A 69,743-nucleotide genomic window follows, 5' to 3' on the forward strand; every position below is an offset into this window, starting at 1 on the left:
TAGGGTTAGGGGACGGGAACGGCTTAGGGTAAAGGTTAGTGTACGACAACAGTTTAGGGTGAGCGTACGTGATAGCGTACGGGTTAGGATTGGCGACGGGTTAGGGTAAGGCTTCGGGTGAGGGTTAGGGTTAGGCTTAGATATGGGGGAAGGCGACGGGGATGGTTTAGGGTACAGGTTAGGGTATGACAACGTTCTAGGCTGAGTGTACGTGTTAGGGTATGGTTTAGTGTTAGCATACGGTTTTGGATTAGGGGATGGGTTAGGGTAAGGCTTCGGGTAAGGTTTAGGGTTAGGGTTAGCGTTAGGGGATGGGGACGGGGACGGGGACGGCTTAGGGTACAGGTGAGGGTACGACAATGGTTTAGGGTGAGCGTACGTGTTAGGGCACTGGTTAGTGTTAGCGTACGGGTTAGGATTAGGGGACGTGTTAGGGTAAGGCTCGGGTAAGAGTTAGGGTTAGTGTTAGGGTTAGGGTTAGGGTTAGGAGACGGGGACGGTTTAGGGTACAGGTTAGTGTACGACAAACGTTTTAGGGTGAGCGTACTTTTTAGGGTACGGTTTAGTGGTAGCGTACGGGTTAGGATTAGAAGATGGGTGAGGGTAAGGCTTTGGGTAAGGGTTAGGGTTAGGGTTAGGGTTAGGGGACGGGGACGGGGATGGGGACGGTTTAGGGTACAGGTTAGGGTACGAAAACGGTTTAGTGTGAGCGTACGTGTTAGGGTACGGGTTCGTGTTAGCGTACGGGTAAGGATTAGAGGACGGGTGAGTGTAAGGCTTCGGGTAAGGGTTAGGGTTAGGGTTAGGGTTAGGGGACGGGGACGGGGACGGTTTAGGGTACAGGTTAGGGTACGACAACGGTTTAGGGTGAGCGTACGTGTTAGGGTACGTGTTAGTGTTAGCGTATGGTTTAGGATTAGGGGACGGGTGAGGGTAAGGCTTCGGGTAAGGGTTAGGGTTAGGGTTAGGGTTAGGGGACGGGGCGGTTTAGGGTACAGGTTACTGTACGACAACGGTTTAGGGTGGGCGTACGTGTTAGGGTACGGGTTAGTGTTAGCGTACGGGTTAGGATTAGGGGACGGGTGAGGATAAGGCTTCGGGTAAGGGTTAGGGTTAGGGTTAGGTTTAGGGGACGGGGACGGTGACGGGGACGGTTTAGGGTACATGTTAGGGTAAGACAATGGTTTAGGGTGAGCGTACGTGTTAGGGTACGGGTTAGTGTTAGCGTACGGGTTAGGATTAGGGGAGGGGTGAGTGTAAGGCTTCGGGTAAGGGTTAGGGTTAGGGTTAGGGTTAGGGTAAGAAGACGGGGACGGGGATGTTTTAGAGTACAGGTTAGGGTACAACAACATTTTAGGGTGAGCGTACGTGTTAGGGTACAGGTTAGTGTTAGCGTACGGATTAGGATTAGGGGACGGGTGAGTGTAAGGCTTCGGGTAAGGTTTAGGGTTAGGGTTAGGGGACGGGGATGGTTACGGGGACGCTTTAGGGTACAGGTTAGGTTACGACAACGGTTTAGGGTGAGTGTACGTGTTAGGGTACGGGTTAGTGTTAGCGTACGTGTTAGGATTAGGGGACGGGTGAGGGTAAGGCTTCGGGTAAGGTTTAGGGTTAGGGTTAGGGTTAGGGTTAGGGGACGGGGACGGTTTAGGGTACAGGTTAGTGTACGACAACGGTTTAGGGTGAGCGTACGTGTTAGGGTAGGTGTTAGTGTTAGCATACGAGTTAGGATTAGGGAACGGGTGAGGGTAAGGCTTCAGATAAGGGTTAGGGTTAGGGTAAGGTATAGGGTTAGGGGACGGGGACGGGGACGGTTTAGGGTACAGGTTAGTGTACGACAACGGTTTAGGGTGAGCGTACGTGTTAGGGTACGGGTTAGTGTTACCGTACGGGTTAGGATTAGGGGACGGGTGAGGGTAAGGCTCCGGGTAAGGGTTACGGTTAGTGTTAGGGTTAGGGTTAGGGTTTGGGGACGGGGACGGTTTAGGGTACAGGTTAGGGTACAACACGGTTTAGGGTGAGAGTGCGTGTTAGGGTATGGGTTAGTGTTAGCGTATGGGTTAGGATTAGGGGACGGGTGAGGGTAAGGCTTCGGGTAAGGGTTAGGGTTAGGGTTAGGGTTATGGTAAGGGGACGGGGACGGGGACGGTTTAGGGTACAGGTTAGGGTACGACAACAGTTTAGGGTGAGCGTACGTGTTAGGGTACGGTTTAGTGTTAGCGTACGGGTTAGGATTAGGGGACGGGTGAGGGTAAGGCTTTGGGTAAGGTTTAGGGTTAGGGTTTGGGTTAGGGATAGGGGACGGGGATGGGGACGGTTTAGGTTACAGGTTAGGGTACGACAACGGTTTAGGGTGAGCGTACGTGTTAGGGTACGGGTTAGTGTTAGCGTATGGGTTAGGATTGGGGGACGGGTGAGGGTACGGCTTCGGGTAAGGGTTAGGGTTACGGTTAGGGTTAGGGTTAGGGGACGGGGACGGGGAAGGTTTAGGGTACAGGTTAGGGTACGACAACGTTTTAGAGTGAGCGTACGTGTTAGGGTATGGGTTAGTGTTAGGGTACGGGTTAGGATTAAGGGGCGGGTGAGGGTAAGGCTTCAGGTAAGGGTTAGGGTTACGGTTAGGGTTAGGGGACGGGGACGGTTTAGCGTACAGGTTAGGGTACGACAATGGTTTAGGGTGAGCGTACATGTTAAGGTATGGGTTAGTGTTAGCGTACGGGTTAGGATTCGGGGACGGGTGAGGGTAAGCCTTCGGATAAGGGTTAGGGTTAGGGTTAGGGTTAGGGGACGGGGACGGTTTAGGGTACAGGTTAGGGTACGACAACGGTTTAGGGTGAGCGTACGTGTTAGGGCATGGGTTAGTGTTAGCGTACGGGTAAGGATTGTGGACGGGTGACGGTAAGGCTTCGGGTAAGGGTTAGGGTTAGGGTTAGTGTTAGGGTTAGGGTTAGGGTACGGGGACGGTTTAGGGTACAGGTTAGGGTACGACAACGGTTTAGGGTGAGCGTACGTTTTAGGGTACCGATTAGTGTTAGCGTACGGGTTAGGATTAGGTGACGGGTGAGGGTAAGGCTTCGGGTAAGTGTTAGGGTTAGGGTTAGGGGACGGGGACGGGGACGGTTTAGGGTACAGTTTAGTGTACGACAACGATTTAGGGTGAGCGTACGTGTTAGGGTGCGGGTTAGTGTTAGCGTACGGGTTAGGATTAGGGGACGGGTGAGGGTAAGGCTTTGGGTAAAGGTTAGGGTTAGGAATAGGGTTAGGGTTAGGGTTAGGGGATGGGGACGGGGACGGTTTAGGGTACAGGTTAGGGTACGAAAACGGTTTAGGTTGAGCGTACGTGTTAGGGTACGTGTTAGTGTTAGCGTATGGTTTAGGATTAGGGGACGGGTGAGGTTAGGCTTCTGGTAAGGGTTAGGGTTAGGGCTAGGCTTAGGGGACGGGGATGGTTTAGGGTACAGGTTAGGGTACGACAACACTTTAGGGTGTGCGTACGTGTTAGGGTATGGGTTAGTGTTAGCGTACGGGGTAGGATTAGGGGACGGGTGAGGGTAAGGCTTCGGGTAAGGTTTAGGGATAGTGTTAGGTTTAGGGTTAGGGTTAGGGGATGGGGAAGTTTTAGGGTACAGTTTAGGGTACGACAATGGTTTAGGGTGAGCGTACTTGTTAGGGTACGGTTTAGTGTTAGCGTACGTGTTAGGATTAGGGGACGGGTGAGGGTAAGGCTTCGGGTAAGGGTTACGGTTAGGGTTAGGGGACGGGGACGGGGACGGGGACGGTTTAGGGTACAGGTTAGTGTACGACAAAGGTTTAGGATGAGCGTTCGTGTTAGGGTACGGGTTAGTGTTAGCGTACGGGTTAGGATTAGGGGACGGGTGAGGGTAAGGCTTCGGGTAAGGGTTAGGGTTAGTGTTAGGGTTAGGGTTAGGGTTTGGGGACGGGGACGGTTTAGGGTACAGGTTAGGGTACGACACGGTTTAGGGTGAGAGTGCGTGTTAGGGTATGGGTTAGTGTTAGCGTATGGGTTAGGATTAGGGGACGGGTGAGGGTAAGGCTTCGGGTAAGGGTTAGGGTTAGGGTTAGGGTTAGGGTAAGGGGACGGGGACGGGGACGGTTTAGGGTACAGGTTAGGGTACGACAACGGTTTTGGGTGAGCGTACGTGTTATGGTACGGGTTAGTGTTAGCGTACGGGTTAGGATTACGGGACGGGTGAGGGTAAGGCTTCGGGTAAGGGTTAGGGATAGGGTTAGGGTTAGGGTTAGGGGACGGGGACGGTTTAGGGTACAGGTTAGGGTACGACAACGGTTTAGGGTGAGCGTACGTGTTAGGGTATGGGTTAGTGTTAGCGTACGGGTTAGGATTACGGGACGGGTGACGGTAAGGCTTCGGGTAAGTGTTAGGGTTAGGGTTAGGGTTAGGGTTAGGGTACGGGGACGGTTTAGGGTACAAGTTAGGGTACGACAACGGTTTAGGGTGAGCGTACGTTTTAGGGTACGGATTAGTGTTAGCGTACGGGTAAGGATTAGGTGACGGGTGAGGGTAAGGCTTCTGGAAAGGGTTAGGGTTAGGGTTAGGGTTAGGGGACGGGGACGTTTTAGGGTACAGGTTAGGGTACGACAACGGTTTAGGGTGAGCGTACGTGTTAGGGTACGGTTTGGTGTTAGCGTACGGGTTAGGATTAGGGGACGGGTGAGGGTAAGGCTTCGGGTAAGGGTTAGGGTTAGGATTAGGGTTAGGGTTAGGGTTAGGGGACGGGGACGGTTTAGGGTACAGGTTAGGGTACGACACGGTTTAGGTTGAGAGTGCGTGTTAGGGTACGGGTTAGTGTTAGTGTACGGGTTAGGATTAGGGGACGGGTGAGGGTAAGGCTTCGGGTAAGGGTTAGGGTTAGGTTTAGGGTAAGGGGACGGGGACGGGGACGGTTTAGGGTACAGGTTAGGGTACGACAACGTTTTAGGGTGAGTGTACGTGTTAGGGTACGGGTTAGTGTTAGCGTACGGGTTAGGATTAGGGGACGGGTGAAGGTAAGGCTTCGGGTAAGGGTTAGGGTTAGCGTTAGGGTTAGGGTAAGGGTTAGGGGACGGGGACGGGGACGGTTTAGGGTACAGGTTAGGGTACGACAACGGTTTTGGGTGAGCGTACGTGTTAGGGTACGGGTTAGTGTTAGCGTACGGGTTAGGATTAGGGGACGGGTGAGGGTAAGGCTTCGGGTAAGGGTTAGGGTTAGGGTTAGGGTTAGGGTTAGGGGACGGGGACGGTTTAGGGTACAGGTTAGGGTACGACAACGGTTTAGGGTGAGCGTACGTGTTAGGGTATGGGTTTGTGTTAGCGTACGGGTTAGGATTACGGGACGGGTGACGGTAAGGCTTCGGGTAAGTGTTAGGGTTAGGGTTAGGGTTAGGGTTAGGGTACGGGGACGGTTTAGGGTACAGGTTAGTGTACGACAGCGGTTTAGGGTGAGCGTACGTTTTAGGGTATGGATTAGTGTTAGCGTACGGGTAAGGATTAGGTGACGGGTGAGGGTAAGGCTTCGGGTAAGTGTTAGGGTTAGGGTTAGGGTTAGGGTTAGGGGCCGGGGACGGGGATGGTTTAGGGTACAGTTTAGTGTACGACAACGATTTAGGGTGAGCGTACGTGTTAGGGTACTGGTTAGTGTTAGCGTATGGGTTAGGATTATGGGACCGGTGAGGGTAAGGCTTCGGGTAAGGGTTAGGGTTAGGATTAGGGTTAGGGTTAGGGTTAGGGTTAGGGGACGGTTTAGGGTACAGGTTAGGGTACGACAACGATTTAGGGTGAGCGTACGTGTTAGGGTACGGGTTAGTGTTAGCGTACGGGTTAGGATTAGGGGACTCGTGAGGGTAATGCTTCGGGTAAGTGTTAGGGTTAGGGTTAGGGTTAGGGGACGGGGACGGGGACGGGGACGGTTTAGGGTACAGGTTAGGGTACGACAACGGTTTAGGGTGAGCGTACGTGTAAGGGTACGGGTTAGTGTTAGCGTATGGGTTAGGATTAGGGGACGGGTGTGGGTAAGGCTTCGGGTAAGGGTTAGGGTTAGGGTTAGGGTTAGGGTTAGGGGACGGGGACGGGGACGGTTTAGGGTACAGGTTAGGGTACGACAATGGTTTAGTGTGAGCGTACGTGTTAGGGTACGTGTTAGTGTTAGCGTACGGGTTAGGATTAGGGGACGGGTGAGGGTAAGGCTTCCGGAAAGGTTTAGGGTTTGGGTTAGGGTTAGGGGAGGGGGATGGGGACGGGGACGCTTTAGGGTACAGTTTAGGTTACGACAACGTTTTAGGGTGAGCGTACGTGTTTGGGTACGGGTTAGTGTTAGCGTACGTGTTAGGATTAGGGAACGGGTGAGGGCAAGGCTTCGGGTAAGGTTTAGGGTTAGGTTTAGGGTTAGGGTTAGGGGACGGGGACGGTTTAGGGTACAGGTTAGGGTACGACAACGGTTTAGGAAGAGCGTACGTGTTAGGGTACGGGTTAGTTTTAGCGTACGGGTTAGGATTAGGGGACGGGTGAGGGTAAGGCTTCGGATAAGTGTTAGGGTTATTTTTAGGGTTAGCGTTAGGGTTAGGTTTAGGGCTAGGGGATGGGGACGGTTTAGGGTTCAGGTTAGGGTACGACAACGGTTTCGGGTGAGCGTACGTGTTAGGGCACGGGTTAGTGTTAGTGTACGGGTTAGGATTGGGGACGGGTTAGGTTAAGGCTTCGGCCAAGGTTTAGAATTAGGGTTAGGTTTAGTGTTAGGGTTAGGGTTAGGGGACGGTTTAGTGTACAGGTTAGAGTACGACACCGGTTTAGGATGAGCATACGTGTTAGGGTACCATTTAGTGTTAGCGTACGGGTTAGGGTTAGGGGACGGGTGAGTGTAAGGCTTCGGGTAAGGGTTAGGGCTTGGGTTAGGGTTAGGGTTAGCGTTAGGGGACGGGGACGGTTTGGGGTACAGTTTAGGGTACGACAACGGTTTAGGGTGAGCGTACGTGTTAGGGCACGGGTTAGTGTTAGTGTACGGGTTAGGATTGGGGACGGGTTAGGTTAAGGCTTCGGGCAAGGGTTAGAATTAGGGTTAGGTTTAGTGTTAGGGTTAGGGTTAGGGGACGGTTTAGTGTACAGGTTAGAGTACGACACCGGTTTAGGATGAGCATACGTGTTAGGGTACCATTTAGTGTTAGCGTACGGGTTAGGATTAGGGGACGGGTGAGGGAAAGGCTTCGGGTAAGGGTTAGGGTTAGTGTTAGGGTTCGGGTTAGGGTTCGGGACGGGGAAGGTTTAGGGTACACTTTAGGGTACGACAATGGTTTAGGGTGAGCGTAGGTGTTAGGGTATGGGTTAGTGTTAGCGTACGGGTTAGGATTAGGGGACGGGTGAGGGTAAAGTTTCAGGTAAGGGTTAGTGATAGGGTTAGGGTTCGGGTTAGGGTTAGGGGACGGGGACGGCTTAGGGTAAAGTTTAGTGTACGACAACAGTTTATGGTGAGCGTACGTGATAGCGTACGGGTTAGGATTGGCGACGGGTTAGGGTAAGGCTTCGGGTGAGGGTTAGGGTTAGGGTTAGGGTTAGGGGACGGGGACAGTTTAGGGTACAGGTTAGGGTACGACAACGGTTTAGGATGAGCGTACGTGTTAGGGCATGGGTTAGTGTTAGCGTACGGGTTTGGATTAGGACACGGGTTAGTGTAAGGCTTCGGGTAAGGGTTAGGGTTACGGTTAGGTTTAGGGTTAATGTTAGGGGACGGGGACTGTTTAGGGTACAGGTTAGGGTATGACAACTGTATAGGGTGAGCGTACGTGTTAGAGTACGGGTCAGAGTTAGGGTACGGTTTAGGATTAGGGGATGGTTTAGGGTAAGGCTTTGGGTAAGGCTTAGGGTTAGGGTTAGGGTTAGGGTTAGGGGACGGGGACTGTTTAGGGTACAGGTTAGGGTACGACAACAGTTTAGGGTGAGCGTACGTGTTAGGGTACGGGTTAGTGTTAGTGTATGGGTTAGGTTTAGGGGACGGGTTAGGGTAAGGCTTTGGGTAAGGGTTAGGGTTAGGGTTAGGTTTAGGGGACAGGGACGGTTTAGGGTACAGTTTAGGGTAAGACAACGTTTTAGGGTGAGTGTACGTGTTAGGGTATGGGTTAGTGTTAGCGTACGAGTTAGGATTAGTGGACGGGTTAGGGTAAGGCTTCGGGTGAGGGTTAGGGTTAGGCTTAGGTATGGGGGAAGGGGACGGGGATGGTTTAGGGTACAGGTTAGGGTATGACAACGTTCTAGGGTGAGTGTACGTGTTAGGGTATGGGTTAGTGTTAGCATACGGTTTTGGATTAGGGGATGGGTTAGGGTAAGGCTTCGGGTAAGGTTTAGGGTAAGGGTTAGCGTTAGGGGACGGGGACGGGGACGGGGACGGTTTAGGGTACAGGTGAGGGTACGACAACGGTTTAGGGTGAGCGTACGTGTTAGGGCACTGGTTAGTGTTAGCGTACGGGTTAGGATTAGGGGACATGTTAGGGTAAGGCTCGGGTAAGGGTTAGGGTTAGGTTTAAGTTTAGGGTTAAGTTTAGGGGACGGGGACGGTTTAGGTTACAGGTTAGGATATGACAAAGGTTTAGGGTGAGCGTACGTGTTAGGGTACGTGTTAGTGTTAGGGTACGGGTTAGGATTAGGTGACGGTTTAGGGTAAGGCTTTGGGTAAGGCTTAGGGTTAGGGTTAGTGTTAAGGTTAGGGGACGGGGACGGTTTAGGGTACAGGTTAGCGTTCGACAACGTTTCAGGGTGAGCGTACGTGTTAGGGCATGGGTTAGTGTTAGCGTACAGGTTAGGATTAGTGGACGGGTTAGGGTAAGGCTTCGGGTAAGGGTTAGGTTTAGGGTTAGGGTTAGGGTTAGGAGACGGGACGGTTTAGGGTACAGGTTAGGGTACGACAACGGTTCAGCGTGAGCGTACGTGTTAGGGTACGGATTAGTGTTAGCGTACGGGTTAGGATTAGGGGACGGGTTAGGATAAGGCTTTGTGTAAGGGTTAGGTTTAGGGTTAGGGTTAGGTTTAGGTGACGGGGACGGTTTAGGGTACAGTTTAAGGTATGACAAAGTTTTAGGGTGAGTGTACGTGTTAGGGTATGGCTTAGTGTTAGCGTACGGATTAGGTTGAGTGGACGGGTTAGTGTAAGGTTTCGGGTAAGGTTTAGTGATAGGGTTACGGTTCGGGTTAGGGTTAGGGGACGGGGACGGCTTAGGGTACAGGTTAGTGTACGACAACAGTTTAGGGTAAGCGTACGTGATAGCGTATGGGTTAGGATTGGCGACGGGTTAGGGTAAGGCTTCAGGTGAGGGTTAGGGTTAGGGTTAGGGTTAGGGTTAGGGGACGGGGACGGGGACGGTTTAGGGTACAGGTTAGGGTACGACAACGGTTTTGGGTGAGCGTACGTGTTAGGGTACGGGTTAGTGTTAGCGTACGGGTTAGGATTAGGGGACGGGTGAGGGTAAGGCTTCGGGTAAGGGTTAGGGTTAGGGTTAGGGTTAGCGTTAGGGTTAGGTTTAGGGCTAGGGGACGGGGACGGTTTAGGGTTCAGGTTAGTGTACGACAACGGTTTCAGGTGAGCGTACGTGTTAGGGCACGGGTTAGTGTTAGTGTACGGGTTAGGATTGGGGACGGGTTAGGTTAAGGCTTCGGGCAAGGGTTAGAATTAGGGTTAGGTTTAGTGTTAGGGTTAGGGTTAGGGGACGGTTTAGTGTACAGATTAGATTACGACACCGGTTTAGGATGAGCATACGTGTTACGGTACCATTTAGTGTTAGCGTACGGGTTAGGTTTAGGGGACGGGTGAGTGTAAGGCTTCGGGTCAGGGTTAGGGTTAGGGTTAGGGATAGGGTTAGGGTTAGTTTAGGGTACAGGTTAGGGTACGACAATGGATTAGGGTGAGCGTACGTGTTAGGGTACGGGTTAGTGTTAGCGTACGTGTTAGAATTAGGGGGCGGGTGAGGGTAAGGCTTCGGGTAAGGGTTAGGGTTAGGGTTAGGGGACGGGGATGGTTTAGTGTACAGGTTAGGGTATGACAAGGGTTTAGGGTGAGCGTACGTGTTAGGGTACGGTTTAGTGTTAGCGTACGGGTTAGGATTAGGGGACGGGTGAGGGTAAGGCTTCTGGTAAGGGTTAGGTTTAGGGTTAGGGTTAGGGGACGGGGACGGGGACGGGGACGGTTTAGGGTACAGTTTAGTGTACGACAACGGTTTAGGGTGAGCGTACGTGTTAGGGTACGGGTTAGTATTAGCGTAAGGGTTAGGATTAGGGGACGGGTGAGGGTAAGGCTACGGGTAAGGGTTAGGGTTAGGGTTAGAGTTAGGGTTAGGGGATGGTGACGGTTTAGGGTACAGGTTAGGGTACGACAACGGTTTAGGGTGAGCGTACGTGTTAGGGTACGGGTTAGTGTTAGCGTATGGGTTAGGATTAGGGGACGAGTGAGGATAATGCTTCGGGTAAGGGTTAGGGTTAGGGTTAGGGTTAGGGGACCGGGATGGGGACGGGGACGGTTTAGGGTACAGGTTAGGGTACGACAACGGTTTAGGGTGAGCGTACGTGTTAGGGTACTTGTTAGTGTTAGCGTACGGGTTATGATTAGGGGAGGGGTGAGGGTAAGGCTTCGGGTAAGGGTTAGGGTTAGGGTTAGGGTTAGGGTCAGGGGACGGGGACGGGGACGGTTTAGGGTACAGATTAGGGTACGACAACGGTTTAGGGTGAGCGTACGTGTTAGGGTACGGGTTAGTGTTAGCGTACGGGTTAGGATTAGGGGACGGGTGAGGGTAAGGTTTCGGGTAAGGTTTAGGGTTAGGGTTAGGGTTAGGGGACGGGGACGGTGACGGGGACGCTTTAGGGTGCAGGTTAGTTTATGACAACGTTTTAGGGTGAGTGTACGTGTTAGGGTACGCTTTAGTGTTAGCGTACGGGTTAGGATTAGGGGACGGGTAAGGGTAAGGCTTCGGGTAAGGGTTAGGGTTAGGGTTAGGGGACGGGGACGGGGACGGTTTAGGGTACAGGTTACTGTACAACAACGGTTTAGGGTGGGCGTACGTGTTAGGGTACGGGTTAGTGTTAGCGTACGGGTTAGGATTAGGGGACGGGTGAGGGTAAGGCTTCGGGTAAGGGTTAGGGTTAGGGTTAGGGTTAGGGTTAGGGTTAGGTTTACGGGACGGAGACGTTTTAGGGTACAGGTTAGGGTACGACAACGGTTTAGGGTGAGCGTACGTGTTAGGGTACGGTTTAGTGTTAGCGTACGGGTTAGGATTAAGGGACGGGTGAGGGTAAGGCTTCGGGTAAGGGTTAGGGTTAGGATTAGGGTTAGGGTTAGGGTTAGGGGACGGGGACGGTTTAGGGTACAGGTTAGGGTACGACACGGTTTAGGGTGAGAGTGCGTGTTAGGTTAAGGGTTAGTGTTAGCGTACGGGTTAGGATTAGGGGACGGGTGAGGGTAAGGCTTCGGGTAAGGGTTAGGGTTGGGGTTAGGGTTAGGGTTAGGGGACGGGGACGGTTTAGGGTACAGGTTAGGGTACGACAACGGTTTAGGGTGAGCGTACGTGTTAGGGTATAGTTTAGTGTTAGCTTACGGGTTATGATTAGGGGACGGGAGACGGTAAGGCTTCGGTTAAGGGTTAGGTTTAGGGTTAGGGTTAGGCTTAGCGTTAGGGTACGGGGACGGTTTAGGGTACAGGTTAGGGTACGACAACGGTTTAGGGTGAGCGTATGTTTTAGGGTATGGGTTAGTGTTAGCGTACTGGTTAGGATTAGGTGACGTGTGAGGGTAAGGCTTTGGGTAAGTGTTAGGGTTAGGGTTAGGGTTAGGGGACGGGGACGGGGACGGGCACGGTTTAGGGTACAGGTTAGGGTACGACAACGGTTTAGGGTGAGCGTACGTGTTACGGTACGGTTTAGTGTTAGCGTACGGGTTAGGATTAGGGGACGGGTGAGGGTAACGCTTCGGGTAAGGGTTAGGGTTAGGGTTAGAGTTCGGGGACGGAGACGGGGACGGGGACGGTTTAGGGTACAGGTTAGTGTACGACAACGGTTTAGTTTGAGCGTACATGTTACGGCACGGGTTAGTGTTAGCGTATGGGTTAGGATTAGGGGCGGGTTAGGGTAAGGCTTCGGTAAGGGTTAGGGTTAGGGTTAGGGTACGGGGACGGTTTAGGGTACAGGTTAATGTACGACAACGGTTTAGGGTGAGCGTACGTGTTAGGGTACGGATTAGTGTTAGCGTACGGATTAGGATTAGGTGACGGGTGAGGGTAAGGCTTCGGGTAAGGGTTAGGTTTAGGATTAGGGTTAGGGTTAGGGTTAGGGGACGGGGACGGTTTAGGGTACAGGTTAGGGTACGACACGGTTTAGGGTGAGCATACGTGTTACGGTACGGGTTCGTGTTAGCGTACGGGTAAGGATTAGGGGACGGGTGAGGGTAAGGCTTCGGGTAAGGGTTAGGGTTAGGGTTAGGGTTAGGGTTAGGGGACGGGGACGGTTTAGGGTACAGGTTAGGGTACGACAACAGTTTAGGGTGAGCGTACGTGTTAGGGTATGGGTTAGTGTTAGCGTACGGGTTAGCATTAGGGGACGGGTGAGGGTAAGGCTTCGGGTAAGGGTTAGGGATAGTGTTAGGTTTAGGGTTAGGGTTAGGGGATGGGGATGGTTTAGGGTACAGTTTAGGGTACGAAAATGGTTTAGGGTGAGCGTAGGTGTTAGGTTATGGGTTAGTGTTAGTGTACGGGTTAGGATTAGGGGACGGGTGAGGGTAAGGCTTCGGGTAAGGGTTAGGGTTAGGGTAAGGGTTAGGGTTAGGGGACGGGGACGGAGACGGTTTAGGGTACACGTTATGGTACGACAACGGTTTAGGGTGAGCGTACTTGTTAGGGTACGGTTTAGTGTTAGCGTACGGGTTAGGATTAGAGGACGGGTGAGGGTAAGGCTTCGGGTAAGGGTTAGCGTTAGGGTTAGGGTTAGGGGACGGGGACGGGGATGGGGACGGTTTAGGGTACAGGTTAGGGTACGACAACGGTTTAGGGTGAGCGTACGTGTTAGGGTACGGGTTCGTGTTAGCGTACGGGTAAGGATTAGGGGACGGGTGAGGTTAAGGCTTCGGGTAAGGGTTAGGGTTAGGGTTAGGGGACGGGGACGGGGACGGTTTAGGGTACAGGTTAGGGTACGACAACAGTTTAGGGTGAGCGTACGTGTTAGGGTATGGGTTAGTGTTAGCGTACGGGTTAGGATTAGGGGACGGGTGAGGGTAAGGCTTCGGTTAAGGTTTAGGGATAGTGTTAGGTTTAGGGTTAGGGTTAGGGGACGGGGAAGGTTTAGGGTACAGTTTAGGGTACGACAATGGTTTAGGGTGAGCGTAGGTGTTAGGGTATGGGTTAGTGTTAGCGTACGGGTTAGGATTAGGGGACTCATGAGGGTAAGGCTTCGGGTAAGGGTTAGGGTTAGGGTAAGGTTTAGGGTTAGGGGACGGGGACAGAGACGGTTTAGGGTACAGGTTAGTGTACGACAACGGTTTAGGGTGAGCGTACTTGTTAGGGTACGGTTTAGTGTTAGCGTACGTGTTAGGATTAGGGGACGGGTGAGGGTAAGGCTTTGGGTAAGGGTTAGGGTTAGGGTTAGGGTTAGGGGACGGGGACGGGGACGGGGACGGTTTAGGGTACAGGTTAGGGTACGACAACGGTTTACGGTGAGCGTACGTGTTAGGGTACGGTTTCGTGTTAGCGTACGGGTAAAGATTAGGGGACGGGTGAGGGTAAGGCTTCGGGTAAGGGTTAGGATTAGGGTTAGGGTTAGGGGACGGGGACGGTTTAGGGTACAGGTTCCTGTACAACAACGGTTTAGGGTGGGCGTAGGTGTTATGGTACGGGTTAGTGTTAGCGTACGGGTTAGGATTAGGGGACGGGTGAGGGTAAGGCTTCGGGTAAGGATTAGGGTTAGGGTTAGGGTTAGGGGACGGGGACAGGGACGGTTTACGGTACATGTTAGGGTACGACAACGGTTTAGGGTGAGCGTACGTGTTAGGGTACGGGTTAGTGTTAGCGTACGGGTTAGGATTAGGGGACAGGTGAGGGTAAGGCTTCGAGTAAGTGTTAGGGTTAGGGTTAGGGTTAGGGTTAGGGTTAGGGGATGGGGACGGTTTAGGTTACAGTTTAGGGTACGACACGGTTTAGGGTGAGAGTGCGTGTTAGGGTAAGTGTTAGTGTTAGCGTACGGGTTAGGATTAGGGGACGGGTGAGGGTAAGGCTTCGGGTAAGGTTTAGGGTTAGGTTTAGGTTTAGGGGATGGGGACGGGGACGGGGACGGTTTAAGGTACAGGTTAGGGTACGACAACGGATTATGGTGAGCGTACATGTTACGGTACGGGTTAGTGTTAGCGTACGGGTTAGGATTAAGGGACCGGTTAGCGTAAGGCTTCGGGTAAGGTTTAGGGTTAGTGTTAGGGTTAGGGTTAGGGGACGGAGACGGGGACGGTTTAGGGTACATGTTAGGGTACGACAACGGTTTAGGGTGAGCGTACGTTTTAGGGTACGGGTTAGTGTTAGCGTACCGGTTAGGATTAGGGGACGGGTGAGGGTAAGGCTTCGGGTAAGGGTTAGGGTTAGGGTTAGGGTTAGGGGACCGGGATGGTTTAGGGTACAGGTTAGGGTACGACAACGGTTTAGTGTGAGCGTACGTGTTAGGGTACGGGTTAGTGTTAGCGTATGGGTTAGGATTAGGGGACGGGTGAGGGTAAGGCTTCGGGTAAGGTTTCGTGTTAGGGTAAGGTTTAGGGTTAGGGGACGGGGTCGGGGACGGTTTAGGGTACAGGTTAGTGTACGACAATGGTTTAGGGTGAGCGTACGTGTTAGGGTACGGGTTAGTGTTAGCGTACGGGTTAGGATTAGGGGACGGGTGAGGGTAAGGCTTCGGGTAAGGGTTAGGGTTAGTGTTAGGGTTAGTGTTAGGGTTAGGGGACGGGGACGGTTTAGGGTACAGGTTTGGGAACGACAACGGTTTGGGGTGAGCGTAAGTGTTAGGGTACGGGTTAGTGTTAGCGTACGGGTTAGGATTAGGGGACGGGTGAGGGTAAGGCTTCGGGTAAGGGTTAGGTTTTGGGTTAGGGCTAGGGTTAGGGTTAGGTTTAGGGGACAGGGACGGTTTAGGGTACAGGTTAGTGTACGACAACGATTTAGCGTGAGCGTACGTGTTAGGGTACGGTTTAGTGTTAGCGTACGGGTTAGGATTAGGGGACAGGTGAGGGTAACGCTTCGGGTAAGGGTTAGGGTTAGGGTTAGGGTTCGGGGACGGAGACGGGGACGGGGACGGTTTAGGGTACAGTTTAGTGTACGACAACGGTTTAGTTTGAGCGTACATGTTACGGTACGGGTTAGTGTTAGCGTACGGGTTAGGATTAGGGGCGGGTTAGGGTAAGGCTTCGGTAAGGTTTAGGGTTAGGGTTAGGGTACGGGGACGGTTTAGGGTACAGGTTAATGTACGACAACGGTTTAGGGTGAGCGTACGTGTTAGGGTACGGATTAGTGTTAGCGTACGGGATAGGATTAGGTGACGGGTGAGGGTAAGGCTTCGGGTAAGGGTTAGGGTTAGGGTTAGGGTTAGTGTTAGGGGACGGGGAAGGGGATGGTTTAGGGTACAGTTTAGGGTACGACAACGGTTTAGGATGAGCGTACGTGTTAGGGTACGGGTTAGTGTTAGTGTACGGGTTAGGATTAGGGGATGGGTGAGCGTAAGGCTTCGGGTAAGGGTTAGGTTTAGGATTAGGGTTAGGGTTAGGGTTAGGGGACGGGGACGGTTTAGGGTACAGGTTAGGGTACGACACGGTTTAGGGTGAGCATACGTGTTACGGTACGGGTTCGTGTTAGCGTACGGGTAAGGATTAGGGGACGGGTGAGGGTAAGGCTTCGGGTAAGGGTTAGGGTTAGGGTTAGGGTTAGGGTTAGGGGACGGGGACGGTTTAGGGTACAGGTTAGGGTACGACAACAGTTTAGGGTGAGCGTACGTGTTAGGGTATGGGTTAGTGTTAGCGTACGGGTTAGGATTAGGGGACGGGTGAGGGTAAGGCTTCGGGTAAGTGTTAGGGATAGTGTTAGGTTTAGGGTTAGGGTTAGGGGACGGGGAAGGTTTAGGGTACAGTTTAGGGTACGACAATGGTTTAGGGTGAGCGTAGGTGTTAGGTTATGGGTTAGTGTTAGTGTACGGGTTAGGATTAGGGGACGGGTGAGGGTAAGGCTTCGGGTAAGGGTTAGGGTTAGGGTAAGGGTTAGGGTTAGGGGACGGGGACGGAGACGGTTTAGGGTACAGGTTATGGTACGACAACGGTTTAGGGTGAGCGTACTTGTTAGGGTACGGTTTAGTGTTAGCGTACGGGTTAGGATTAGAGTACGGGTGAGGGTAAGGCTTCGGGTAAGGGTTGGCGTTAGGGTTAGGGTTAGGGGACGGGGACGGGGATGGGGACGGTTTAGGGTACAGGTTAGGGTACGACAAAGGTTTAGGGTGAGCGTACGTGTTAGGGTACAGGTTCGTGTTAGCGTACGGGTAAGGATTAGGGGACGGGTGAGGTTAAGGCTTCGGGTAAGGTTTAGGGTTAGGGTTAGGGTTAGGGGACGGGGACGGTTTAGGGTACAGGTTAGGGTACGACAACAGTTTAGGGTGAGCGTACGTGTTAGGGTATGGGTTAGTGTTAGCGTACGGGTTAGGATTAGGGGACGGGTGAGGGTAAGGCTTCGGTTAAGGGTTAGGGATAGTGTTAGGTTTAGGGTTAGGGGACGGGGACAGAGACGGTTTAGGGTACAGGTTAGGGTACGACAACGGTTTAGGGTGAGCGTACTTGTTAGGGTATGGTTTAGTGTTAGCGTACGTGTTAGGATTAGGGGACGGGTGAGGGTAAGGCTTTGGGTAAGGGTTAGGGTTAGGGTTAGGGTTAGGGGACGGGGACAGGGACGGGGACGGTTTAGGGTACAGGTTAGGGTACGACGGTTTACGGTGAGCGTACGTGTTAGGGTACGGGTTCGTGTTAGCGTACGGGTAAAGATTAGGGGACGGGTGAGGGTAAGGCTTCGGGTAAGGGTTAGGATTAGGGTTAGGGTTAGGGGACGGGGACGGTTTAGGGTACAGGTTCCTGTACAACAACGGTTTAGGGTGGGCGTACGTGTTAGGGTACGGGTTATTGTTAGCGTACGGGTTAGGATTATGGGACGGGTGAGGGTAAGGCTTTGGGTAAGGGTTAGGGTTAGGGTTAGGGTTAGGGGACGGGGACTGTTTAGGGTACAGGTTAGTGTACGACAACGGTTTAGGGTGAGCGTACGTGTTAGGGTACGAGTTAGTGTTAGCGTACGGGTTAGGATTAGGGGACGGGTGAGGGTAAGCCTTCGGGTAAGGGTTAGGGTTAGGGTTAGGGTTACGGGACGGGGACGGGGACAGTTTAGGTTACAGGTTAGTGTACGAAAACAGTTTAGGGTGAGCGTACGTGTTAGGGTACAGGTTAGTGTTAGCGTACGGGTTAGGATTAGGGGACGGGTGAGGGTAAGGCTTCGGGTAAGGGTTAGGGATAGGGTTCGGGTTAGGGGATGGGGACGGGGACGGGGATGGTTTAGGGTACAGGTTAGGGTACGACAACGGCTTAGGCTGAGGGTACGTTTTAGGGTATGGGTTAGTTTTAGCGTACGGGTTAGGATTACGGGACGGGTGAGGGTAAGGTTTCGGGTAAGGGTTAGGGTTAGGGTTAGGGTACGGGGACGGTTTAAGGTACAGGTTAGGGTACGACAACGGTTTAGGGTGAGCGTACGTGTGAGTTTACGGATTAGTGTTAGCGTACGGGTTAGGATTAGGTGACGGGTGAGGGAAAGGCTTCGGGTAAGCGTTAGGGTTAGGGTTAGGGTTAGGGTTAGGGGACGGGGACGGGGCCAGTTTAGGGTACAGGTTAGGGTACGACAACGGTTTAGGGTGAGCGTACGTGTTAGGGTACGGGTTAGTGTTAGCGTACGGGTTAGGATTAGGGGACGGGTAAGGGTAAGGCTTCGGGTAAGGGTTAGGGTTAGGGTTAGGGAACGGGGACGGGGACGGTTTAGGATACAGGTTAGGGTACGACAACGGTTTAGGGTGAGCGTACGTGTTAGGGTACGGGTTAGTGTTAGCGTACGGGTTAGGATTAGGGGACGGGTGAGGGTAAGGCTTAGGGTAAGGGTTAGGTTTAGGGTTAGGGTTAGGGGACGGGGACGGGGACGGGGACGGTTTAGGGTACAGGTTAGGGTACGACAACGTTTCAGGGTGAGCATACGTGTTAGGGTACGGGGTAGTGTTAGCGTACGGGTAGGATTAGGGGACGGGTTAGGATAAGGCTTTGTGTAAGGGTTAGGGTTAGGGTTAGTGTTAGGTTTAGGGGACGGGGACGGTTTAGGGTACAGTTTAAAGTATGACAAAGTGTTAGGTTGTGTGTACGTGTTAGGGTACGGGTTAGTGTTAGCGTACGGGTTAGGTTTAGTGGACGGGTTAGTGTAAGGCTTCGGGTAAGGGTTAGTGATAGGGTTAGGGTTCGAATTAGGGTTAGGGGCCGGGGACGGCTTAGGGTACAGGTTAGTGTACGACAACAGTTTAGGTTAAGCGTACGTGATAGCGTACGGGTTAGGATTTGTGACGGGTTAGGGTAAGGCTTCGGGTGAGGGTTAGGGTTAGTTTTAGGGTTAGCGTTAGGGTTAGGGATAGGGTTAGGGGACGGGGATGGTTTAGGGTTCAGGTTATGGTACGACAACGGTTTAGGGTGAGCGTACGTGTTAGGGTACGGGTTAGTGTTAGCGTACGGGTTAGGATTAGGGGACGGGTGAGGATAAGGCTTCGGGTAAGGGTTAGGGTTAGGGTTAGGGTTAGGGGATGGGGAAGGTTTAGGATACAGGTTAGGGTACGACAACGGTTTAGGGTGAGCGTACGTGTTAGGGTACGGTTTAGTGTTAGCGTACGGGTTAGGATTAGGGGACGCGTGAGGGTAAGGCTTCGTGTAAGGTTTAGGGTTAGGGTTAGGGGACGGGGACGGTTTAGGGTACAGGTTAGGGTAGGACAAGAGTTTAGGGTGAGCGTACGTGTTAGGGTACGGGTTAGTGTTAGCGTACGGGTTAGGATTAGGGGACGGGTGAGGGTAAGCCTTCGGGTAAGGTTTAGGGATAGGGTTAGGGTTAGGGTGAAGGGACGGGGACGGGGACGGTTTAGGGTACAGGTTAGGGTACGACAACGGCTTAGGGTGAGGGTACGTTTTAGGGTATGGGTTAGTGTTAGCGTACGGGTTAGGATTAGGGGACGGGTGAGGGTAAGGCTTCGGGTAAGAGTTAGGGTTAGGGTTAGGGTTAGGGTTAGGGGACGTGGACGGGGACGGTTTAGGGTACAGGTTAGGGTACGACAACGGTTTAGGGTGAGCGTATGTGTTAGGGTACGGGTTACTGTTAGCGTACGCGTTAGGATTAGGGGACGGGTGAGGGTAAGGCTTCGGGTAAGGGTTAGGTTTAGGGTTACGGTTAGGGTTAGGGAACGGGGACGGGGACGGTTTAGGGTACAGGTTAGGGTACGACAACGGTTCAGGGTGAGCATACGTGTTAGGGTACGGGTTAGTGTTAGCGTACGGGTTAGGATTAGGGGACGGGTTAGGATAAGCCTTTGTGTAAGGGTTAGGGTTAGGGTTACGGTTAGGTTTAGGGGACAGGGACGGTTTAGGGTACAGTTTAAGGTATGACAAATTGTTAGGGTGAGTGTACGTGTTAGGGTACGGGTTAGTGTTAGCGTACGGGTTAGGTTTAGTGGACGGGCTAGTGTAAGGCTTTGGGTAAGGGTTAGTGATAGGGTTAGGGTTCGGGTTAGGGTTAGGGGCCGGGGATGGCATAGGGTACAGGTTAGTGTACGACAACAGTTTAGGTTAAGCGTACGTGATAGCGTACGGGTTATGATTGGTGACGGGTTAGGGTAAGGCTTCGGGTGAGGGTTAGGGTTAGGGTTAGGGTTAGGGTTAGGGGATGGGGATGGTGTAGGGTACAGGTTAGTGTACGACAACGGTTTAGGGTGAGCGTACGTGTTAGGGTACGGGTTAGTGTTAGCGTACGGTTTAGGATTAGGGGATGGGTTAGGGTAAGGCTTCGGGTAAGTGTTAGGGTTAGTTTTAGGGTTAGCGTTAGGGTTAGGGTTAGGGTTAGGGGACGGGGATGGTTTAGGGTTCAGGTTAGGGTACGACATCGGTTTAGGGTGAGCATTCGAGTTAGGGTACGGGTTAGTGTTAGCGTACGGGTTAGTATTAGGGGACCGGTGAGGGTAAGGCTTCGGGTAAGGTTTAGGGTTAGGGTTAGGATTAGGGTTAGGGGACGGGGACGGGGACGGCTTAGGGTACAGGTTAGTGTACGACAACGGTTTAGGGTGAGCGTAAGTGTTAGGGTACGGTTTAGTGTTAGCGTACGGGTTAGGATTAGGGGACGGGTGAGGGTAAGGCTTCGGGTAAGGGTTAGGGTTAGTGTTAGGGTTAGGGTTAGGGTTAGGGGACGGGGACGGTTTAGGGTACAGGTTAGGGTACGACAACTGTTTAGGGTGAGCGTACGTGTTAGCGTATGGGTTAGTGTTAGCGTACGGGTTAGGATTAGGGGACGGGTGAGGGTAAGGCTTCGGGTAAGGGTTAGGGTTAGGGTAAGGGTTAGGGTTAGGGGACGGGGACGGAGATGGTTTAGGGTACAGGTTTGTGTCCGACAACGGTTTAGGGTGAGCGTACTTGTTAGGGCACGGTTTAGTGTTAGCGTACGGGTTAGGATTAGGGGACGGGTGAGGGTAAGGCTTCGGGTAAGATTTAGGGTTACGGTTAGGGTTAGGGGACGGGGATGGGGACCGGGACGGTTTAGGGTACAGGTTAGGGTTCGACAACGGATTAGGGTGAGCGTACGTGTTAGGGTACGTGTTCGTGTTAGCGTACGGGTAAGGATTAGGGGACGGGTGAGGGTAAGGCTTCGGGTAAGGCTTAGGGTTAGGGTTAGGGTTAGGGAATGGGGACGGTTTAGGGTACAGTTTAGGGTACGACAAAGGTTTAGGGTGAGCGTACGTGTTAGGGTACGGGTTAGTGTTAGCGTACGGGTTAGGATTAGGGGACGGGTGAGGGTAAGGCTTCGGGTAAGGGTTAGGGTTAAGGTTAGTGTTAGGGTTAGGGGACGGGGACGGGGACAGTTTAGGATACAGGTTAGGGTACGACAACAGTTTAGGGTGAGCGTACGTGTTAGGGTACGTGTTAGTGTTAGCGTACGGGTTAGGATTAGGGGATGGATGAGGGTAAGGCTTCGGGTAAGGGTTAGGGATAGGGTTAGGCTTAGCGTTAGGGGATGGGGACGGGGACTGTTTAGGGTACAGGTTAGGGTACGACAACGGCTTAGGGTAAGCGTACGTGTTAGGGTATGGGTTAGTGTTAGTGTACGGGTTAGGATTAGGGGACGGGTGAGGGTAAGGCTTCGGGTAAGGGTTAGGGTTAGGGTTAGGGTACGGGGACAGTTTAAGGTACAGGTTAGGGTACGACAACGGTTTAGGGTGAGCGTACGTGTGAGTTTATGGATTAGTGTTAGCGTACGGGTTAGGATTAGGGGACGGGTGAGGGAAAGGCTTCGGGTAAGCGTTAGGGTTAGGGTTAGGGGACGGGGACGGGGACAGTTTAGGGTACAGGTTAGGGTACGACAACGGTTTAGGGTGAGCGTACGTGTTAGGGTACGAGTTAGTGTTAGCGTGCGGGTTAGGATTAGGGGACGGGTGAGGGTAAGGCTTCGGGTAAGGGTTAGGTTTAGGATTAGGTTTAGGGTTAGGGTTAGGGGATGGGGACGGTTTACGGTACAGGTTAGTGTACGACAACGGTTTAGGATGAGCGTACATGTGAGAGTATGGGTTAGTGTTAGCGTACGGGTTAGGATTAGGGGACGGGTGAGGGTAAGGCTTCGGGTAAGGGTTAGGGTTAGGGTTAGGGGACGGGGACGGGGACGGTTTAGGATACAGGTTAGGGTACGACAACGGTTTAGGGTGAGCGTACGTTTTAGGGTACGGGTTAGTGTTAGCGTACGGGTTAGGATTAGGGGACGGGTGAGGGTAAGGCTTAAGGTTAGGGTTAGGTTTAGGGTTAGGGTTAGGGTTAGGGGACGGGGACGGGGACGGTTTAGGGTACAGGTTAGTGTACGACAACGGTTCAGGGTGAGCATACGTGTTAGGGTACGGGGTAGTGTTAGCGTACGGGTTAGGATTAGGGGACGGGTTAGGATAAGGCTTTGTGTAAGGGTTAGGGTAGGGTTAGTGTTAGGTTTAGGGGACGGGGACGGTTTAGGGTACAGTTTAAGGTATGACAAATTGTTAGGGTGTGTGTACGTGTTAGGGTACGGGTTAGTGTTAGCGTACGGGTTAGGTTTAGTGGACGGGTTAGTGTAAGGCTTCGGGTAAGGGTTAGTGATAGGGTTAGGATTCGGATTAGGGTTAGGGGCCGGGGACGGCTTAGGGTACAGTTTAGTGTACGACAACAGTTTAGGTTAAGCGTACGTGATAGCGTACGGGTTAGGATTTGTGACGGGTTAGGTTAAGGCTTCGGGTGAGGGTTAGGGTTAGGGTTAGGGTTAGTGTTAGGGGACGGGGACGGTTTAGGGTACAGGTTAGTGTACGACAACGGTTTAGGGTGAGCGTACCTGTTAGGGTACGGGTTAGTGTTAGCGTACGGGTTAGGATTAGGGGATGGGTTAGGGTAAGGCATCGGGTAAGTGTTAGGGTTAGTTTTAGGGTTAGCGTTAGGGTTAGGGATAGGGTTAGGGGACGGGGATGGTTTAGGGTTCAGGTTAGGGTACGACAACGGTTTAGGGTGAGCGTACGTGTTAGGGTACGGGTTAGTGTTAGCGTACGGGTTAGGATTAGGGGACAGGTGAGGATAAGGCTTTGGGTAAGGGTTAGGGTTAGGGTTAGGGTTAGGGGATGGGGACGGTTTAGGATACAGGTTAGGGTACGACAACGGTTTAGGGTGAGCGTACGTGTTAGGGTACGGGTTAGTGTTAGCATACGGGTTAGGATTAGGGGACGCGTGAGTGTACGGCTTCGTGTAAGGGTTAGGGTTAGGGTTAGGGGATGGGGACGGTTTTGGGTACAGGTTAGGGTACGACAACGGTTTAGGGTGAGCGTACGTGTTAGGGTACGAGTTAGTGTTAGCGTACGGGTTAGGATTAGGGGACGGGTGAGGGTAAGGCTTCGGGTAAGGTTTAGGGTTAGGGTTAGGTTTAGGGGACGGGGACGGGGACAGTTTAGGGTACAGGTTACGTTACGACAACAGTTTAGGGTGAGCGTACGTGTTATGGTACGGGTTAGTGTTAGCGTACGGTTTAGGATTAGGGGACGGGTGAGGGTAAGGCTTTGGGTAAGGTTTAGGGATAGGGTTAGGGTTAGGGTTAAGGGACGGGGACGGGGACGGTTTAGGGTACAGGTTAGGGTACGACAACGGTTTAGGGTGAGGGTACGTTTTAGGGTATGGTTTAGTGTTAGCGTACGGGTTAGGATTAGGGGACGGGTGAGGGTAAGGCTTCGGGTAAGGGTTAGGGTTAGGGTTAGGGTTAGGGATAGGGTTAGGGTACGGGGACGGTTTAGGGTACAGGTTAGGGTACGACAACGGTTTAGGGTGAGCGTATGTGTTAGGGTACGGATTAGTGTTAGTGTACGGGTTGGGATTAGGTGACGGGTGACGGTAAGGCTTCGGGTAAGGGTTAGGGTTAGGTTTAGGGTTAGGGGACGGGGACGGGGACAGATAAGGGTACAGGTTAGGGTACGACAACGGTTTAGGGTGAGCGTACGTGTTAGGGTACAGGTTAGTGTTAGCGTGTGGGTTAGGATTAGGGGACGGGTGAGGGTAAGGCTTCGGGTAAGGGTTAGGTTTAGGATTAGGGTTAGGGTTAGGGTTAGGTGATGGGGAGGTTTTACGGTACTGTTTAGTGTACGACAACGGTTTAGGGTGAGCGTACGTGTTAGGGTATGCGTTAATGTTAGCGTACGGTTTAGGATTAGGGGACGGGTGAGGGTAAGGCTTCGGGTAAGGGTTAGGGTTAGGGTTAGGGTTAGGGATAGGGGACGTGGACGGGGACGGTTTAGGGTACAGGTTAGGGTACGACAACGGTTTAGGGTGAGCGTATGTGTTAGGGTACGGGTTACTGTTAGCGTACGCGTTAGGATTAGGGGACGGGTGAGGGTAAGGCTTCGGGTAAGGGTTAGGTTTAGGGTTACGGTTAGGGTTAGGGAACGGGGACAGGGACGGTTTAGGGTACAGGTTAGGGTACGACAACGGTTCAGGGTGAGCATACGTGTTAGGGTACGGGTTAGTGTTAGCGTACGGGTTAGGATTAGGGGACGGGTTAGGATAAGCCTTTGTGTAAGGGTTAGGGTTAGGGTTACGGTTAGGTTTAGGGGACGGGGACGGTTTAGGGTACAGTTTAAGGTATGACAAATTGTTAGGGTGAGTGTACGTGTTAGGGTACGGGTTAGTGTTAGCGTACGGGTTAGGTTTAGTGGACGGGCTAGTGTAAGGCTTTGGGTAAGGGTTAGTGATAGGGTTAGGGTTCGGGTTAGGGTTAGGGGCCGGGGACGGCTTAGGGTACAGGTTAGTGTACGACAACAGTTTAGGTTAAGCGTACGTGATAGCGTACGGGTTATGATTTGTGACGGGTTAGGGTAAGGCTTCGGGTGAGGGTTAGGGTTAGGGTTAGGGTTAGGGTTAGGGGATGGGGATGGTGTAGGGTACAGGTTAGTGTACGACAACGGTTTAGGGTGAGTGTACGTGTTAGGGTACGGGTTAGTGTTAGCGTACGCTTTAGGATTAGGGGATGGGTTGGGGTAAGGCTTCGGGTAAGTGTTAGGGTTACTTTTAGGGTTAGCGTTAGGGTTAGGGTTAGGGTTAGTGGACGGGGATGGTTTAGGGTTCAGGTTAGGGTACGACATCGGTTTAGGGTGAACATACGAGTTAGGGTACGGGTTAGTGTTAGCGTACGGGTTAGTATTAGGGGACCGGTGAGGGTAAGGCTTCGGGTAAGGTTTAGGGTTAGGGTTAGGTTTAGGATTAGGGTTAGGGGATGGGGACGGGGACCGCTTAGGGTACAGGTTAGGGTACCACAACGGTTTAGGGTGAGCGTACGTGTTAGGGTACGGGTTAGTGTTAGCGTACGGGTTAGGATTAGGGGACGGGTGAGGGTAAGGCTTCGGGTAAGTGTTAGGTTTAGTGTTAGGGTTAGGGTTAGGGGACGGGGACGGGGACGGTTTAGGGTACAGGTTTGGGAACGACAACGGTTTGGGGTGAGCGTAAGTGTTAGGGTACGGGTTAGTGTTAGCGTACGGGTTAGGATTAGGGGACGGGTGAGGGTAAGGCTTCGGGTAAGGGTTAGGTTTTGGGTTAGGGCTAGGGTTAGGGTTAGGTTGAGGGGACGGGGACGGTTTAGGGTACAGGTTAGGGTACGACAACGGTTTAGGGTGAGCGTACGTGTTAGGGTACGGTTTAGTGTTAGCGTACGGGTTATGATTAGGGGACGGGTGAGGGTAACGCTTCGGGTAAGGGTTAGGGTTAGGGTTAGAGTTCGGGGACGGAGACGGGGACGGGGACGGTTTAGGGTACAGGTTAGTGTACGACAACGGTTTAGTTTGAGCGTACATGTTACGGTACGGGTTAGTGTTAGCGTACGGGTTAGGATTAGGGGCGGGTTAGGGTAAGGCTTCGGTAAGGGTTAGGGTTAGGGTTAGGGTACGGGGACGGTTTAGGGTACAGGTTAATGTACGACAATGGTTTAGGGTGAGCGTACGTGTTAGGGTACGGATTAGTGTTAGCATACGGGTTAGGATTAGGTGACGGGTGAGTGTAAGGCTTCGGGTAAGGGTTAGGTTTAGGATTAGGGTTAGGGTTAGCGTTAGGGGACGGGGACGGTTTAGGGTACAGGTTAGGGTATGACACGGTTTAGGGTGAGCATACGTGTTACGGTACGGGTTCGTGTTAGCGTACGGGTAAGGATTAGGGGACGGGTGAGGGTAAGGCTTCGGGTAAGGGTTAGGGTTAGGGTTAGGGTTAGGGTTAGGGGACGGGGACGGTTTAGGGTACAGGTTAGGGTACGACAACAGTTTAGGGTGAGCGTACGTGTTAGGGTATGGGTTAGTGTTAGCGTACGGGTTAGGATTAGGGGACGGGTGAGGGTAAGGCTTCGGGTAAGGGTTAGGGATAGTGTTAGGTTTAGGGTTAGGGTTAGGGGACGGGGATGGTTTAGGGTACAGTTTAGGGTACGAAAATGGTTTAGGGTGAGCGTAGGTGTTAGGGTATGGGTTAGTGTTAGTGTACGGGTTAGGATTAGGGGACGGGTGAGGGTAAGGCTTCGGGTAAGGGTTAGGGTTAGGGTAAGGGTTACGGTTAGGGGACGGGGACGGAGACCGTTTAGGGTACAGGTTATGGTACGACAACGGTTTAGGGTGAGCGTACTTGTTAGGGTACGGTTTAGTGTTAGCGTACGGGTTAGGATTAGAGGACGGGTGAGGGTAAGGCTTCGGGTAAAGGTTAGCGTTAGGGTTAGGGTTAGGGGACGGGGACGGGGATGGGGACGGTTTAGGGTACAGGTTAGGGTATGACAACGGTTTAGGGTGAGCGTACGTGTTAGGGTACGGGTTCGTGTTAGCGTACGGGTAAGGATTAGGGGACGGGTGAGTTTAAGGCTTCGGGTAAGGGTTAGGGTTAGGGTTAGGGGACGGGGACGGGGACGGTTTAGGGTACAGGTTAGGGTACGACAACAGTTTAGGGTGAGCGTACGTGTTAGGGTATGGGTTAGTGTTAGCGTACGGGTTAGGATTAGGGGACGGGTGAGGGTAAGGCTTCGGTTAAGGGTTAGGGATAGTGTTAGGTTTAGGGTTAGGGTTAGGGGACGGGGAAGGTTTAGGGTACAGTTTAGGGTACGACAATGGTTTAGGGTGAGCGTAGGTGTTAGGGTATGGGTTAGTGTTAGCGTACGGGTTAGGATTAGGGGACTCGTGAGGGTAAGGCTTCGGGTAAGGGTTAGGGTTAGGGTAAGGTTTAGGGTTAGGGGACGGGGACAGAGACGGTTTAGGGTACAGGTTAGTGTACGACAACGGTTTAGGGTGAGCGTACTTGTTAGGGTACGGTTTAGTGTTAGCGTACGTGTTAGGATTAGGGGACGGGTGAGGGTAAGGCTTTGGGTAAGTGTTAGGGTTAGGGTTAGGGTTAGGGGACGGGGACGGGGACGGGCACGGTTTAGGGTACAGTTAAGGGTACGACAACGATTTAGGGTGAGCGTATGTGTTAGCGTACGGGTTAGTGTTAGCGTACGGGTTAGGATTAGGGGACGGGTGAGGGTAAGGCTTCGGGCAAGGTTTAGGGTTAGGTTTAGGTTTAGGGGACGGGGACGGGGACGGGGACGGTTTAGGGTACAGGTTAGGGTACGACAACGGATTAGGGTGAGCGTACATGTTACGGTACGGGTTAGTGTTAGCGTACGGGTTAGGATTAAGGGACAGCTTAGGGTAAGGCTTCGGGTAAGGTTTAGGGTTACGGTTAGGGTTAGGGTTAGGGTCAGGGGACGGGGACGGGGACGGTTTAGGGTACAGGTTAGGGTACGACAACGGTTTAAGGTGAGCGTACGTGTTAGGGTACGGGTTAGTGTTAGCGTACGGGTTAGGATTAGGGGACAGGTGAGGGTAAGGTTTCGGGTAAGGTTTAGGGTTAGGGTTAGGGTTAGGGGACGGGGAAGGGGACGGGGACGCTTTAGGGTGCAGGTTAGTTTATGACAACGTTTTAGGGTGAGTGTACGTGTTAGGGTACGCTTTAGTGTTAGCGTACAGGTTAGGATTAGGGGACGGGTGAGGGTAAGGCTTCGGGTAAGGGTTAGGGTTAGGGTTAGGGTTAGGGGATGGGGACGGTTTAGGGTACAGGTTAGGGTATGACAACGGTTTAGTGTGAGCGTACGTGTTAGGGTACGGGTTAGTGTTAGCGTACGGGTTAGGATTAGGGGACGGGTGAGGGTAAGGCTTCGGGTAAGGGTTCGGGTTAGGGTAAGGTTTAGGGTTAGGGGACGGGGTCGGGGACGGTTTAGGGTACAGGTTAGTGTACGACAATGGTTTAGGGTGAGCGTACGTGTTAGGGTACGGGTTAGTGTTAGCGTACGGGTTAGGATTAGGGGACGGGTGAGGGTAAGGCTTCGGGTAAGTGTTAGGTTTAGTGTTAGGGTTAGGGTTAGGGGACGGGGACGGGGACGGTTTAGGGTACAGGTTTGGGAACGACAACGGTTTGGGGTGAGCGTAAGTGTTAGGGTACGGGTTAGTGTTAGCGTACGGGTTAGGATTAGGGGACGGGTGAGGGTAAGGCTTCGGGTAAGGGTTAGGTTTTGGGTTAGGGCTAGGGTTAGGGTTAGGTTGAGGGGACGGGGACGGGGACGATTTAGGGTACAGGTTAGGGTACGACAACGGTTTACGGTGAGCGTACGTGTTAGGGTACGGTTTCGTGTTAGCGTACGGGTAAAGATTAGGGGACGGGTGAGGGTAAGGCTTCGGGTAAGGGTTAGGATTAGGGTTAGGGTTAGGGGACGGGGACGGTTTAGGGTACAGGTTCCTGTACAACAACGGTTTAGGGTGGGCGTAGGTGTTAGGGTACGGGTTAGTGTTAGCGTACGGGTTAGGATTAGGGGACGGGTGAGGGTAAGGCTTCGGGTAAGGGTTAGGGTTATCGTTAGGGTTAGGGGACGGGGACAGGGACGGTTTAGGGTACATGTTAGGGTACGACAACGGTTTAGGGTGAGCGTACGTGTTAGGGTACGGGTTAGTGTTAGCGTACGGGTTAGGATTAGGGGACAGGTGAGGGTAAGGCTTCGAGTAAGTGTTAGGGTTAGGGTTAGGGTTAGGGTTAGGGGACGGGGACGGGGACGGTTTAGGGTACAGGTTAGGGTACGACACGGTTTAGGGTGAGAGTGCGTGTTAGGGTAAGGGTTAGTGTTAGCGTACGGGTTAGGATTAGGGGACGGGTGAGGGTAAGGCTTCGGGTAAGGTTTAGGGTTAGGTTTAGGTTTAGGGGATGGGGACGGGGACGGGGACGGTTTAGGGTACAGGTTAGGGTACGACAACGGATTAGGGTGAGCGTACATGTTACGGTACGGGTTAGTGTTAGCGTACGGGTTAGGAATAAGGGACAGGTTAGGGTAAGGCTTCGGGTAAGGTTTAGGGTTAGGGTTAGGGTTAGGGTTAGGGGACGGAGACGGGGACTGTTTAGGGTACATGTTAGGGTACGACAACGGTTTAGGGTGAGCGTACGTTTTAGGGTACGGCTTAGTGTTAGCATACGGTTTAGGATTAGGGGACGGGTGAGGGTAAGGTTTCGGGTAAGGGTTAGGTTTAGTGGACAGGGACGTTTTAGGGTACAGGTTAGGGTACGACAACGGTTTAGGGTGAGCGTACGTGTTAGGGTACAGGTTAGTGTTAGCGTACCGGTTAGGATTAGGGGACGGGTGAGGGTAAGGCTTCGGGTAAGGGTTAGGGTTAGGGTTAGGGTTAGGGGACCGGGATGGTTTAGGGTACAGGTTAGGGTACGACAACGGTTTAGTGTGAGCGTACGTGTTAGGGTACGGGTTAGTGTTAGCGTATGGGTTAGGATTAGGGGACGGGTGAGGGTAAGGCTTCGGGTAAGGTTTCGTGTTAGGGTAAGGTTTAGGGTTAGGGGACGGGGTCGGGGACGGTTTAGGGTACAGGTTAGTGTACGACAATGGTTTAGGGTGAGCGTACGTGTTAGGGTACGGGTTAGTGTTAGCGTACGGGTTAGGATTAGGGGACGGGTGAGGGTAAGGCTTCGGGTAAGGGTTAGGGTTAGTGTTAGGGTTAGTGTTAGGGTTAGGGGACGGGGACGGTTTAGGGTACAGGTTTGGGAACGACAACGGTTTAGGGTGAGCGTAAGTGTTAGGGTACGGGTTAGTGTTAGCGTACGGGTTAGGATTAGGGGACGGGTGAGGGTAAGGCTTCGGGTAAGGGTTAGGTTTTGGGTAAGGGCTAGGGTTAGGGTTAGGTTTAGGGGACGGGGACGGTTTAGGGTACAGGTTAGGGTACGACAACGGTTTAGCGTGAGCGTACGTGTTAGGGTACGGTTTAGTGTTAGCGTACGGGTTAGGATTAGGGGACGGGTGAGGGTAACGCTTCGGGTAAGGGTTAGGGTTAGGGTTAGGGTTCGGGGACGGAGACGGGGACGGGGACGGTTTAGGGTACAGTTTAGTGTACGACAACGGTTTAGTTTGAGCGTACATGTTACGGTACGGGTTAGTGTTAGCGTACGGTTTAGGATTAGGTGACGGGTGAGGGTAAGGCTTCGGGTAAGGGTTAGGGTTAGGGTTAGGGTTAGTGTTAGGGGACGGGGACGGGGATGGTTTAGGGTACAGTTTAGGGTACGACAACGGTTTAGGATGAGCGTACGTGTTAGGGTACGGGTTAGTGTTAGTGTACGGGTTAGGATTAGGGGATGGGTGAGCGTAAGGCTTCGGGTAAGGGTTAGGTTTAGGATTAGGGTTAGGGTTAGGGTTAGGGGACGGGGACGGTTTAGGGTACAGGTTAGGGTACGACACGGTTTAGGGTGAGCATACGTGTTAGGGTACGGGTTCGTGTTAGCGTACGGGTAAGGATTAGGGGACGGGTGAGGGTAAGGCTTCGGGTAAGGGTTAGGGTTAGGGTTAGGGTTAGGGTTAGGGGACGGGGACGGTTTAGGGTACAGGTTAGGGTACGACAACAGTTTAGGGTGAGCGTACATGTTAGGGTATGGGTTAGTGTTAGCGTACGGGTTAGGATTAGGGGACGGGTGAGGGTAAGGCTTCGGGTAAGGGTTAGGGATAGTGTTAGGTTTAGGGTTAGGGTTACGGGACGGGGAAGGTTTAGGGTACAGTTTAGGGTACGAAAATGGTTTAGGGTGAGCGTAGGTGTTAGGGTATGGGTTAGTGTTAGTGTACGGGTTAGGATTAGGGGACGGGTGAGGGTAAGGCTTCGGGTAAGGGTTAGGGTTAGGGTAAGGGTTACGGTTAGGGGACGGGGACGGAGACCGTTTAGGGTACAGGTTATGGTACGACAACGGTTTAGGGTGAGCGTACTTGTTAGGGTACGGTTTAGTGTTAGCGTACGGGTTAGGATTAGAGGACGGGTGAGGGTAAGGCTTCGGGTAAGGGTTAGCGTTAGGGTTAGGGTTAGGGGACGGGGACGGGGATGGGGACGGTTTAGGGTACAGGTTAGGGTACGACAACGGTTTAGGGTGAGCGTACGTGTTAGGGTACGGGTTCGTGTTAGCGTACGGTTAAGGATTAGGGGACGGGTGAGGTTAAGGCTTCGGGTAAGGGTTAGGGTTAGGGTTAGGGTTAGGGGACGGGGACGGTTTAGGGTACAGGTTAGGGTACGACAACAGTTTAGGGTGAGCGTACGTGTTAGGGTATGGGTTAGTGTTAGCGTACGGGTTAGGATTAGGGGACGGGTGAGGGTAAGGCTTCGGTTAAGGGTTAGGGATAGTGTTAGGTTTAGGGTTAGGGTTAGGGGACGGGGAAGGTTTAGGGTACAGTTTAGGGTACGACAATGGTTTAGGGTGAGCGTAGGTGTTAGGGTATGGGTTAGTGTTAGCGTACGGGTTAGGATTAGGGGACTCGTGAGTGTAAGGCTTCGGGTAAGGGTTATGGTTAGGGTAAGGTTTAGGGTTAGGGGACGGGGACAGAGACGGTTTAGGGTACAGGTTAGGGTACGACAACGGTTTAGGGTGAGCGTACTTGTTAGGGTATGGTTTAGTGTTAGCGTACGTGTTAGGATTAGGGGACGGGTGAGGGTAAGGCTTAGGGTTAGGGTTAGGGTTAGGGGACGGGGACGGGGACGGGGACGGTTTAGGGTACAGGTTAGGGTACGACGGTTTACGGTGAGCGTACGTGTTAGGGTACGGGTTCGTGTTAGCGTACGGGTAAAGATTAGGGGACGGGTGAGGGTAAGGCTTCGGGTAAGGGTTAGGATTAGGGTTAGGGTTAGGGGACGGGGACGGTTTAGGGTACAGGTTCCTGTACAACAACGGTTTAGGGTGGGCGTACGTGTTAGGGTACGGGTTATTGTTAGCGTACGGGTTAGGATTATGGGACGGGTGAGGGTAAGGCTTTGGGTAAGGGTTAGGGTTAGGGTTAGGGTTAGGGGACGGGGACTGTTTAGGGTACAGGTTAGTGTACGACAACGGTTTAGGGTGAGCGTACGTGTTAGGGTACGAGTTAGTGTTAGCGTACGGGTTAGGATTAGGGGACGGGTGAGGGTAAGCCTTGGGGTAAGGGTTAGGGTTAGGGTTAGGGTTACGGGACGGGGACGGGGACAGTTTAGGTTACAGGTTAGTGTACGAAAACAGTTTAGGGTGAGCGTACGTGTTAGGGTACAGGTTAGTGTTAGCGTACGGGTTAGGATTAGGGGACGGGTGAGGGTAAGGCTTCGGGTAAGGGTTAGGGATAGGGTTAGGGTTAGGGGATGGGGACGGGGACGGGGATGGTTTAGGGTACAGGTTAGGGTACGACAACGGCTTAGGGTGAGGGTACGTTTTAGGGTATGGGTTAGTTTTAGCGTACGGGTTAGGATTACGGGACGGGTGAGGGTAAGGCTTCGGGTAAGGGTTAGGGTTAGGGTTACGGTACGGGGACGGTTTAAGGTACAGGTTAGGGTACGACAACGGTTTAGGGTGAGCGTACGTGTGAGTTTACGGATTAGTGTTAGCGTACGGGTTAGGATTAGGTGACGGGTGAGGGAAAGGCTTCGGGTAAGCGTTAGGGTTAGCGTTAGGGTTAGGGTTAGGGGACGGGGACGGGGCCAGTTTAGGGTACAGGTTAGGGTACGACAACGGTTTAGGGTGAGCGTACGTGTTAGGGTACGGGTTAGTGTTAGCGTACGGGTTAGGATTAGGGGACGGGTAAGGGTAAGGCTTCGGGTAAGGGTTAGGGTTAGGGTTAGGGGACGGGGACGGGGACGGTTTAGGATACAGGTTAGGGTACGACAACGGTTTAGGGTGAGCGTACGTGTTAGGGTACGGGTTAGTGTTAGCGTACGGGTTAGGATTAGGGGACGGGTGAGGGTAAGGCTTAGGGTAAGGGTTAGGTTTAGGGTTAGGGTTAGGGTTAGGGGACGGGGACGGGGACGGTTTAGGGTACAGGTTAGGGTACGACAACGTTTCAGGGTGAGCATACGTGTTAGGGTACGGGGTAGTGTTAGCGTACGGGTAGGATTAGGGGACGGGTTAGGATAAGGCTTTGTGTAAGGGTTAGGGTTAGGGTTAGTGTTAGGTTTAGGGGACGGGGACGGTTTATGGTACAGTTTAAAGTATGACAAAGTGTTAGGTTGTGTGTACGTGTTAGGGTACGGGTTAGTGTTAGCGTACGGGTTAGGTTTAGTGGACGGGTTAGTGTAAGGCTTCGGGTAAGGGTTAGTGATAGGGTTAGGGTTCGAATTAGGGTTAGGGGCCGGGGACGGCTTAGGGTACAGGTTAGTTTACGACAACAGTTTAGGTTAAGCGTACGTGATAGCGTACGGGTTAGGATTTGTGACGGGTTAGGGTAAGGCTTCGGGTGAGGGTTAGGGTTAGTTTTAGGGTTAGCGTTAGGGTTAGGGATAGGGTTAGGGGACGGGGATGGTTTAGGGTTCAGGTTATGGTACGACAACGGTTTAGGGTGAGCGTACGTGTTAGGGTACGGGTTAGTGTTAGCGTACGGGTTAGGATTAGGGGACGGGTGAGGATAAGGCTTCGGGTAAGTGTTAGGGTTAGGGTTAGGGTTAGGGGATGGGGACGGTTTAGGATACAGGTTAGGGTACGACAACGGTTTAGGGTGAGCGTACGTGTTAGGGTACGGTTTAGTGTTAGCGTACGGGTTAGGATTAGGGGACGCGTGAGGGTAAGGCTTCGTGTAAGGTTTAGGGTTAGGGTTAGGGGACGGGGACGGTTTAGGGTACAGGTTAGGGTAGGACAACGGTTTAGGGTGAGCGTACGTGTTAGGGTATGAGTTAGTGTTAGCGTACGGGTTAGGATTAGGGGACGGGTGAGGGTAAGGCTTCGGGTAAGGTTTAGGGTTAGGGTTAGGTTTAGGGGACGGGGAGGGGGACAGTTTAGGGTACAGGTTACGTTACGACAACAGTTTAGGGTGAGCGTACGTGTTAGGGTACGGGTTAGTGTTAGCGTACGGGTTAGGATTAGGGGACGGGTGAGGGTAAGCCTTCTGGTAAGGTTTAGGGATAGGGTTAGGGTTAGGGTGAAGGGACGGGGACGGGGACGGTTTAGGGTACAGGTTAGGGTACGACAACGGCTTAGGGTGAGGGTACGTTTTAGGGTATGGGTTTGTGTTAGCGTACGGGTTAGGATTAGGGGACGGGTGAGGGTAAGGCTTCGGGTAAGGGTTAGGGTTAGGGTTACGGTTAGGGATAGGGTTAGGGTACGGGGACGGTTTAGGGTACAGGTTAGGGTACGACAACGGTTTAGGGTGAGCGTACGTGTTAGGGTACGGGTTAGTGTTAGCGTACGGTTTAGGATTAGGGGATGGGTTAGGGTAAGGCTTCGGGTAAGTGTTAGGGTTAGTTTTAGGGTTAGCGTTAGGGTTAGGGTTAGGGTTAGGGGACGGGGATGGTTTAGGGTTCAGGTTAGGGTACGACATCGGTTTAGGGTGAGCATTCGAGTTAGGGTACGGGTTAGTGTTAGCGTACGGGTTAGTATTAGGGGACCGGTGAGGGTAAGGCTTCGGGTAAGGTTTAGGGTTAGGGTTAGGATTAGGGTTAGGGGACGGGGACGGGGACCGGGACGGTTTAGGGTACAGGTTAGGGTTCGACAACGGATTAGGGTGAGCGTACGTGTTAGGGTACGGGTTCGTGTTAGCGTACGGGTAAGGATTAGGGGACGGGTGAGGGTAAGGCTTCGGGTAAGGCTTAGGGTTAGGGTTAGGGTTAGGGAATGGGGACGGTTTAGGGTACAGTTTAGGGTACGACAAAAGTTTAGGGTGAGCGTACGTGTTAGGGTACGGGTTAGTGTTAGCGTACGGGTTAGGATTAGGGGACGGGTGAGGGTAAGGCTTCGGGTAAGGGTTAGGGTTAAGGTTAGTGTTAGGGTTAGGGGACGGGGACGGGGACAGTTTAGGATACAGGTTAGGGTACGACAACAGTTTAGGGTGAGCGTACGTGTTAGGGTACGTGTTAGTGTTAGCGTACGGGTTAGGATTAGGGGATGGATGAGGGTAAGGCTTCGGGTAAGGGTTAGGGATAGGGTTAGGGTTAGCGTTAGGGGATGGGGACGGGGACTGTTTAGGGTACAGGTTAGGGTACGACAACGGCTTAGGGTAAGCGTACGTGTTAGGGTATGGGTTAGTGTTAGTGTACGGGTTAGGATTAGGGGACGGGTGAGGGTAAGGCTTCGGGTAAGGGTTAGGGTTAGGGTTAGGGTACGGGGACGGTTTAAGGTACAGGTTAGGGTACGACAACTGTTTAGGGTGAGCGTACGTGTGAGTTTATGGATTAGTGTTAGCGTACGGGTTAGGATTAGGGGACGGGTGAGGGAAAGGCTTCGGGTAAACGTTAGGGTTAGGGTTAGGGGACGGGGACGGGGACAGTTTAGGGTACAGGTTAGGGTACGACAACGGTTTAGGGTGAGCGTACGTGTTAGGGTACGAGTTAGTGTTAGCGTGCGGGTTAGGATTAGGGGACGGGTGAGGGTAAGGCTTCGGGTAAGGGTTAGGTTTAGGATTAGGTTTAGGGTTAGGGTTAGGGGATGGGGACGGTTTACGGTACAGGTTAGTGTACGACAACGGTTTAGGATGAGCGTACATGTGAGAGTATGGGTTAGTGTTAGCGTACGGGTTAGGATTAGGGGACGGGTGAGGGTAAGGCTTCGGGTAAGGGTTAGGGTTAGGGTTAGGGGACGGGGACGGGGACGGTTTAGGATACAGGTTAGGGTACGACAACGGTTTAGGGTGAGCGTACGTTTTAGGGTACGGGTTAGTGTTAGCGTACGGGTTAGGATTAGGGGACGCGTGAGGGTAAGGCTTAAGGTAAGGGTTAGGTTTAGGGTTAGGGTTAGGGTTAGGGGACGGGGACGGGGACGGTTTAGTGTACAGGTTAGTGTACGACAACGGTTCAGGGTGAGCATACGTGTTAGGGTATGGGGTAGTGTTAGCGTACGGGTTAGGATTAGGGGACGGGTTAGGATAAGGCTTTGTGTAAGGGTTAGGGTAGGGTTAGTGTTAGGTTTAGGGGACGGGGACGGTTTAGGGTACAGTTTAAGGTATGACAAAGTGTTAGGGTGTGTGTACGTGTTAGGGTACGGGTTAGTGTTAGCGTACGGGTTAGGTTTAGTGGACGGGTTAGTGTAAGGCTTCGGGTAAGGTTTAGTGATAGGGTTAGGATTCGGATTAGGGTTAGGGGCCGGGGACGGCTTAGGGTACAGTTTAGTGTACGACAACAGTTTAGGTTAAGCGTACGTGATAGCGTACGGGTTAGGATTTGTGACGGGTTAGGGTAAGGCTTCAGGTGAGGGTTAGGGTTAGGGTTAGGGTTAGTGTTAGGGGACGGGGACGGTTTAGGGTACAGGTTAGTGTACGACAACGGTTTAGGGTGAGCGTACCTGTTAGGGTACGGGTTAGTGTTAGCGTACGGGTTAGGATTAGGGGATGGGTTAGGTTAAGGCATCGGGTAAGTGTTAGGGTTAGTTTTAGGGTTAGCGTTAGGGTTAGGGATAGGGTTAGGGGACGGGGATGGTTTAGGGTTCAGGTTAGGGTACGACAACAGTTTAGGGTGAGCGTACGTGTTAGGGTACGGGTTAGTGTTAGCGTACGGGTTAGGATTAGGGGACGGGTGAGGATAAGGCTTTGGGTAAGGGTTAGGGTTAGGGTTAGGGTTAGGGGATGGGGACGGTTTAGGATACAGGTTAGGGTACGACAACGGTTTAGGGTGAGCGTACGTGTTAGGGTACGGGTTAGTGTTAGCATACGGGTTAGGATTAGGGGATGCGTGAGTGTACGGCTTCGTGTAAGGGTTAGGGTTAGGGTTAGGGGACGGGGACGGTTTTGGGTACAGGTTAGGGTACGACAACGGTTTAGGGTGAGCGTACGTGTTAGGGTACGAGTTAGTGTTAGCGTACGGGTTAGGATTAGGGGACGGGTGAGGGTAAGGCTTCGGGTAAGGTCTAGGGTTAGGATTAGGTTTAGGGGACGGGGACGGGGACAGTTTAGGGTACAGGTTACGTTACGACAACAGTTTAGGTTGAGCGTACGTGTTATGGTACGGGTTAGTGTTAGCGTACGGGTTAGGATTAGGGGACGGGTGAGGGTAAGGCTTCGGGTAAGGTTTAGGGATAGGGTTAGGGTTAGGGTTAAGGGACGGGGACGGGGACGGTTTAGGGTACAGGTTAGGGTACGACAACGGTTTAGGGTGAGGGTACGTTTTAGGGTATGGTTTAGTGTTAGCGTACGGGTTAGGATTAGGGGACGGGTGAGGGTAAGGCTTCGGGTAAGGGTTAGGGTTAGGGTTAGGGTTAGGGATAGGGTTAGGGTACGGGGATGGTTTAGGGTACAGGTTAGGGTACGACAACGGTTTAGGGTGAGCGTATGTGTTAGGGTACGGATTAGTGTTAGTGTACGGGTTGGGATTAGGTGACGGGTGACGGTAAGGCTTCGGGTAAGGGTTAGGGTTAGGTTTAGGGTTAGGGGACGGGGACGGGGACAGATAAGGGTACAGGTTAGGGTACGACAACGGTTTAGGGTGAGCGTACGTGTTAGGGTACAGGTTAGTGTTAGCGTGCGGGTTAGGATTAGGGGACGGGTGAGGGTAAGGCTTCGGGTAAGGGTTAGGTTTAGGATTAGCGTTAGGGTTAGGGTTAGGTGATGGGGAGGTTTTACGGTACTGTTTAGTGTACGACAACGGTTTAGGGTGAGCGTACGTGTTAGGGTATGCGTTAATGTTAGCGTACGGTTTAGGATTAGGGGACGGGTGAGGGTAAGGCTTCGGGTAAGGGTTAGGGTTAGGGTTAGGGTTAGGGATAGGGGACGTGGACGGGGACGGTTTAGGGTACAGGTTAGGGTACGACAACGGTTTAGGGTGAGCGTATGTGTTAGGGTACGGGTTACTGTTAGCGTACGCGTTAGGATTAGGGGACGGGTGAGGGTAAGGCTTCGGGTAAGGGTTAGGTTTAGGGTTACGGTTAGGGTTAGGGAACGGGGACGGGGACGGTTTAGGGTACAGGTTAGGGTACGACAACGGTTCAGGGTGAGCATACGTGTTAGGGTACGGGTTAGTGTTAGCGTACGGGTTAGGATTAGGGGACGGGTTAGGATAAGCCTTTGTGTAAGGGTTAGGGTTAGGGTTACGGTTAGGTTTAGGGGACGGGGACGGTTTAGGGTACAGTTTAAGGTATGACAAATTGTTAGGGTGAGTGTACGTGTTAGGGTACGGGTTAGTGTTAGCGTACGGGTTAGGTTTAGTGGACGGGCTAGTGTAAGGCTTTGGGTAAGGGTTAGTGATAGGGTTAGGGTTCGGGTTAGGGTTAGGGGCCGGGGACGGCTTAGGGTACAGGTTAGTGTACGACAACAGTTTAGGTTAAGCGTACGTGATAGCGTACGGGTTATGATTGGTGACGGGTTAGGGTAAGGCTTCGGGTGAGGGTTAGGGTTAGGGTTAGGGTTAGGGTTAGGGGATGGGGATGGTGTAGGGTACAGGTTAGTGTACGACAACGGTTTAGGGTGAGCGTACGTGTTAGGGTACGGGTTAGTGTTAGCGTACGGTTTAGGATTAGGGGATGGGTTAGGGTAAGGCTTCGGGTAAGTGTTAGGGTTAGTTTTAGGGTTAGCGTTAGGGTTAGGGTTAGGGTTAGTGGACGGGGATGGTTTAGGGTTCAGGTTAGGGTACGACATCGGTTTAGGGTGAACATACGAGTTAGGGTACGGGTTAGTGTTAGCGTACGGGTTAGTATTAGGGGACCGGTGAGGGTAAGGCTTCGGGTAAGGTTTAGGGTTAGGGTTAGGTTTAGGATTAGGGTTAGGGGACGGGGACGGGGACGGCTTAGGGTACAGGTTAGGGTACGACAACGGTTTAGGGTGAGCGTACGTGTTAGGGTGCGGGTTAGTGTTAGCGTACGGGTTAGGATTAGGGGACGGGTGAGGGTAAGGCTTCGGATAAGGTTTAGGGTTAGGGTTAGGGTTAGGGGACGGGGACGGTTTAGGGTACAGGTTAGTGTACGACAACGGTTTAGGGTGAGCGTACGTGTTAGGGTACGGTTTAGTGTTAGCATACGGGTTAGGATTAGGGGACGGGTGAGGGTAAGGCTTCGGGTAAGGGTTAGGGTTAGTGTTAGGGTTAGGGTAAGGGTTAGGGGACGGGGACGGTTTAGGGTACAGGTTAGGGTACGACAACTGTTTAGGGTGAGCGTACGTGTTAGCGTATGGGTTAGTGTTAGCGTACGGGTTAGGATTAGGGGACGGGTGAGGGTAAGGCTTCGGGTAAGGGTTAGGGTTAGGGTAAGGTTTAGGGTTAGGGGACGGGGACGGAGACGGTTTAGGGTACAGGTTAGTGTCCGACAACGGTTTAGGGTGAGCGTACTTGTTAGGGTACGGTTTAGTGTTAGCGTACAGGTTAGGATTAGGGGACGGGTGAGGGTAAGGCTTCGGGTAAGATTTAGGGTTACGGTTAGGGTTAGGGGACGGGGACGGGGACCGGGACGGTTTAGGGTACAGGTTAGGGTACGACAACGGATTAGGGTGAGCATACGTGTTAGGGTACGGGTTCGTGTTAGCGTACGGGTAAGGATTAGGGGACGGGTGAGGGTAAGGCTTCGGGTAAGGCTTAGGTATAGGGTTAGGGTTAGGGTTAGGGTTAGGGAATGGGGACGGTTTAGGGTACAGTTTAGGGTACGACAAAGGTTTAGGGTGAGCGTACGTGTTAGGGTACGGGTTAGTGTTAGCGTACGGGTTAGGATTGGGGGACGGGTGAGGGTAAGGCTTTGGGTAAGGGTTAGGGTTAAGGTTAGTGTTAGGGTTAGGGGACGGGGACGGGGACAGTTTAGGGTACAGGTTAGGGTACGACAACGGCTTAGGGTAAGCGTACGTGTTAGGGTATGGGTTAGTGTTAGTGTACGGGTTAGGATTAGGGGACGGGTGAGGGTAAGGCTTCGGGTTAGGGTTAGGGTTAGGGTTAGGGTTAGGGTTAGGGTTCGGGGACGGTTTAGGGTACAGGTTAGGGTACGACAACGGTTTAGGTTGAGCGTACGTGTTAGGGTACGGATTAGTGTTAGCGTACGGGTTAGGATTAGGGGACGGGTGAGGGTAAGGTTTCGGGTAAGGGTTAGGGTTAGGGTTAGGGTTAGGGTTAGGGGACGGGGACGGGGACAGTTTAGGGTACAGGTTAGGGTACGACAACGGTTTAGGGTGAGTGTACGTGTTAGGGTACGTGTTAGTGTTAGCGTACGGGTTAGAATTAGGGGACGGGTGAGGGTAAGGCTTCGGTTAAGGGTTAGGTTTAGGATTAGGGTTAGGGTTAGGGTTAGGGGATGGGGACGGTTTAGGGTACAGGTTAGGGTACGACAACGGTTTACGGTGAGCGTACGTGTTAGGATATGGGTTAGTGTTAGCGTACGGGTTAGGATTAGGGGACGGGTGAGGGTAAGGCTTCGGGTAAGGGTTAGGGTTAGGGTTAGGGGCGGGGACGGGTACGGGGACGGTTTAGGGTACAGGTCAGGGTACGACAACGGTTTAGGGTGAGCGTACGTGTTAGGGTACGGGTTAGTGTTAGCGTACGGGTTAGGATTAGGGGACGGGTGAGGGTAAGGCTTCGGGTAAGGGTTAGGGTTAGGGTTAGGGTTAGGGTTAGGGTACGGGGACGGTTTAGGGTACAGGTTAGGGTACGACAACGGTTTAGGGTGAGCATATGTGTTAGGATACGGGTTAGTGTTAGCGTACGGGTTAGGATTAGGGGACGGGTGAGGGAAAGGCTTCGGGAAATGTTTAGGGTTAGGGTTAGGGTTAGGGGACGGGGACGGGGACGGGGACGCTTTAGGGTACAGGTTAGGTTACGACAACGGTTTAGGGTGAGCGTACGTGTTAGGGTACGTGTTAGTGTTAGCGTACGGCTTAGGATTAGGGGACGTATGAGGGTAAGGCTTTGGGTAAGTGGTAGGGTTTGGGTTAGGGTTAGGTTTAGGGGACGGGGACGGAGACGGTTTAGGGTACAGGTTAGGGTACGACAACGGTTTAGGGTGAGCATACGTGTTAGGGTACGGTTTAGTGTTAGCGTACGTGTTAGGATTAGGGTACGGGTGAGGGTAAGGCTTCGGATAAGGTTTAGGGTTAGGTTTAGGGTTAGGGTTAGGGGACGGAGACGGTTTAGGGTACAGGTTAGGGTACGACAACGGTTTAGGGTGAACGTACGTGTTAGGGTACGGTTTAGTGTTAGTGTACGGGTTAGGATTAGGGGACGGATGAGGGTAAGGCTTCGGGTAAGGGTTAGGGTTAGGTTTAGGGTTAGGGGACGGGGACGGGGACGGGGACGGTTTAGGGTACAGGTTAGGGTACGACAACGGTTTAGGGTGAGCGTACATGTTAGGGTACCTGTTAATGTTAGCGTAACGGTTAGGATTAGGGGACGGGTTAGGGTAAGGCTTCGGGTAAGGTTTAGGGTTAGGGTTAGGGTTAGGGGACGGGGACGGTTTAGGGTACGGGTTAGGGTACGACAACGGTTTAGGGTGAGCGTACGTGTTAGGGTACGGATTAGTGTTAGCGTACGTGTTAGGATTAGGGGACAGGTGAGGGTAAGGCTTCGGGTAAGGGTTAGGGTTAGGGTTAGGGTTAGGGGACCGGGACGGGGACGGTTTAGGGTACATGTTAGTGTACGACAACGGTTTAGGGTGAGCGTACGTGTTAGGGTACGGGTTAGTGTTAGGGTACGGGTTAGGATTAGGGGACGTGTGAGGGTAAGGCTTCGGGTAAGCTTTAGGGTTAGGGTTAGGGTTAGGGTTAGGGGACGGGGACGGGGACAGTTTAGGGTACAGGTTAGGGTATGACAACGGTTTAGGGTGAGCGTACATGTTAGGGTACGGATTAGTGTTAGCGTACGGGTTAGGATTAGGGGACGGGTGAGGGTAAGGCTTCGGGTTAGGGTTAGGTTTAGGGTTAGGGTTAGGGTTAGGGGACGGGGACGGGGACGGTTTAGGGTACAGGTTAGTGTACGACAAAGGTTTAGGGTGAGCGTACGTGTTAGGGTACGTGTTAGTGTTAACGTACGGGTTAGGATTATGGGACGGGTTAGGGTAAGGCTTCAGGTAAGGGTTAGGGATAGGGTTTGCTTTAGGGTTAGGGTTAGGTTACCGGGAGGATTTAGGGTACAGCTTAGTGTATGACAACAATTTAGGGTGAGCGTATGTGATAACGTACGGGTTAGGATTGGTGACGGGTTAGGGTAAGGCTTCGGGTGAGGGTTAGGGTTAGGTTCAGGGTTACGGTTAGGGGACGGGGATGGTTTAGGGTACAGGTTAGTGTACGAGAACGGTTTGGGGTGAGCGTACGTGTTAGGGCCCGGGTTAGTTTTAGCGTACGGGTTAGGATTACGGGACGGGTTAGAGTAAAGCTTCGGGTAAGGGTTAGAGTTAGGGTTAGGGTTAGTGTTAGGGGACGGGACCGATTAGGGTACAGGTTAGGGTATGACATTGGTTTAGGGTGAGCAAACGTGTTAGGGTATGGATTAGTGTTGGCGTACGGGTTAGGATTAGGGGACGGGTTAGGGTAAGGCTTAAGGTAACGGTTAGTGTTAGGGTTAGGGGATGGGGACGGTTTAGTGTACAGGTTAGGGTACGACAACGGTTTAGGGTGAGCATACGTGTTAGGGTACGGGTTAGTGTTAGCGTACGGGTTAGGATTAGGGGACGGGTTAGTGTAAGGCTTAGGGTAAGGATTAGGTTTAGGGTTAAGGTTAGGAGACGGGGATGGTTTATGGTACACGTTAGGGTACGACAATGTTTTAGTGTGAGCGTACGTGTTAGGGTATGGGTTAGTGTTAGGGTACGGGTTAGGATAAGGGGACGGGTTAGGATAAGGCTTCGGGTAAGGGTTAGTGTTAGGGTTAGGGTTAAGAGACGGGGAGAGTTTAGGGTACAGTTTAGGGTACGACAACGTTTTAGGGTGAGCGTACGTGTTGGGGTATGGGTTAGTGTTAGCGTACGGGTTAGGGTTACGGGACGGGTTAGTGCAAGGCTTCGGGTAAGGGATAGGGTTAGGGTTAGGGTTAGGGTTAGGGGACGGTGATGGTTTAGGGTACAGTTTAGTGTAGAACAATGCTTTAGTGTGAGCGTACGTGTTAGGGTACGGGTTAGTGTTATCGTACGGGTTAGGATTAGGGGACCAGTTAGGATAAGGCTTTGGGTAAGGTATAGGGTTAGGGTTAGAGTTAAGGTTAGGGTACCGGGATGGGGACGGTTTAAGGTACAGGTTAGGGGACGACAGCGGTTTAGGGTGATCGTACATGTTAGGTAAAGGGTTAGTGTTAGCGTACGGGTTAGGATTATTGGACGGGTTAGGGAAAGGCTTCAGGTAAGTGTTAGGTTTCGGTTTAGGGTTAGCGTTAGGGTTAGGGTTAGGATTAGGGGACGGGGACGGTTTAGGGTACAGGTTAGGGTACGACAACGGTTTAGGGTGAGCGTACGTGTTACGACACGGGATAGTGTTATCGTACGGGTTAGGATTGTGGACGGGTTAGGTTAAGGCTTCGGGTAAGGGTTAGGGTTAGGGTTAGGGTTAGGGGACGGTTTAGTGTACAGGTTAGGGTACAACACAGGTTTAGGATGAGCATACGTGTTAGGGTAACGTTTAGTGTTAGCGTACGGTTTAGGATTAGGGGACGGGTTAGGGTAAGGCTTCGGGTAAGGGTTAGGTTTAGGGTTATGGTTAGGATTAGGGGACGGGGATGGTTTAGGGTACAGGTGAGGGTACGACAACTGTTTAGGGTGAGCGTACGTGTTAGGGTATGGGTTAGTGTTAGCGTACGGTTTAGGGTAAGGCTTTGGGTAAGTGTAAAGGTTAGGGTTAGGGTTAGGGTTAGGGGACGGGGACGGTTTAGGGTACAGTTTAGGGTATGACAATGTTTTAGGGTGAGTGTACGTGTTAGGGTATGGGTTAGTTTTAGCGTACGTGTTATTATTAGTGGGCGGGTTAGGGTAAGGCTTCGGGTAAGGGTTAGGGATAGGGTTAGGGTTAGGGTTAGGGTTAGGGGACGGGGAGGGTTTAGGGTACAGGTTAGTGTACGACAACAGTTTAGGGTGAGCGTACGTGATAGCGTACGGGTTAGGATTGGTGACGGGTTAGGGTAAAGCTTCGGGTAAGGGTTAGGGTTAGGGTTAGGGTTAGTGTTAGGGGACGGGGACGGTTTAGGGTACAGGTTATTGTACGACAACGGCTTAGTGTGAGCGTACGTGTTAGGGCAAGGGTTAGTGTTAGCGTACGGGTTAGGATTAGGGGGCGGGTAAGGGTAAGGCTTCGGGTAAGGGTTAGGTTTAGGATTAGGGTTAGGGTTAGGGTTAGGGGACGGGGAAGGTTTAGGGTACAGTTTAGGGTACGACAATGGTTTAGGGTGAGCGTACGTTTTAGGGTACGGTTTAGTGTTAGCCTACGGGTTCGGATTTGGGGACGGGTTAGGTAAGGCTTTGGGTAAGGGTTAGGGATAGGGTTAGGGTTAGGGTTAGGTTTATGGTTAGGGGCCGGAGATGGTTTAGGGTACAGGTTAGGGTACGACAACGGTTTAGGGTGAGCGTACGTGTTAGGGTACTGGTTAGTGTTAGCGTACCGGTTAGGATTAGGTGACGGGTTAGGGTAAGGCTTCGGGTAAGGGTTAGGGTTAGGGTTAGGGTTAGGGGACGGGGACGGTTTAGTGTACAGGTTAGCGTACGACAACGGTTCAGGGTGAGCGTACGTGTTAGGGCAGGGATTAGTGTTAGCGTACGGATTAGGTTTAGTAGACGAGTTAGTGTAAGGCTTCGGGTATGGGTTAGGGTTACGGTTAGGGTTAGGGTTAGGGTTAGGGGACGGGGACGGTTTAGGGTACAGGTTAGGGTACGACAACGGTTTAGGGTGAGCGTATGTGTTAGTGTACGGCTAGTGTTAGCGTACGGGTTAGGATTAGGAGACGAGTTAGGTTAAGGCTTTGGGTAAGGGTTAGGGTTAGGGTTAGGGTTACGGTTAGGGGACGGGGACGGTTTACTGTACAGTTTAGGGTATGACAACGTTTTAGGGTGAGTGTACGTGTTAGGGTATGGTTTAGTGTTAGCGTACGGGTTAGGATTAGGGGACGGTTTAGGGTAAGGCTTCGGGTAAGCGTTAGGGTTAGGTTTAAGGTTAGGGTTAGTGTTAGGATACGGTGACGGTTTAGGGTACAGGTTAGTGTGCGACAACGGTTTAGGGTGAGCGTACGTGATAGCGTAGGGGTTAGGATTGGTGACGGGTTAGGGTAAGGCTTCGGGTAAGGATTAGGGTTACAGTTAGGGTTAGGGTTAGGGGACGGTGATGGTTTAGAGTACAGTTTAGTGTAGAACAATGCTTTAATGTGAGCGTACGTGTTAGGGTACGGGTTAGTGTTATCGTACGGGTTAGGATTAGGGGGCCAGTTAGGATAAGGCTTTGGGTAAGGTTTAGGGTTAGGGTTAGGGTACCGGGACGGGGACAGTTTAAGGTACAGGTTAGGGGACGACAGCAGTTTAGGGTGATCGTACGTGTTAGGTAACGGGTTAGTGTTAGCGTACGGGTTAGGATTATTGGACGGGTTAGGGAAAGGCTTCGGGTAAGTGTTAGGTTTAGGTTTAGGGTTAGCGTTAGGGTTAGGGTTAGGGTTAGGGGACGGGGACGGTTTAGGGTACAGGTTAGGGTACGACAACGGTTTAGGGTGAGCGTACGTGTTACGACACGGGTTAGTGTTATCATACGGGTTAGGATTGTGGACGGGTTAGGTTAAGGCTTCGGGTAAGGGTTAGGGTTAGGGTTAGGGGACGGTTTAGTGTACAGGTTAGGGTACAACACAGGTTTAGGATGAGCATACGTGTTAGGGTAACGTTTAGTGTTAGCGTATGGTTTAGGATTAGGGGACGGGTTAGGGTAAGGCTTCGGGTAAGGGTTAGGGTTAGGGTTAGGGTTAGGATTAGGGGACGGGGATGGTTTAGGGTACAGGTGAGGGTACGACAACTGTTTAGGGTGAGCGTACGTGTTAGGGTACGGGTTAGTGTTAGCGTACGGGTTAGGGTAAGGCTTTGTGTAAGTGTTAGGGTTAGGGTTAGGGTTAGGGTTAGGGGACGGGGACGGTTTAGGGTACAGTTTAGGGTATGACAATGTTTTAGGGTGAGTGTACGTGTTAGGGTACGGGTTAGTTTTAGCGTACGTGTTATTATTAGTGGGCGGGTTAGGGTAAGGCTTCGGGTAAGGGTTAGGGATAGGGTTAGGGTCAGGGTTAGGGTTAGGGGATGGGGAGGGTTTAGGGTACAGGTTAGTGTACGACAACAGTTTAGGGTGAGCGTACGTGATAGCGTACGGGTTAGGATTGGTGACGGGTTAGGGTAAAGCTTCGGGTAAGGGTTAGGGTTAGGGTTAGGGTTAGTGTTAGGGGACGGGGACGGTTTAGGGTACAGGTTATTGTACGACAACGGTTTAGTGTGAGCGTACGTGTTAGGGCAAGGGTTAGTGTTAGCGTACGGGTTAGGATTAGGGGGCGGGTAAGGGTAAGGCTTCGGGTAAGGGTTAGGTTTAGGATTAGGGTTAGGGTTAGGGTTAGGGGACGGGGACGGTTTAGGGTACAGTTTAGGGTACGACAATGGTTTAGGGTGAGCGTACGTTTTAGGGTACGGTTTAGTGTTAGCCTACGGGTTCGGATTTGGGGACGGGTTAGGTAAGGCTTTGGGTAAGGGTTAGGGATAGGGTTAGGGTTAGGGTTAGGTTTATGGTTAGGGGCCGGAGATGGTTTAGGGTACAGGTTAGGGTACGACAACGGTTTAGGGTGAGCGTACGTGTTAGGGTACTGGTTAGTGTTAGCGTACCGGTTAGGATTAGGTGACGGGTTAGGGTAAGGCTTCGGGTAAGGGTTAGGGTTAGGGTTAGGGTTAGGGGACGGGGACGGTTTAGTGTACAGGTTAGCGTACGACAACGGTTCAGGGTGAGCGTACGTGTTAGGGCAGGGATTAGTGTTAGCGTACGGATTAGGTTTAGTAGACGAGTTAGTGTAAGGCTTCGGGTATGGGTTAGGGTTACGGTTAGGGTTAGGGTTAGGGTTAGGGTTAGGGGACGGGGACGGTTTAGGGTACAGGTTAGTGTACGACAATGGTTTAGGGTGAGCGTACGTGTTAGGGTACGGGTTAGTGTTAGCGTACGGGTTAGGATTAGGGGACGGGTTAGGTAAGGCTTTGGGTAAGGGTTAGGGATAGGGTTAGGGTTAGGGTTAGGGGACGGGGACTGTTTAGGGTACAGGTTAGTGTACGACAACGGTTTAGGGTGAGCGTACGTGTTAGGGTACGGTTTAGGATTAGGAGACGGGTTAGGGTAAGGCTTCAGTTAAGGGTTAGCGTTAGGGTTATTGTTAGGATTAGGGTTAGGGGACGGGGAGGGTTTAGGGTACAGGTTAGCATACAACAATGTTTTAGGGTGAGCGTACGTGTTAGGGCAGGGATTAGTGTTTGCGTACGGATTAGGATTAGTGGACGGGTTAAGGTAAGGCTTCGGGTTAGGGTTAGGGTTAGGGTTAGGGTTAGCGTTAGGGGACCGTGACGGTTTAGTGTAGAGGTTAGGGTACGACAACGGTTTAGGGTGAGCGTACGTGTTAGGGTACGGGTTAGTGTTAGCGTACGGGTTAGGATTGGTGAGGGGTTAGGGTAAGGCTTCGGGTGAGGGTTAGGGTTAGTTTTAGGGTTATGGTTAGGGGACGGGGATGGTTTAGGGTACAGGTTAGGGTACGACAACGGTTTCAGGTGAGCGTACGTGTTAGGGCATGGGTTAGTTTTAGCGTACGAGTTAGGATTAAGGGACGGGTTAGGGTAAATCTTCGGGTAAGGGTTAGAGTTAGGGTTAGGGTTAGTGTTAGGGGACGGGACCTTTTAGTGTACAGGTTAGGGTACGACATTGTTTTAGGGTGAGCGAACGTGTTAGGGTACGGATTAGTGTTAGCGTACGGGTTAGGATTAGGGGACGGGTTAGGGTAAAGCTTAAGGTAACGGTTAGGATTAGGGTTAGGGGACGGGGACGGTTTAGTGTACCGGTTAGGGTACGACAACGGTTTAGGGTGAGCATACGTGTTAGGGTACGGGTTAGTGTTAGCGTACAGGTTAGGATTAGGGAACAGGTTAGAGTAAGGCTTCGGGTAAGGGTTAGTGTTAGGGTTAGGGTTAAGAGACGGGGACAGTTTAGGGTACAGTTTAAGGTACGACAACGTTTTAGGGTGAGCGTACGTGTTGGGGTATGGGTTAGTGTTAGCGTACGGGTTCGGATTAGGGGACGGGTTAGGAAAAGCTTTGGGTAAGGGTTAGGGATAGGGTTAGGGTTAGGGTTAGGTTTATGGTTAGGGGCCGGGGATGGTTTAGGGTACAGGTTAGGGTACGACAACGGTTTAGGGTGAGCGTAGGTGTTAGGGCATGGGTTAGTGTTAGCGTACGGGTTAGGATTAGGGGACAGGTTAGGTTAAGGCTTCGGGTAACGGTTAGGGTTAGGGTTAGGGTTAGGGTTAGGGGATGGGGACGGTTTAGGGTACAGGTTAGTGTACGTCAACGGTTTAGGGTGAGCGTACGTGTTAGGGTACGGGTTAGTGTTACCGTTCAGGATAAGATTATGGGACGGGTTAGGGTAAGGCTTCGGGTAAGAGTTAGAGTAGGGTTAGGGTTAGGGTTAGGGTTAGGGGACGGGGACGGTTTAGGGTACAGTTTAGGGTATGACAACGGTTTAGGGTGAGTGTACGTGTTAGGGTACGGGTTAGTGTTAGTGTACGGGTTAGGGTTAGGTGACGGGTTAGGGTAAGGTTTAGGTTTAGGAGTAGGGTTAGGGTTAGGTGACGGGGACGGTTTAGGTTACAGGTTAGGGTACGACAACAGTTTAGTGTGAGCGTACGTGTTAGGGTATGTGTTAGTGTTATCGTACGGGTTAGTATTAGGGGACGGGTTAGGGTAAGGCCTCGGGTAAGCGTTAGGGTTAGGGGACGGGGACTGTTTAGGGTATAGGTTAGGGTACGACAACGGATTAGGGTGAGCGTATGTGTTAGGGTACGGGTTAGTGTTAGTGTATGGGATAGGATTAGGGGACGGGTTAGGGTAAGGTTTCGGGTAAGGGTTAGGTTTAGGGTTATTGTTATGGTTAGGGTTATGGGACGGGGACGGTTTAGGGTACAGGGTAGAGTACAACAACGATTTAGGGTGAGCGTACGTATTAGGGAACGTGTTAGTGTTAGCCTACGGGTTAGGATTAGGGGACGGTTTTGGGTAAGGCTTCGTGTATGGCTTAGGTTTAGGGTTAGGGTTAGGGTAATGCTTAGGGAATGGGGAAGGTTTAGGTTACAGGTTAGGATATGACAACGGTTTAGGGTGAGCGTACGTGTTAGGGAACTGGTTAGTGTTAGCGTACGGGTTAGGATTAGGGGCGGGTGAGGGTAAGGCTTCGGGTAAGGGTTAGGGTTAGGGATAAGTTTAGGGTTAGGGGACGGGGACTGTTTAGGGTACAGGTTAGGGTACGACATCGGTTTAGGGTGAGCATATGAGTTAGGGTATGGGTTAGTGTTAGCGTACGGTTTAGGAATTGGGGCGAGTTAGGGTAAGGCTTCGGGTAAGGGTTAGGGTTAGGGTTAGGGTTAGGGTTAGGGTTAGGGTTAGGGGACAGGGACGGTTTAGTGTACAGTTTAGGGTACCACAAAGGTTTCGGGTGAGCATACATGTTAGGGTACGGGTTAGTGTTAGCGTACGGGTTAGTAGTAGGGGACGGGTTAGGGTAAGGCTTCAGGTAACGGTTAGTGTTAGGGTTACGTTTTGGGTTAGGGTTAGGGGACAGGGATGGTTTAGGGTACAGGTTAGTGTACGACAACGGTTTAGGGTGAGCGAAGGTGTTAGGGTATGGGTTAGTTTTAGTGTACGGGTTAGGATTATGTGACGGGTTGGTGTAAGGTTTCAGGTAAGGTTTAGTGTTAGGGTTAGGGTTAGGGGACGGGGCGGTTTAGGGTACAGGTTAGTGTACGACAAGAATTTAGGGTGAGCGTACGTGTTAGGGTACGGGTAAGTGTTAGCGTATGGGTTAGGATTAGGGGATGGGTTAGGGTAAGGCTTCGGGTAAGGGTTAGGGTTAGGGTTAGGGATAGGGGACGGGGACGGTTTAGGGTACAGTTTAGGGTACGACAAGGTTTTAGGGTGAGCGTACGTGTTAGGGTATGGGTTAGTGTTAGCGTATGGGTTAGGATCAGGGTACGAGTTAGGGTAAGGCTTTGGGTAAGGGTTAGGGTTAGGGTTACGGTACGGGGATGGTTTAGGATACAGGTTAGTGTACGACAACGGTTTAGGGTGAGCGTACGTGTTAGGGTATAGGTTAGTGTTAGCGTACGGGTTAGGATTATGGGACGGGTTACGGTAAGTCTTCGGGTATGGGTTAGGGTTAGGGTAGGGTTAGGCTTAGGGTTAGGGGATGGGGACGGTTTAGGGTACAGGTTAGGGTATGACAACGGTTTAGGGTGAGCATACGTGTTAGAGTATGGTTTAGTGTTAAGGTACAGGTTAGGATTAGAGGACGGGGTAGTGTAAGGCTTCAGGTAAAGGTTAGGGTTAGGGTTATGGGACAGGGACGGTTTAGGGTACAGGTTAGGTTACAACAACGGTTTAGTGGGAGCGTACGTGTTAGGGTACGTTTTACTGTTAGCGTACGGGTTAGGATTAGGGGACGGGTTAGGTTAAGGCTTCAGGTAAGTGTTAGGGTTAGGGTTAGGGCTAGGGTTAGGGAATGGGGACGGTTTGGGGTACAGGTTAGGGTACGACAATGGTTTAGGGTGAGCGTAAGTGTTAGGGTACGTGTTAGTGTTAGCGTACGGTTTAGGATTAGGGGAAGTGTTAGGGTAAGACTTCGCGTAAGTGTTAGGGTTCGGTTTAGGGTTAGGGTTAGGGTTCGGTGACGGGGACGGTTTAGGGTACAGGTTAGGGTACGACAATGGTTTAGGGGGAGCGTACGTGTTAGGGCACGTGTTAGTGTTAGTGTACGAGTTAGGATTAGGGGACGGGTTAGTGTAAGGCTTCGGGTAAAGGTCAGTGTTAGGGTTAGGCTTAGGGTTAGTGTTAGGGGACGGGGACGGTTTATGGTACAGTTTAGGGTACGACAACGGTTTAGGGTGAGCGTACGTGTTAGGGCACGGGTTAGTGTTAGCGTACGGGTTACGATTAGGCGATGGGTTAGGGTAAGGCTTCGGGTAAGGGTTAGGGTTATGGTTAGGGTTAGGGTTAGAGTACGGGGACGGTTTAGGGTACAGGTTAGTGTACGACAACGGTTTAGGTTGAGCGTACGTGTTAGGGTACCGATTAGTGTTAGCGTACGGGTTATAGTAAGGCTTTTTGTAAGGGTTAGGTTTAGGGTTAGGGTTAGGGGACGGGGATGGGGACGGTTTAGGGTACAGGTTAAGGTACGACAATGGTTTAGGGTGAGCGTATGTGTTAGGATATTGGTTAGTGTTAGCGTACGGGTTAGAATTAGGGGACGGGTTAGTGTAAGGCTTCTGGTAAGGTTTAGGGTTAGGGTTAGCGTTAGGGTTAGGCGGCAGTTTAGGGTACAGGTAAGGGTACGAAAATGGTTTAGGGTTAGCGTACCTCTCAGGGTATGCGTTAGTGTTAGCGTACGGCTTAGGATCAAGGGACGGGTTAGGGTAAGGCTTCGGGTAAGGGTTAGGTTTAGGGTTAGGGTTAGGAGACGGGGACAGTTTAGAGTACATGTTAGGGTACCACAGCGGTTTAGGGTGTGCGTACCTGTTAGGGTACGGGTTAGTGTTAGCGCACGGGTTAGGTTTAGGGGTCAGGTTAGGGTAAGGCTTCGGGTAAGGGTTGGGGTTAGGGTTAGGGTTAGGGGATGGGGACGGGTTATGGTACAGGTTAGGGTACGAAAACGGTTTAGGGTGAGCGTACGTGTTAGGGTACGGGTTAGAGTTAGCGTACGGGTTAGGATTAAGGGACGGGTTAGGGTAAGGCTTCGGGTAAGGTTTAGGTTTAGGGTTAGTGTTAGGGAACAGGGACGGTATAGTGTAAAGGTTAGGGTACGAAAACGGTTTAGGGTGAGCGTACGTGTTAGGATATGGGCTAGTTTCAGCGTTGGGGTAAGGATTAGGGGACGGGTTAGGGTAAGGCTATGGTTAAGGTTTAGGGTTAGGGTTAGTGTAAGGGTTAGGGGACGGGGACGGTTTAGGGTACAGGTTAGGGTACGACTACGGTTTAGGGTGAGCGTACGTGTTATGGAACGGGTTAGTGTTAGCGTACACGTTAGGATTAGGGGACGGGTTAGGGTAAGGTTTCGGGTAAGGGTTAGGGTTAGGATTAGGGTTAGGTTTAGCGTTAGGGGATGGGGACGGTTTAGTGTACAGGTTAGTGTATGACAACAGTTTAGGGTGAGCGTACGTGATAGTATATGAGTTAGGATTGGTGACGGGTTAGGGTAAGGCTTCGGGTGGGGAGGGTTAGGGTTAGGGTAAGGGTTAGGGGACGGGGATGGTTTAGGGTACAGGTTAGGGTACGACAACGGTTTAGGGTGAGCGTACGTGTTATGGAACGGGTTAGTGTTAGCGTACACGTTAGGATTAGGGGACGGGTTAGGGTAAGGCTTCGGGTAAGGGTTAGGGTTAGGGTTAGGGTTAGGGTTAGGTTTAGCGTTAGGGGATGGGGACGGTTTAGTGTACAGGTTAGTGTATGACAACAGTTTAGGGTGAGCGTACGTGATAGCATATGAGTTAGGATTGGTGACGGGTTAGGGTAAGGCTTCGGGTGAGTGTTAGGGTTAGGGTTAGGGTAAGGGTTAGGGGACGGGGACGGTTTAGGGTACAGGTTAGGGTACGACAACTGTTTAGAGTGAGCGTGCGTGTTACGGCACGGGTTAGTGTTAGCGTACGCGTTAGGATTAGGGGACGGGTTAGGGTAAGGCTTCGGGTAAGGGTGAGGGTTAGGGTTCGGGTTAGGGGACGGGGACGGGGATGGTTTAGGGTACAGGTTAGGGTACGACAACGGTTTAGGGTGAGGGTACGTGTTAGGGCATGGGTTAGTGTTAGCGTACGGGTTAGGATTAGGAGACGGGTTAGGGTAAGGCTTCGGGTAAGTGTTAGGGTTACGGTTAGGGTTATGGTTAGGGTTAGGGGACGGGGACGGTTTAGGGTACAGGTTAGGGTACGACAACGGTTTAGGGTGAGCGTACGTGTTAGGGTACGGGTTAGTGATAGCGTACGCTTAAGGATTAGGGAACGGGTTAGGGTAAGGCTTCGGGTAAGGTTTAGGGTTAGGGTTAGAGGACGGGGACTTGGATGGGGACGGTTTAGGGTACAGGTTAGGGTACGACAACGGTTTATGGTGAGCGTACATGTTAGCGTACGGCTTAGAGTTAGCGTACGGTTTAGGATTAAATGACGTGTTAGGGTAAGGCTTCGGGTAAGGGTTAGCTTTAGGTTTAGGGTTAGGGTTAGGGGACGGGGACGGGGACGGTTTAGGGTACAGGTTAGGGTACGACAACGGTTTAGGTTCAGCGTACGTGTTAGGATACGGGTTAGTGTTAGCGTACGGGTTAGGATTAGCGGGCGGGTTAGGGTAAGGCTTCGGGTAAGTGTTAGGTTAAGGATTAGGGTTAGAGGATGGTGACGGTTTAGGGTACAGGTTAGGGTACGACAACGCTTTAGGGTGAGCGCAGGTGTTAGAGTACGGGTTAGTGTTTGCGTACGGGTTAGAATTAAGGGACGGGTTAGGGTAAGGCTTCAGGTAAGGGTTAGGGTTAGGGTTAGGGGACGGGGACGGTTTAGGTTACAGGTTAGGGTACGACAACGGTTTAGGGTGAGCGTACATGTTAGGGTACAGGTTAGTGTTAGCGTACGGGTTAGGATTAGGGCACGGATTACAGTAAGGCTTCGGGTAAGGGTTAGGGTTACGGTTAGGGTTAGGGTTAGCGTTAGGGGACGGGGATGGTTTAGCGTACAGGTTAGGGTACGACAACGGTTTAGGGTGAGCGTACATGTTAGGGTACAGGTTAGTGTTAGCGTACCGTTTAGGATTAGGGAACGGGTTAAGGTAAGGCTTTGGGTAAGGGTTAGGGTTAGGGTTAGGGGATGGGGACGGGGACGGGGACGGGGACGGTTTAGGGTACATGTTAGGGTACGACAACGGTTTAAGGTGAGCGTACGTGTTAGGGCACGGGTTAGTGTTAGCATATGGGTTAGGATTAGGGGACAGGTTAGGGTAAGGCTTCGAGTAAGGGTTAGGTTTACGGTTACAGTTAGGGTTAGGGTTTGGGGACGGGGACGATTTAGGGTACAGGTTAGTGCACGACAACGGTTTAGGGTGAGCGTACGTGTTAGGGTACGGGTTAGTGTTAGCGTATGGGTTAACATTAGGGGACGGGTTAGTGTGAGCCTTTGGGTAAGGTTTAGGGTTAGGGTTAGGGTTAGGGTTAGGGGACTCGTACGGGGACAGTTTAGGGTACAGGTTAGGGTACGACAACGGTTTAGGTTGAGCGTACGTGTTAGGGTACAGCTTATTGTTAGCGTACGGGTTAGTATTAGGGGACGTGTTAGGGTAAGGCTTCGTGTAAGGGTTAGGGTTTGGGTTAGGATTAGGGTTTGATGATGGGGACGGTTTAGGGTACACGTTAGTGTACAACAACGGTTTAGGGTGAGCGTACATGTTTGGGTACGTGTTAGTGTTAGCGTACGGGTTAGGATTGGGGACGTGTTAGTGTAAGGCTTCGGGTAAGGGTTAGATTTAGGGTTAGGGTTAGGGTTAGGGGACGGGGACGGGGACGGTTTAGGGTACAGGTTAGGGTACGACAACGGTTTAGCGTGAGCGTACGTGTTAAGGTACGGGCTAGTTTTAGCATACGTGTTAGGATTAGGGGACGGTTTAGAGTAAGGCTTCAGGTAAGGGTTAGAGTTAGGGTTAGGGTTAGGGAACGGGGACTGTTTAGGGTACAGGTTAGGGTACGAAAACAGTTTATGGTTTGCGTACGTGTTAGGTTACGGGTTAGTGTTAGCGTATGGGTTAGGATTCGGGAACGGATTAGGGTACGGCTTCGGGTAAGGGTTAGGTTTAGAGTTAGGTTTAGGGTTAGGGTTAGGGGACGGGGACGGTTTAGGGTCCAGGTTAGGGTAGGACAACGGTGTAGGGTGAGCGTACCTGTTAGGGTACAGCTTAGTGGTAGCGTACGGGTTAGGATTAGGGGACGGTTTAGGGTAAGACTTCGTGTAAGCGTTAGGTTTAGGGTTAGGAGACGGGGACGGTTTAGGGTACAGGTTAGGGTATGACAAGGGTTTATGGTGAGCGTACATGTTAGAGTACGGGTTAGTGTTAACGTACGGGGTAGGATTAGGGGACGGGTTAGTGTAAGGCTTCGGGTAAGTGTTAGGGTTAGGGTTAGGGGAAAGGGACGGGGACGGTTTAGGGTACAGGTTAGGGTACGACAACGGTTTATGGTGAGCGTACGTGTTAGCGTACGGGTTAGTGTTAGCGTACGGGATAGGATTAGGGAACGGGTTAGAGTAAGGCTTCGGGTAAGGGTTAGTGTTAGGGTTAGGGTTAGGGGACGGGGACGGTTTAGGGTACAGGTTAGTGTACGAAAACGGTTTAGGGTGAGCGTACGTGTTAGGGCATGGGTTAGTGTTAGTGTACGTGTTAGATTTAGGGGATAGGTTAGGGTAAGGCTTTGGGTAAGGGTTAGGGCTAGGGTTAAGGTTAGGGTTAGTGTTACGGGATGGGGACGGTTTAGGGTACAGGTTAAGGTACGACAACGGTTTAGGGTGAGTGTACGTGTTAGGGTACGGGTTAGTGTTAGCGGACGTGTGCGGATTATGGGACGGGTTAGGGTAATGCTTCGGGTAAGGATTAGGGTTTGTGTTAGGGTTAGGGTGAGGGGACGGGGACGGTTTAGGGTACCAGTTAGGGTACGACAATGGTTTAGGGTGAGCGTACGTGTTAGGGTACGGGGTAGTTTTAGAGTACGGGTTAGGATTAGGGGATGTGTTAGGGTAAGGCTTCGGGTAAGGGTTAGGGTTAATGTTAGGGTTAGGGTACGGGGACGTTTTAGGGTACAGGTTAAGGTATGACCACGGTTTATGGTGAGCGTACATGTTAGCGTATGGGTTAGTGTTAGCGTATGGTTTAGGATTAGGGAACGGGTTAGGGTAAGGCTACGGGAAAGGGTTAGGGTTAGGGTTAGGGTTAGGGGACGGGGACGGGGACGGTTTAGGGTACAGGTTAGGGTACGACAACGGATTAGGGTGAGCGTAGGTTTTAGGGCACGGTTTAGTGTTAGTATACGGGTTAGGATTAGGGGACGGGTTAGTGTAAGACTTTGGGTAAGGTTTAGGGTTAGGGTCAGGGTTAGGGTTAGGGGACGGGGACGGGGGCAGTTTAGGGTACAGGTTAGTGTACGACAATGGTTTTGGTTGAGCGTACGTGTTAGGGTATGGGTTAGTGTTAGCGTACAGGTTAGGATTAGGGGACGTGTTAGGGTAAGGCTTCGGGTAAGGGTTAGGTTTAGGGTTAGGGTTAGGGTTAGGGGACGGGGACGGTTTAGGGTACAGTTTAGGGTACGACAACGGTTTAGGGTGAGCATACATGTTAGGGTACAGATTATTGTTAGCGTACTGGTTAGGATTAGGGAACGTGTTAGGGTAAGGTTTCGGGTAAGGGTTAGGTTTACGGTTAAGGTTAGGGTTAGTGTTAGGGGACGGGTACGGTTTAGGGTACAGTTTAGTGTACGACAACGGTTTAGGGTGAGCATAAGTGTTAGGGTATGGGTTAGTGTTAGCATACAGGTTCGGATTAGGGGACGGGTTAGGTAAGGCTTCGGGTAAGGGTTACGGATAGGGTTATTGTTAGGAATAGGGGACCGGGATGGTTTAGGGTACAGGTTAGTGTACGACAACTGTTTAGGGTGAGCGTACGTGTTAGGGCACGGGTTAGTGTTAGCGTATGGGTTAGGATTATGGGACTGGTTAGGGTAAGGCTTCGGGTAAGTGTTAGGGTTAGGGTTATGGTTAGGGTTAGTGTTAGGGGACGGGGACGGTTTCGTGTACAGGTTAGTGTATGACAACGGTGTAGGGTGAGCATACGTGTTAGGGTACGGGTTAGTGATAGCGTACGGGTTAGGATTAGGCGACGGGTTAGTGTAAGGCTTCAGGTAAGGGTTAGGGTTAGGGTTAGGGTTAAGTTTAGGGGACGGGGACGGTTTAGGGTACAGTTTAGGGTATGAAAACGTTTTAGGGTGAGTGTACGTGTTAGGGTACGGGTTAGTGTTAGCGTACGGTTTAGGATTAGTGGACGGGTTAGGGTAAGGCTTCGGGTAAAGGTTAGGTTTAGGGTTAGGGTTAGGATTAGAATTAGGTGACAGGGACGGTTTAGGGTACAGGTTAGGGCACGACAACGGTTTACGGTGAGCGTACGTGTTAGGATACGTGTTAGTGTTAGCGTACGGTTTAGGATTAGGGGACGGTTTAGGGTAAGGCTTCGGGTAAGGGTTAGGGATAGGGTTAGGGTTAGGGTTAGGGTTAGGAGACGGGGACGGTTTAGGGTACAGGTTAGTGTACGACAACAGTTTAGGGTGAGCGTACGTGATCGCGTACGGGTTAGGGTAGTTGACGGGTTAGGGTAAGGTTGCCGGTGAGGGTTAGGGTTAGAGTTAGGGTTTGGGTTAGGGTTAGGGGACGGGGACGGTTTAGGGTACAGGTTAGGGTACGATAGCGGTTTAGGGTAAGCGTACATGTTAGGACACGGGTTAGTGTTAGCATACGGGTTAGGATTAGAGGAAGGTTTAGGGTAAGGCTTCGGGTAAGGGTTAGGGTTAGGGTTAGGGTTAGGGTTAGGGTTAGGGTTAGGGGACGGGGACGGGTACGGCTTAGTGTACACTTTAGTGTACGACAACGGTTTAGGGTGAGCATACGTGTTAGGGTACGGGTTAGTGTTAGCGTACAGGTTAGGATTAGGGGACGGGTTGGTGTAAGGCTTCGGGTAAGGGTTAGGTTTAGGGTTAGGTTTTGGGTTAGGGTTAGGGGACGGGGACGGTTTAGGGTACAGGTTAGGGTACGACAACGGTTTAGGATGAGCGTACGTGTTACGGTACGGGTTAGTGTTAGCGTTCGGGTTAGGATTAGGGGATGGGTTAGGGTAAGGCTTTGGGTACGGGTTAGGCTTAGGGTTAGGGTTAGGTTTAGGGAACGGGGACAGTTTCGGGTACAGGTTAGGGTACGAAAACGGTTTAGGGTGAGCTTACGTGTTAGCGTACGGGTTAGTGTTAGCGTACGGATTAGGATTAGGGGACGGGTTAGGGTAAGGCTTCAGGTAAGGAATAGGTTTAGGGTTAGGGTTAGGGGACGGGGACGGGGACGGGGACGGCGATGGTATAGGGTACATGTTAGGGTACGACAAAGCTTTAGGGTGAGCGTACGTGTTAGGGTACGGGTTAGTGATAGCGTACGGGTTAGGATTAGGGGACGGCTTAGGGTAAGGCTTCGGGTAAGGGTTAGGGTTAGGGTTAGGGTTAGGGGACTTGGACAGGGACGGTTTAGGGTACAATTTAGCGTACGACAACTGTTTAGGGTGAGCGTACGTGTTAGGGCACGGGTTAGTGTTAGCGTACGGGTTAGGATTAGTGGACGGGTTAGGGTAAGGCTTCGGGTAAGGGTTAGGGTTAGGGTTAGGGTTAGGGTTAGGGGACGGGGACGGTGTAGGGTACAGGTTACGTTACGACAACGGTAGGGTGTGCGTACGTGTTCGGGTACGGGTTAGTGTTAGCGTACGGGTTAGGATTAGTGGACGGGTTAGGGTAAGTCTTTGGGTAAGTGTTAGGGTTAGGGTTAGGTTTAGGGGACGGGGACGGTTTACGGTACAGCATAGTGTACGACAACAATTTAGGGTGAGCGTACGTGATAGCGTACGGGTTAGGATTTGTGCCGGGTTAGGGTAAGGCTTCGGGTGAGGTTTAGGTTTAGGGTTAGGGTTAGGGTTAGGGTTAGGGTTAGGGGACGGGGACGGTTTAGGGTACAGGTTAGGGTACGACAATGGTTTAGGGTTAGCGTACGTGTTAGGGCACGGTTTAGTGTTAGCGTACGGTTTAGGATTAGGGGACTGGTTAGGGTAAGGTTTCGGGTAAGGGTTCGCGTTAGGTTTACGGTTAGGGTTAGGGTTCAGGTTAGGGTTAGGGGACAGGGGCGGTTTAGGGTACAGGTTAGGGTACGACAAAGATTTAGGGTGAGCGTACGTGTTAGGGCACGGGTTAGTGTTAGCCTACGGGTTAGGATTAGGGGACGGGTGATGGTAAGGCTTCGGGTTAGGGTTAGGGTTTGGGTTAGGGTTAGGGTTAGTGTTAGGTTTAGGGGACGGGGACGGTTTAGGGTACAGGTTAGGGTACGACAACGGTTTAGGTTGAGTGTACGTGTTAGGGTACGGTTTAGTGTTAGCGTACGGGTTAGGATTAGTGGACGGGTGAGGGTAAGGCTTCGGGTAAGGGTTAGGGTTAGGGTTAGGGGACGGGGACGGGGACGGGGACGGTTTAGGGTACAGGTTAGGGTACGACAACGGTTTAGGGTAAGCGTACATGTTAGGGTACAGTTTAGTGTTAGCGTACGGGTTAGGATTAGGGGACGGGTGAGGGTAAGGCTTCGGGTAAGGGTTAGGGTTAGGGTTAGGGTTAGGGTTAGGGGACGGGGACGGGAACGGTTTAGGGTACAGGTTAGGGTACGACAACAGTTTAGGGTGAGCGTACGTGTTAGGGTATGGGTTAGTGTTAGCGTACGGGTTAGGATTAGGGGACGGGTGAGGGTAAGGCTTCGGGTAAGGGTTAGTGTTAGGGTTAGGGTTAGGGGACGGGGACGGGGACAGCTTAGGGTACAGGTTAGGGTACGACAACAGTTTAGGGTGAGCGTACGTGTTAGGGTACGGGTTAGTGTTAGCGTACGTGTTAGGATTAGGGGACGGGTGAGAGTAAGGCTTCGGTTAAGGGTTAGGGTTAGGGTTAGGGTTAGGGTTAGGGTTAGGGAACGGGGACGGGGACGGTTTAGGGTACAGGTTAGGGTACGACAACGGTTTAGGGTGAAAGTACGTGTTAGGGTACGGTTTAGTGTTAGCGTACGGGTTAGGATTATGGGACGGGTGAGGGTAAGGCTTCAGGTAAGGGTTAGGTTTAGGTTTAGGGTTAGGGGACGGGGACGGGGACGGTTTAGGGTACAGGTTAGAGTACGACAATGTTTTAGGGTGAGCGTACGTGTTAGGGTACGGGTTAGCGTTAGGGTACGGGTTAGGATAAGGAGACGGGTTAGGGTAAGGCTTCGGGTAAGGTTTAGGGTTAGGGTTAGGGTTAGGTTTAGGTTTAGGGTTAGGTTTAGGGTTAGGGTTAGGGTTAGGGGACGGGGACGGTTTAGGGTACAGGTTAGGGTTCGACAACGGTTTAGGGTGAGCGTACGTGTTAGGGCATGGGTTAGTGTTAGCGTACGGATTAGAATTAGGGGACTGGTTAGGGTAAGGCTTCGGGTAAGGGTTAGGTTTAGGTTAAGGGTTAGGTGACGGGGATGGTTTAGGGTACAGGTTAGGGTACGACAATGTTTTAGGGTGAGCGTACGTGTTAGGGTACGGGTTAGTGTTAGGGTACGGGTTAGGGTAAGGGGATGGGTTAGGGTAAGGCTTCGGGTAAGGGTTAGTCTTAGGGTTAGGGTTAAGAGACGGGGACAGTTTAGGGTACAGTTTAGAGTACTACAACGTTTTAGGGTGAGCGTACGTGTTGGGGTACGGGTTAGTGTTAGCGTACGGATTAGGCTTAGGGGACGGGTGAAGGTAAGGCTTCGGGTAAGGTTTAGGGTTAGGGTTAGGGTTAGGGGACGGGGACGGGGACGGGGACGCTTTAGGATACAGGTTAGGTTACGACAACGGTTTAGGGTGAGCGTACGTGTTATTGTACGTGTTAGTGTTAGCGTATGGGTTAGGATTAGGGGACGGGTGAGGGTAAGGCTTCGGGTAAGTGTTAGGGTTAGGGTTAGGGTTAGGGGACGGGGACGGGGATGGTTTAGGGTACAGTTGAGGTTACGACAAAGGTTTTGGGTGAGCGTAAATGTTAGGGTATGGGTTAGTGATAGCCTACTGGTTAGGATTAGGGGACAGGTTAGGGTAAGGCTTCGGGTAAGGGTTAGGGTTAGGGTTAGGGTTAGGGGACGTGGACGCAAAAGGGGACGATTTAAAGTACAGGTTAGTGTACAACAACAGTTTAGGGTGAGCATACGTGTTAGGGTACGGGTTAGTGTTAACGTACGGGTTAGGATTATGGGACGGGTTAGGGTATGGTTCGGGTAAGGGTTAGGGTTAAGGTTAGGGTTAGGGTTAGGGTTAGGGGACGGGGACGGTTTAGGGTACAGGTTAGGCTACGACAACGGTTTAGGGTGAGCGTACGTTTTAGCGTACGGTTTAGTGTTAGCGTTCGGGTTAGGATTAGGGGACGGGTTACGATAAGGCTTCTGGTAAGGGTTAGGTTTAGGGTTCTGGTTAGGGTTAGGGGATGGGGACGGTTTAGGGTACAGGTTAGGGTACGACAACGATTTAGGGTGATCGTAGGTGTTAGGGTATGGGTTAGTGTTAGCGTACGGTTTAGGGTTAGGGGACGGGTTAGCGTAAGGCTTCTGGTAAGGGTTAGGGTTAGGGTTAGCGGACGGGGACGGGAACGGTTTAGGGTACAGGTTAGGGTACGACAATGGTTTAGGGTGAGCGTACGTGTTAGGGCACGTGTTAGTGTTAGCGTACGGGTTAGGAATAGGGGACGGGATAGGGTAAGGCTTCGGGTAAGGGTTAGGGTTTGGGTTAGGATTAAGGTTAGGGGACGGGGACGGTTTAGGGTACAGGTTAGGGTACGACAACGTTTTATGGTGAGCGTACGTGTTAGGGCACGATTAGTGTTAGCATACGGTTTGGGATTAGGGGACGGGTTAGGGTAAGGCTTCGGGTAAGTGTTAGAGTTAGGGTTAGGGCTAGGGTTAGGGGACGGGGATGGTTTAGGGTACAGGTTACGGTACGACAACGGTTTAGGCTGAGAGTAGGTGTTAGGGTAAGGATTAGTTTTAGCGTACAGGTTAGGATTAGGTGACAGTTAGGGCAAGGCTTCGGATATGGCTTACGGTTAGGTTTAGGGGACAGGGACGGTTTAGGGTACAGGTAAGGGTACGACAATGGTTTAGGGTGAGCGTACGTGTTAAGGTATGGGTTAGTGTTAGCGTACGGGTTAGGATTAGGAGACGGGTTAGGGTAAGGATTCGGGTAAGTGTTAGGGTTAGGGTTAGGGTTAGGGGACGGGGACGGGGCTGGTTTAGGGTACAGTTTAGGGGACAACAAAGGTTTAGGGTGAGCGTACGTTGTAGGATACGGATTAGTGTTGGCATACAGGTTAGGATTAGGAGACGGGTTAGGGTAAGGCTTCGGGTAAGTTTTACGGTTAGGGTTAGGGTTAGGGTTAGGGGACGAGGACGGTTAAGGGTACAGGTTAGGGTACGACAACGGTTTTGGGTGAGCGTACGTGTTAGGGCACTGGTTAGTGTTACCGTATGGGTTAGGATTAGGTGACGGGTTAAGTTCAGACTTCGGGTAAAGGTTAGGGTTAGTGTTAGGGTTAGGGTTAGGGTTAGGGGACGGGGAAGGTTTAGGGTACAGGTTAGGGTACGACAATGTTTTAGGGTGAGCGTACGTGTTAGGGCACGTGTTAGTGTTAGCGTACGGGTTAGCATTAGGGGAAGGGATAGGCTAAGGCTTCGGGTAAGGGTTAGAGTTAGGGTTAGGGTTAAGGTTAGGGGACGGGGACGGTTTAGGGACGACAACGGTTTAGGTTGAGCGTACGTGTTAGGGCACGGGTTAGTGTTAGCGTCGGGTTAGGATTAGGCAACGGGTTAGGGTAAGGATTCGGGTAAGGGTTAGGGTTAGGGTTAGGTTTAGGGTTAGAGTAAGGGGACGGGGAAGGTTTAGGGTACAGGTTAGGATACGACAACGGTTTAGGGTGAGCGTACGTGTTACGGTACGGGTTAGTGTTAGCGTACAGGTTAGGATTAGGGGACTGTTAGGGCAAAGATTCGTGTAACGCTTAGGGTTAGGGTTAGGGCACGGGGACGGTTTGGGGTAAAAGTTAGGGTATGACAACGGTTTAGGGTAACCGTACGTATTAGGGTACGGGTTAGTGTTAGCGTACGGGTTAGGGTTGGGGACAGGTTAGGGTAAGGCTTCGGGTAAGGGTTAGGGTTAGGGTTAGGGTTAGGGGACGGGGACCGTGTAGGTTACAGGTTTGGGTACGACAACGCTATAGGGTGAGTGTACGATTTAGGGTACGTGTTAGTGTTAGCGTACGGGTTAGGATTAGGGGACGGGTGAGGGTAAGGCTTCGGGTAAGGGTTAGGGTTAGTGTTAGGGTTAGGGTTAGGGTTAGGGGACGGGGAGAGTTTAGGGTACAGGTTAGGGTACGACAACGGTTTAGGGTGAGCATACGTGTTAGGGTATGGGTTAGTGTTAGCGTAGGGTTGAGGATTAGGGGACGGGTTAGTGTAAGGCTTCGGGTTATGGGTAGGGTTAGGGTTAGGGTTAGAGTTAGGGGACGGGGACGGGTTAGGGTACGGGTTAAGGTACGTCAACGGTTTAGGTTGAGCGTACGTGTTAGGCTATGGGTAAGTGTTAGCGTACGGGTTAGGAGTAGGTGACTGGTTAGGGTAAGGCTTCGGGTAAGGGTTAGTGTTAGGGTTAGGGTTAGGGGACGGGGACGGTTTAGGGTACAGGTTAGGGCACGACAACGGTTTAGGGTGAGCGTACGTGTTAGGGTATGGATTAGTGTTAGGGTACGGGTTAGGATTAGGGGATGGGTTAGGTTAAGGCTTCGGGTAAGGCTTAGGGTTAGGGTTAGGGTTAGGGGACGGTTACGGGGACGGTTTAGTGTACAGGTTAGCGTATGACAACGGTTTAGGGTGAGCGTACGTGTTAGGGCAGGGATTAGTGTTAGCGTACGGATTAGGTTTAGTGGACAGGTTAGTGTAAGGCTTCGGGTATGGTTTAGGGTTAGGGTTAGGGTTAGGGGACGGGGACGGGGACGGTTTAGGGTACAGTTTAGGTTATGACAAAGTTTTACGGTTAGTGTACGTGTTAGGGTACGGTTTAGTGTTAGCGTACGGTTTAGGATTAGGGGACGGGTTAGGGTAAGGCTTCGGGTAAGTGTTAGGGTTAGGGTTAGGGGAAAGGGACGGGGACGGTTTAGGGTACAGGTTAGGGTACGACAACGGTTTAGGGTGAGCGTACATGTTAGGGTACGGGTTAGTGTTAGCGTACGGGTTAGGATTAGGGAACGGGTTAGGGTAAGGCTTCGGGTAAGGGTTAGGGTTAGGGTTAGGGTTAGGGGACGGGGACGGGGACGGTTTAGGGTACAGGTTAGGGTACGACAACGGTTTAGGGTGAGCGTACGTGTTAGGGCACGGGTTAGTGTTAGCATACGGGTTAGGATTAGGGGACGGGTTAGGGTAAGGCTTTGGGTAAGGGTTAGGGTTAGGGTTAGGGTTAGGGTTAGGGGACGAGGACGGGGTCGATTTAGGGTACAGGTTAGTGTACGACAACGGTTTAGGGTGAGCGTACGTGTTAGGGTATGGGTTAGTGTTAGCGTACGGGTTAGGATTAGGGGACGTGTTAGGGTAAGGCTTCGGGTAAGGGTTAGGTTTAGGGTTCGGGTTAGGGTTAGGGGAAGGGGACGGGGACGGTTTAGGGTACAGGTTAGGGTACGAGAACGGTTTAGGGTTGAGCGTACGTGTTAGGGTACGGATTAGTGTTAGCGTACGGATTAGGATTAGGGGACGGGTTAGGGTAAGGCTTTGGGTAAGGTTTAGGGTTAGGGTTAGGGTTAGGGTTAGGGGATGGGAATGGGGATGGTTTAGGGTACAGTTTACGGTACGACAACGGTTTAGGGTGAGCGTACGTGTTAGGGTACGGGTTAGTGTTAGCGTACGGGTTAGGATTAGGGGACGGGTTAGGGCAAGGCTTCGGGTAAGTGTTAGGGTTAGGGTTAGGCTTAGTGTTAGGGGACGGGGACGGTTTACGGTACAGGTTAGGGTAGGACAACGGTTTATGGTGAGCGTACGTGTTAGGGTACGTGTTAGTGTTAGCGTATGGGTTAGGATTAGGGGTCGGTTTAGGGTAAGGCTTCGGGTAAGGTTTAGAGTTATGGTTAGGGTGAGGGTTAGGGTTAGGGGACGGGGATGATTTAGGGTACAGTTTAGGGTACGACAACGGTTTAGGGTGAGCGTACGTGTTAGGGTACGGGTTAGTGATAGCGTACGCTTAAGGATTAGGGAACGGGTTAGGGTAAGGCTTCGGGTAAGGTTTAGGGTTAGGGTTAGAGGACGGGGACGGGGATGGGGACGGTTTAGGGTACAGGTTAGGGTACGACAACGGTTTATGGTGAGCGTACGTGTTAGCGTACGGGTTAGAGTTAGCGTACGGGTTAGGATTAAATGACGTGTTAGGGTAAGGCTTCGGGTAAGGGTTAGGTTTAGGTTTAGGGTTAGGGTTAGGGGACGGGGACGGGGACGGTTTAGGGTACAGGTTAGGGTACGACAACGGTTTAGGTTCAGCGTACGTGTTAGGGTAGGGGTTAGTGTTAGCGTACGGGTTAGGATTAGCGGGCGGGTTAGGGTAAGGCTTCGGGTAAGTGTTAGGTTAAGGATTAGGGTTAGGGGATGGTGACGGTTTAGGGTACAGGTTAGGGTACGACAACGCTTTAGGGTGAGCGCAGGTGTTAGAGTACGGGTTAGTGTTTGCGTATGGGTTAGGATTAGGGGACGGGTTAGTGTAAGGCTTCGGGTAAGGGTTAGCGTTAGGGTTAGGGTTAGGGTTACGGTTAGGGGACGGGGACGGTTTCGGGTACAGGTTAGGGTATGACAACTGTTTAGGGTGAGCGTACGTGTTAGGGTACGGGTTAGTGTTAGCGTACGGGTTAGAATTAAGGGACGTGTTAGGGTAAGGCTTTGGGTAAGGGTTAGGGTTAGGGTTAGGGTTTGGGGACCGGGACGGTTTAGGGTACAGGTTAGGGTACGACAACGGTTTAGGGTGAGTGTACATGTTAGGGTACAGGTTAGTGTTAGCGTACGGGTTAGGATTAGGGCACGGGTTAAGGTAAGGCTTTGGGTAAGGGTTAGGGTTAGGGTTAGGGGATGGGGACGGGGACGGGGACGGGGACGGTTTAGGGTACATGTTAGGGTACGACAACGGTTTAGGGTGAGCGTACGTGTTAGGGCACGTGTTAGTGCTAGCATATGGGTTAGGATTAGGGGACAGGTTAGGGTAAGGCTTCGAGTAAGGGTTAGGTTTAGGGTTAAGGTTATGGTTAGGGTTTGAGGATGGGGTCGATTTAGGGTACAGGTTAGTGTACGACAACGTTTTAGGGTGAGCGTACGTGTTAGGGTACGGGTTAGTGTTAGCGTATGGGTTAACATTAGGGGACGGGTTAGTGTGAGCCTTTGGGTAAGGTTTAGGGTTAGGGTTAGGGTTAGGGTTAGGGGACTCGTACGGGGACAGTTTAGGGTACAGGTTAGGGTACGACAACGGTTTAGGTTGAGCGTACGTGTTAGGGTACAGCTTATTGTTAGCGTACGGGTTAGTATTAGGGGACGTGTTAGGGTAAGGCTTCGTGTAAGGGTTAGGGTCTGGGTTAGGATTAGGGTTAGGTGATGGGGACGGTTTAGGGTACACGTTAGTGTACAACAACGGTTTAGGGTGAGCGTACATGTTAGGGTACGTGTTAGTGTTAGCGTACGGGTTAGGATTGGGGACGTGTTAGTGTAAGGCTTCGGGTAAGGGTTAGATTTAGGGTTAGGGTTAGGGTTAGGGGACGGGGACGGGGACGGTTTAGGGTACAGGTTAGGGTACGACAACGGTTTAGCGTGAGCGTACGTGTTAAGGTACGGGCTAGTTTTAGCATACGTGTTAGGATTAGGGGACGGTTTAGAGTAAGGCTTCAGGTAAGGGTTAGGGTTAGGGTTAGGGTTAGGGAACGGGGACGGTTTAGGGTACAGGTTAGGGTACGAAAACAGTTTATGGTGAGTGTACATGTTAGGTTACGTGTTAGTGTTAGCGTACGGGTTAGGATTCGGGAACGGATTAGGGTACGGCTTCGGGTAAGGGTTAGGTTTAGAGTTAGTGTTAGGGTTAGGGGACGGGGACGGTTTAGGGTCCAGGTTAGGGTAGGACAACGGTGTAGGGTGAGCGTACCTGTTAGGGTACAGCTTAGTGTTAGCGTACGGGTTAGGATTAGGGGACAGGTTAGGGTAAGACTTCGTGTAAGCGTTAGGTTTAGGGTTAGGAGACGGGGACGGTTTAGGGTACAGGTTAGGGTATGACAAGGGTTTATGGTGAGCGTACATGTTAGGGTACGGGTTAGTGTTAACGTACGGGGTAGGATTAGGGGACGGGTTAGTGTAAGGCTTCGGGTAAGTGTTAGGGTTAGGGTTAGGGGAAAGGGGCGGGGACGGTTTAGGGTACATGTTAGGGTACGACAACGGTTTATGGTGAGCGTACGTGTTAGCGTACGGGTTAGTGTTAGCGTACGGGTTAGGATTAGGGAACGGGTTAGAGTAAGGCTTCGGGTAAGGGTTAGTGTTAGGGTTAGGGTTAGGGGACGGGGACGGTTTAGGGTACAGGTTAGTGTACGAAAACGGTTTAGGGTGAGCGTACGTGTTAGGGCACGGGTTAGTGTTAGTGTACGTGTTAGATTTAGGGGATAGGTTAGGGTAAGGCTTTGGGTAAGGGTTAGGGCTAGGGTTAAGGTTAGGGTTAGTGTTACGGGATGGGGACGGTTTAGGGTACAGGTTAAGGTACGACAACGGTTTAGGGTGAGTGTACGTGTTAGGGTACGGGTTAGCGTTAGGGTACGGGTTAGGATAAGGAGACGGGTTAGGGTAAGGCTTCGGGTAAGGTTTAGGGTTAGGGTTAGGGTTAGGGTTAGGGGACAGGGACGGTTTCGGGTACAGGTTAGGGTATGACAACTGTTTAGGGTGAGCGTACGTGTTAGGGTACGGGTTAGTGTTAGCGTACGGGTTAGAATTAAGGGACGGGTTAGGGTAAGGCTTTGGGTAAGGGTTAGGGTTAGGGTTAGGGTTTGGGGACGGGGACGGTTTAGGGTACAGGTTAGGGAACGACAACGGTTTAGGGTGAGCGTACATGTTAGGGTACAGGTTAGGGTTAGCGTACAGGTTAGGATTAGGGCACGGGTTACGGTAAGGCTTCGGGTAAGGGTTAGGGTTATGGTTAGGGTTAGGGTTAGCGTTAGGGGACGGGGATGGTTTAGCGTACAGGTTAGGGTACGACAACGGTTTAGGGTGAGCGTACGTGTGAGGGTACGGGTTAGTGTTAGCGTACGGTTTAGGATTAGGGAACGGGTTAAGGTAAGGCTTTGGGTAAGGGTTAGGGTTAGGGTTAGGGTTAGAGTTAGGGGACGGGGACGGGGACGATTTAGGGTACAGGTTAGGGTACGACAACGGTTTAGGGTGAGCGTACGTGTTAGGGCACGGGTTAGTGTTAGCATATGGGTTAGGATTAGGGGACGGGTTAGGGTAAGGCTTTGGGTAAGGTTTAGGGTTAGGGTTAGGGTTAGGGTTAGGGGACGAGGACGGGGACGGTTTAGGGTACAGGTTAGGGTACGACAATGGTTTAGGGTGAGCGTACGTGTTAGGGTATAGGTTATTGTTAGGGTACGGGTTAGGATTAGGGGACGTGTTAGGGTAAGGCTTCGGGTAAGGGTTAGGTTTAGGTTAGGGTTAGGGTTAGGTGATGGGGACGGTTTAGGGTACAGGTTAGGGTACAACAACGGTTTAGGGTGAGCGTACGTGTTAGGGTACGGGTTAGTGTTAGCGTACGGGTTAGGATTAGATGACGGGTTAGGGTAAGGCTTTGGGTAAGGGTTAGGGTTAGGGTTAGGGTTAGGGTTAGGGGACGGGGACGGGGACGGTTTAGGGTACAGGTTAGGGTACGACAACGGTTTAGGGTGAGCGTACGTGTTAGGGTACGGGCTAGTGTTAGCGTACGGGTTAGGATTAGGGGACGGGTTAGGGTAAGGCTTCAGGTAAGTTAGGGTTAGGGTTAGGGTTAGGGGACGGGGACGGTTTAGGGTACAGGTTAGGGTACGACAACGGTTTATGGTGAGCGTACGTGTTAGGGTACGGGTTAGTGTTAGCGTACGGGTTAGGATTAGGGGACGGTTTAGGGTAAGGCTTCGGGTAAGGGTTAGGTTTATGGTTAGGGTTAGGGTTAGGGTTAGGGGACGGGGACGGTTTAGGGTACAGGTTAGGGTACGACAACGGTTTAGGGTGAGCGTACGTGTTAGGGTACGGGTTAGTGTTAGCGTACGGGTTAGGATTAGGGGACGGGTTAGGGTAAGGCTTCGTGTAAGGGTTAGGGTTAGGGTTAGGAGGGACGGGGACGGTTTAGGGTACAGGTTAGGGTACGACAACGGTTTATGGTGAGCGTACGTGTTAGAGTACGGGTTAGTGTTAACGTACGGGGTAGGATTAGGGG

Source organism: Delphinapterus leucas, chromosome 7, assembly GCF_059928025.1.
Source record: "Delphinapterus leucas isolate spDelLeu-1000000601 "Yukka" chromosome 7, BTC_Dleu_Yukka2, whole genome shotgun sequence".
NCBI lineage: Eukaryota > Metazoa > Chordata > Mammalia > Artiodactyla > Monodontidae > Delphinapterus > Delphinapterus leucas.